At 57.9% G+C, this 69,183-nt stretch overlaps 2 protein-coding genes across 9 annotated transcripts in view; both read right to left on the minus strand.

Annotated features, from left to right (window-relative positions):
• Positions 1-491: 491 nt before the first annotated feature.
• Atp9a (ATPase phospholipid transporting 9A (putative)) lies at positions 492-51,940 on the minus strand. 4 transcript variants are annotated; one of them, XM_048349631.1, is made up of 28 exons: positions 51,916-51,940; positions 39,235-39,379; positions 38,247-38,360; positions 36,991-37,099; positions 30,947-31,005; positions 30,189-30,240; positions 29,376-29,470; positions 27,513-27,593; positions 26,487-26,562; positions 24,720-24,796; positions 24,149-24,309; positions 22,624-22,766; positions 21,937-22,049; positions 16,660-16,872; positions 16,192-16,353; positions 13,920-14,012; positions 13,204-13,287; positions 12,711-12,881; positions 11,375-11,473; positions 10,705-10,794; positions 10,336-10,480; positions 9,873-9,937; positions 6,931-7,086; positions 4,949-5,013; positions 3,887-3,995; positions 2,981-3,038; positions 1,566-1,769; positions 492-937 (listed from the first exon to the last, which is right to left on the minus strand). In XM_048349631.1, exons 3-28 carry the CDS (start codon positions 38,283-38,285, stop codon positions 801-803), a joined length of 2,856 nt encoding a protein of 951 aa, XP_048205588.1. In that variant the 5' UTR covers positions 38,286-38,360; positions 39,235-39,379; positions 51,916-51,940; the 3' UTR covers positions 492-800. The 4 variants fall into 4 exon arrangements, with proteins under 4 accessions (XP_048205588.1, XP_048205585.1, XP_048205586.1 ...); XM_048349628.1 differs by lacking the exon at positions 51,916-51,940 and adding an exon at positions 50,921-51,226; XM_048349629.1 differs by lacking the exon at positions 51,916-51,940 and adding an exon at positions 45,307-45,366.
• Positions 51,941-67,062: 15,122 nt separating this feature from the next.
• Positions 67,063-69,183, minus strand: part of Sall4 (spalt like transcription factor 4) — a 10,927-nt gene continuing 8,806 nt past the window's right edge. For 2 of the 5 annotated variants that reach the window (XM_048347498.1, XM_048347495.1), the window contains 3 exons: positions 69,171-69,180; positions 68,109-68,379; positions 67,063-67,485 (listed from right to left, as the gene is read on the minus strand). In XM_048347498.1, coding sequence (XP_048203455.1) covers positions 67,063-67,485; positions 68,109-68,379; positions 69,171-69,180 — 704 coding nt within the window. Of the gene's footprint in view, positions 67,486-68,108; positions 68,393-69,170; positions 69,181-69,183 lie in introns of all 5 variants that reach the window. The other 3 variants (XM_048347496.1, XM_048347497.1, XM_048347494.1) reach the window with 2 other exon arrangements.

Consider the following 69,183-nt stretch of genomic DNA (forward strand, 5'->3'; position numbering starts at 1 on the left):
ACTCAGGGCCTAGGCGCTGTCCCTGAGGTTTTTTGTTTGTTTTTGCCAGTCCTGGGGCTTGGACTCTGGGCCTGAGCACTGTCCCTGGCTTCTTTTTGCTCAAGGCTAGCACTCTGCCACTTGAGCCACAGCGCCACTTCTGGCCATTTTCTGTATATGTGGTGCTGGGGAATTGAACCCAGGACCTCATGTATATGAGGCAAGCACTCTTGCCACTAGGCCATATTCCCAGCCCTGTCCCTGAGTTCTTTCACACAAGGCTGGCTGGCACTCTACCACGCGAGCCATACATCCACTTCTGGCTTTTGCTGGTGAACTGGAGATCAGAGTCTCGTGGACTTTGCTGTTTGGTCTGGCTTTGAACCATGGCCCCCCCAGACCTCCAGCCTCGTGAGTAGCTGGGATCGCAGGCCTGAGCCACCAGAGTCTCACCGCTACTCTTCAGACGCATGTGAGACTATTTACAGACAAAAGCACAGCCTTCTACAAGCTTCACCTACACAGAAACTTTATCACATAGCAACAAAATTCAAGTCACAAGGAAGCAGGCACAGCGACCCCCCCCCCACGGCCCCTCCGAGCCGTGCGCCTTCTCGTGCCCCCCGTGGGGCACCCGATGTCCACCGAGGCTGGGCCCCGGGGGCCGCCCTCCCTCCTCAGGGTCAGGTCCTGTGCCACAGCACGAGCACAACGTGTTAGCGATTCCTGCCACGCCCACGGGTGGTGGGGAGCTCTGATGAACTGTGTCCCTGGGGCCGAGGCCACGCCCGGGCCGGGTCTCCTGCGCGCCCGTGCGCAGCCTAGGACGTGAGCTTCGAGTAGCTGGGGGGCGAGAAGCGGCGTCGCAGGGACTTGAGGACATAGAGCGGGAGGCAGCTGACCAGCGTGATCACCGACACTTTCCACAGGAAGGACAGGGTGGCGATGAAGTACACATCTGCAAAGACAGGGGGCGCCAGTGAGCCGGCTGGAATGTTCCAGAAGGTGCGTGTGGCCAGGAACCTGTCACCCCGGACACCAAAGGGCAAGGTGACTCCCCAGGGTGCACGGTGCTGGCTCCCGGCCTCGCTGGCCCTGGATGCGGACGCGGCGGGGCCTGGCGGCACCGTCTCAATTGGTGGCTCTAGTTCGTGGCTGTCCACGGGAGCTGAAATGATTTTTGCAACCTTTTGTTCGGTGCCGGTCCTGGGGCTTGAACTCAGGGCCTGGGCACTGTCCCTGAGGTTTTTTTCACTCAAGGCTGGCTCTCTACCACTTGAGCCACCGCTCCACTTCAGGCTTTTTTTGGTGTTTAACTGAAAATAAAGAGTCTCACAGACTTTCCTGCCCGGGCTGGCCTTGAACTGCAATCCTTCAACTCTCAGCCTCCTGAGTAGCTGGGATTACAAGCCTGTGCCACCAGCTCCAGCGGGCGGGGCAGTGGCTCTCGGGAGATCGCCTGCCTGTTGTGGGCAAGGCCTAGGGTTGGGTGCCCAGAGGTGCAAAAGCGCAAATGAGTCAGACGGCGATCTAAGCGCAGCCCGGGCCCTGGGCGCCACGGGCGGCCCGGGGAGGCGGGCGCTTACCGATGAACTCGTGGAGGAACACCAGGGAGGCAATGTAGCAGGCCAGGCTGAGCAACTCGGCCACGGTCATGAGCCAGTGCCACGTCTGGATGGTCAACGCCACCATGAGCAGCTCGGTGAGGATGAGCGACGTGAAGGAGATGGCCACGATGTGCACGAACTCAGACTCGAACAGCAGCAGCGCCCCATACATGATGGTGCTCCCTGGGGGGGGGGGGGAGCATGTCCTCAGCCGGCCCAGCAGGGGGCGCCCCTCACACAAGCCCTCACCCGCCCCCCCCCCCAGGCTGGTGCAGGGTGCTCTGCCACGAAGCCCCTGTGGCCTTAGAAAACACCCGTGGCTCACGCCTGTCAGCCCAGCCCCTCAGCAGGCTGAGGTCGGAGGCTGACGGTTCAAAACCAACCCCGCAGCAATGTCCTTGAGACGCATCTCCAAGAACCACAGAAAGCCAGGCGAGGCACTGTGGCTGGGGGGGGGGGGGGCGCCCGGCAGCAGGCAATGGCCGGTGCCTTTCTCACCACCGTCACCCTGCCGGCCTGCGAATGCCGGAGGTCCCCCCACGGGAGAGGTGGGGGGAAGCGTGCAGAAAGGGGCCACGGGTCGTCCAAGGCGGCGGGGGAGTGCGCATGCCGTCTGAAGAGGGCAGCGGGGACCGGAAACACCAAGCCCCAAGCAGGCAGGGGCGAGGGGGGCAGGGCAGAGGGCCCTGGGCGGTCATTGAGCCAGATGCCCCTCAAAACACCCCACGCTGCTGACATGGGGCTCTAACCCTCCGCCAGCCGACTCCACGGCCTCCAGACTGTGTGTGTGCGTGTGTGTGCGTGTGCGTGTGTGTGCTTGCCCCACCACTGGAGCTGGGGCGCAGGGCACGGGCACCGTCCCTTAGGCCTTTTGCTCAAGGCTGGCACTCGGCCCCTTGGGCCTCAGCTCCGCGTCAGCCATTCTGCTGATTCACTGGAGACCGAGATGGAGCGGGCTCTGCTGCCTGGACTGACCTCAAACCTCGACCCTCCCATCTCGGCCTCCCGAGCAGCCGGGGTTGCGGGGTTCCCGGGCCTTCCCCTCCCCCGCACTTGTTACCTTCGCCTGACTCAACCACTCCGCGAGATTCACACGCACGTGTGCGCATACTGCGCTACACGCACGTGCGCACACTCCCACAGCATCACGCATGCACGCGGCGTGCAGAGCACCGCACACACAGCGCACGCGCATGCGGCGAGCACTGCGCGCGCACACAGCGCACGCGCGCAACGCATGCGCACAGCCTCCGGTCTCAGGCCGCGTCCCCTCACGCGCAGCGGCCGCCACCCCCCGGGGCCGGGCCAGGCTCCCGCTTCCCTCCCGGGCCTCAGTGGGCGCGGAGGGACGCGGGGAGGGGGGGGCAGGGCGAGCAGGCCGCCCCCCTCCTTACCTTGGTAGATGCTAATTAAAACCCAGATGAGGAACGTCTTGTAGGACAGCGGCCGTCCCTAGGGGAGAGGAACCACGGAGCGGCTTGGCACGCGGGGCCGGGCTTCCCGTCCTCCCCCACCGGCCACGCGAGAAGGGGCCGGAACAGGGCGGGAGCCGCGGCTTCCCGAGGGGGCTCCCACGGCGGAGACACACGAGGGCCACTGGGGGAGACTAAGGGAACCGTGGGCTCGGCACATGCGCACTCCGGAAGCGTGGCATCATGGAGCCGGGCACATGCGCACTCGAGAAATGTGGCCCTGTGGAGCCCGGCGCATGCGCGCTCCAGACACGTGAGGCGTAGTACGCATGCGCATTCCGCAAGCGTGGCATCATGGAGCCGGGCACATGCGCACTTCAGAAATGTGGGCCCGCGGAGCCACGCACATGCGCAGTCCAGAACGGAGCGGACCACCTCCGCAGGCGCCCAGGGCTGCCGCTCGGCCCTCGGGCTTTCTGGAAGTGAGTCATTACTTTCGGCCTGCATTGCTTCCGTTCTCCACAAGCAACTGTTACCGCTTGAGAAAAAGGCACAGACACCCGCCCCCCCATGCTGTGCGCCAGAGGTGGGGAGACCGAAATACACGGGGAAAGGAGGGAGGGGAGGAGGGAGGGAGGGCCGGGAAGAGGAGGAGGAGGGGAGGGGGAGGGCCGGGAAGAGGAGGGGGAGGGAGGGGGAGGGCCGGGAAGAGGAAGAGGAGGGAGGGGGAGGGTCGGGAAGAGGAAGAGGAGGGAGGGGGAGGGCCGGGAAGAGGAAAAGGAAGGAGGGAGGGGGAAGTTCGGGAAGAGGAGAAGGCGGGAGGGAGGGGGAGGGAGGGTCAGGAAGAGGAAAAGAAAGGAGGGGGGAGGGAGGAGCAGGGCCTGGAACCTTGAGCAGGTCCTTGTAGAGCTCGGGGTACAGCATGGCCACTTCTGACTTGACATCCTTGTCCAGAACCAGGGAGAAGACGGGGAACATGGTGTAGATGGTGGAGTACCTGGGAGGCGGGGAGACCACGGTGAGAACGCGGTGGAGGCCGCAGGGAAGCAGCTCTTCTCCTCCCCCCCCCCCCCCACCGCCTACAAGACGGAGCCAGCCCGGTGCTCCCGGAGCCAAGTCACAGGGGAAAGAAGCAAACCAAACGTGTGACGCGTGTGTTACCACTGAAGGCTCCACAGGAGAACACGAGGGGGAGGAGGGAAAGTGTGTGCGCATGTGCGCACGTGTGTGCATACACCCGGGGTGGGAGCACCACCTTGGGCAGCCCTGGAGCGGAACACGCGAGTAGACACCCACAAAGGAGCGGCAAGCCCATACCCGGGGGGAAGAGCACAACAGGGAGCAGCAGCAGCAGTGCAAAGGCCCTGGGGTGAGGCTGTGGCTGTATGGACCACAGTGAACAGCCAGTGCGCTAAGGCTGGGGAAGGCAGTCGCGTCTCCGAGGGCCCCAGGAGCAGCTCAGAGAACCCTGCATCACACCCTAGCGTGTTCCTTTGCTCTACCCACAGTCCAGGGCGTACCACAAAGCAAAGAGGGCCCGGCAGGGCTCTCCGCAGGGCTGTTTTGTAGGCAGAGCGGGTTCCACGCGATCCAGGGCTCTGGGTAACCCAATGCTCCCTGCCCTGCCGGGGGAGTTGAAAGCCTGGGTGCTGTCCACAAAGATCAAAGGTTCCCGGCCAGGTAGGTGGGGGGCTTTGATGGGGGCCCCTCATATAAAGGGACGGGAAGCTCAGATCTGCCTTTCTCCTGGGCTCAGCTACAGGCAGCGAACGCGACCTCGGGTTCTCATGAAGTCCCTCCATGGTGGGGGGGAGGGGAGGGGGCTCCCGTCGTCATGCGTTCCAGGCTTTAAGCCTGGGGGCCGTGGTCTGTGCCGCTTCTCCTCCCGCTGGCATTTCGGGGTGCCTCATAAAGCATAGGTGATGGGGGGGGGGTGCGGCATCTCCTTACCCAATGATCAGGAAGCCTTGGTAGAGCGGCACAGATGCGAAGTAGAACACGGAGGAGAAGACGGCCTGCACCAAAGAGGAAGGGGCGTCACCGAGGGTCCCAGCACCACGCGTGATGAGTCCCCGCGTGTGTGAGCTTGTGGGACTCACAGCCGCCAAGCTACCGACAGCTTGGGGCCACTGCCTCTCCCAGCTGCCCCCCCGACGGCACACACCAGCCAGCCTGGAGCCAGAGGGGACACAGGCTGCACCTCCTAGACGGGGTGATCTGGAAATGGGGGGACGTGCTTTCAAGGAGCAAAGGCAGGCGACTTCGACAACAGGACTGGCGCAGGGAAGAGGAACCGGGTGCCGTGGCTCACGCCTGTCATCCCAGCTACTCGGGAGGCGGAGATCCGAGGGTCGCAGAGTGAAGCCAGCCTGGGCAGCCAAGCCCCTGAGACTCCTACCTCCAGTTAACTACCAAAAAACCAGCCACGGAGCTGTGGCTCAAGCGGCAGAACACCAACCAGCCGTGAGCAAAAAGGCCTGGGGACAGTGCCCAGGTCCTGAGTTCAAGTCCCAGAACCAACACAGAAAAATAATAGTAATAGTAAATAAACCCGTGATCTTATTTGCCAACCTTGTAAAAGCGGCCTGTGCTGTTTCTGGACTTGGGAAACATTTAGCTGGGGGCCGTGCAGAGCAGGCTGGGCGTTAAGCCGGGCCCCCCGTGGTCAGCGACAGGCTGAGGGGCTCAGCTCCCATCCGTTGGTGGAAGCCGGGAGAAAGGCGGGGGCAGGGTGCTGTTAAAGCTAAGCCCCCTCCCCACAGGGCCAGCCCCCCCCAAAGCCTCCTTTGGGACGAGCATATTTTAGGAATAACAAAGGCACAGGGGTCTGTGGGGCCCTGGTAACGACCCCCAGAACGGTCCCTGGGCGTGGGTCCTGATGGAGATGTGCAGGCCCAGAAGCGCCGCCCCCCCCCCCCCGCCTCCTGCCCCCCCCCCCCGCTGTGATCGGAGTCCGCTGGGCGAATTAGCTCCGTGTGGGTGGACACGTCACGGCTGATCAGCCCGCTGCACTCAGACGCAGCGGGGATGTGAATCTGGGCGGGGAGGGGGGGGAATGGCAGGCCCGCGCCCAGCGGAGGGGGGGGGGGCGTGTGCCAGGAGCCTGCCCTTCAACCCCACAGGCTCCAGTACCCTCCAGGTTCACGTCTGAGCCACCCTGTTGTGAGGGAGGGCCGTGGTGATGGTGGTGACAATGGGGATGGTGGTGATGGAGATTATGATGGTGGTGATGGCGATGGTGACAATGGTGCCTCCAGCACTGATGCCTCTAAAGCTATTTTGTTTTGTTTTGGGTTTGTTTTTTTGTGCCAGTCTTGGGCCTTGGACTCAGGGCCTGAGCACCATCCCTGGCTTCTTTTTTGCTCAAAGCCAGCACTCTGCCACTTGAGCCACAGCGCCACTTCTGGCTTTTTGTTTATGTGGTGCTGGGGAATCGAACCTTCAAGCATGCCAGGCAAGCGCTCTACCACTGAGCCACCTTCCCAGCTCCCCCCCCCCCCCCCGTCAAGCTGGTTTGAAGGCACCGAGGTCCCCAACTCACAGGGCGAGGCTGGGACAGCAGTGGGGACCGGCTGCCCCAGCTGCACGGGCGGGGGGAGGGGTGGTGGAGAACGGGGCGTGGGACCCAGCACCCACAGAGTGAGGTGGACAGCAGCCTGCTCATGCTCACCCGGCCTCGGCCTTCCTGTGGGCAGAGGGCCCAGGCTCGCAGGAGGCCCCCTGCCTTTTGGGGGTGGGGACCCCTCGGTCACCCAGGCCTCTGCACCTGAACAACCGGGCGGAAGCCTTCACTCATCCCCGGGGTCTCGGGCGACAAGCTCGTGGTCACGGCGGCTCCCACCCCGTCCCCCCCATCTCCTCCTCCAGCACGGGCCGGCGACCCTGCCGTCCACGCCAGGAGGAGCCACCGGGGAGCCCCCCCCCCCGCCCACCTGCATGGTGCTGATGCAGAGGCTCCGGTGGATCACGAACTGGCTGAGCGCCGCCGAGCGCTTGTAGCTGTTGCGCCCGTGCACCATGAGCAGCCGGCCCAGGTGCTTGAACTGCGTGATGGAGAAGTCGGCCGCCAGCGACGCCTGCTTCCCTTCCTGCACCGGCGGCGCGGCGGGGCGAGTGGAAAAAACAAGACACGGTAAGGAGATCTTGGGAGCCATTCAACAGAGCCGCTCTCTGGTTCCAAGCTATACGCGGTTGGTGGGCCGCGTCTAAATTGGATTTAAAAGGAGGAATTTAAATAAAAAACATACTAAATAAATCACAGATAGTTATAATTTGGGAGCCAAATGGGTCTAGTATTAATTACGCCTTGAGGGTTGGCCTCCCGTAATGAGTTGGAGAAGCAGAGCCATCGGCGACCCAGAGCTGGGTTATGACATTCAGAACTCTTCAAGGTCAAACCTAGGAGGGAAGAGCCTGCCCAGGACAAAAGATGGAATATTCTGGACATATATAGTTCTGCACATTCAGGAAGTATAGCTTCTAGTGCAGCCATGAAAAGTCCCTCCGCTTAATGGCAAGGGGACAGATGACAAAGGAGATAGGCAGATGGACGATGGCATGTCCTGATGGCTCCCACCTGGGGGTGGGGGTGGGGGGGAGAGGACAACAGCGCCCTTTGTGGCATACCACAGGCTGAATCAGATCAGCCCAGCAACTCGCGCCGTGGAACATTCTAGAACTTCCCAAATGCCTCACAGATACCCGTGGCATGAAGAACACACACACCCTCCAAATGAGAGAGGCACAGAGAGAGAAAGCATTTTACACTAAAGACGATGAAAAAGACACAAAACACACTAATAAATGGAATCCCTGGGCCCGGTCGCTTCCTGGTGCCGTTTCCTGAAGCCAGAGCCGCTCCCGTGCTAACGGAGCTAAGCTGTGCCTGTCTAGGGGGGGGGGGGAGAGGGGGGGAGTACTACAGGATTTAGAGGTCAGTTAGTGTTTGCAGCTGGGGTCAAAGGGCAGGGAGAGCAGTCTCGATCTCACCATCCCGCCTCAACCCAGCTTGGGAAATAAGAACTGAGCCAGAGAGCAAGGAGAGGTCGCTGCTCGTGTCCCTCTCGGCAATGACACCCACCACGCAACAGACGGAATACACAGCACATTTTCATTTAAAAATTCCATAGGAAAATAATAGATATGAGTGTGCATACGGTACATAGCTAATAAATGCTCAGTAATACACACAGAGAAAGCCCAGGAGGAAATCCAGCATCAGTAGCTTCGTGCCACGGAAACAAGGGATGGACTTTCATTTAGTGTTCATATTAGTATTGTGTGTGTGCGCGCGTGCACGCGCACGTGTGCACGCCAGTCCTGGGGCTTGAACTCAGGGCCTCCGTGCTGTTTGTGAGCTTGTTTTTGCTCAAGGACAGCGCTCTACCACTTCCAGTCACAGCACCATTTCTAGCTTTTGGGTGGTAAATTGGAGATAAAGAGTTTCATGGACTTTCCTGCCAGAGCTGGTTTTGAATCATGGTCCTCAGATTTCAGGCTCCTGAGCAGCTGGGATTACAGGCCTGAGCCGCCACTGACGCCCAGCTATTTTCCTACTTTCAATGGTGGGTACTTATTACTTCCATATGAAAAAGAAAAATCAAAGGGATCAGATTACAGTTTTTAACAAAAGGGCAATGTTTTAGCTTTTTATAAGAACTTGTAGGGAATTCTATTAAACTTAAGCATGCTTCTTAAATTTTACATTCAAGGAATGTACAGATTTCCGACACCAACTTTCACTCAAGAGCATTTGCCAACCAGGCAAACAGGCTCATACCTCTAATCTCAGCAGATACTCTGGAGGCTGAGATCTGAGGGTCGCGACTTGAAGCCAGCCCGGGAAAAAAAGTCCCCATGAAATTCTTATCTCCAATTTAAAAACCAGATGTAGAGCTGTGGCTCAAAGTGGGAGAGCACTAGCCTTGAGCAAGAGAGCTCAGGGACAACACTCAGGCCCTGAGTTCAAGCCCCCCATCTGCAAAATAAATAAATAAAAAGCATTTGCCAGCTGGGCTAGGTGGCTCACACCTGTAATCCCAGCTACTTGGAAATCAAGAAGATCATGTTCAAAGCCAGCTGGGGAAAAAAAGTCTGTGAGACTTTGTTTCTACCAATAAGTCTTTCTAGGCAGTGTAGATAGGAAAGGGGCTCACCAGGGCCAACCCTAAGCAAAAAGCACAAGACACTGCGTGGAAAACAAAGCAAAAACAGAGCTGTGGTGTGGCTCAAGTGGTATTGTGCTTAGTCAGCTCTAAGTTCAAATTCTAGTACTGAAAAGAGAGAGAAAGAGACAAAGACAGAGACAGACACACACAGAGGGAGGAACCATTTGCCTCTGTAACTTCAAGTAATTGTCACCTGGCCAAGCATCATGGGAAAGGGAAAAAAAAAAGAGGACCCATAGTTGAGCCTCTGTAATCCTAGCTGCTCACGAGGCTGAGATCTGAGGAGGAAGAGGAGGAGGAGGAAGAGGAGGAGGAGGGGAGGAGGAGGAGGAGGAGGGGAGGAGGAGGAGGAGGAGGAGGAGGAGGGGAGGAGGAGGAGGAGGGGAGGAGGGGAGGAGGAGGGAGGGAGGGGAGAGGAGGAGGAGGGGGAGGACCTGTGGATTCCTCAGATTCATGAAGATAGGCAACAAAACCTACAGGCAGGAAGCATCCTCAGTCCTCACTTGGCACCTTGGTACACACGTGCGCATGTGTGCATACACATGTGTACATATGCACACACCCATGCACGCGCGCACACACGCCCCATCTTCCTGCCTGCAGTCTCCCAGTGACCAGCAGTGAGAGCAGCGTAGTTACGGGGGTGGAAACCCCAGGAAAATCCTCTTCTAACACAAATGTTCGAAACCCACCGGCCCCGGGCTCACCTTCCCCTCCACGCCCACGCCGCAGTCGGCCTCCTGGATCATGCTCACATCGTTGCCTCCGTCACCTGCCGGGCGGGCACGGTTGGTTCCGCGGGTCAGCGGCCGCTCGCTGGGGTCCCAGCCCGGTGCCCGGCCCCGCGGCCTGGGCGCACCACGGCCCGTCCTTGCTCAGCAGGACAGGGCACAGGCCACCCATGCCACCCCGAGCTGCTGTGGAGCAGAGGCCGGGGCGGGGGTGGAAGCCCCAGGGGCACCCAGCCGGGAAACACCAGGGGGATTTGAACCCAGGTCTCACCCCGCCCCCCTGCAATGCCAATGGAGTCAAAACCGCGACGCCGGGCGCGTGGGCCTGGGAATCGGAGCAGCGCGGCTACCAAACCGAGTTATCCTCCGTACCGGCACCGGGCCGGAGCAACCAGCACCCCCCGGCCACGCAGGCGACCCCGCCCCACGCGGGGCCTACCCACTGCGCAGGTGAGCTTCCCCGTGCGCTCCTGGAGCAGACGCACGATCTGTGCCTTCTGCGTGGGCGCGCAGCGGCAGCACACCACGGCCGGGCACTGGCACGCCAGCTCCATGAACTCGTACTCGTAGTATTTGAGGCACACCTGGGGGGGTGGGGTGCAGGGGGACGGGCGGGGTGCGGGTGAGCCCAAGCTGCACCCCCTCCTCGCCGCCGCCCCCCAGCCCGCAGGCCTGCAGCCCCCGGGCTCTCATCCCAAGGCCCTGAGCCCGGCCCCGCCCACAGCCCCAGCCCGGCCCCGCCCACGGCCCCAGCCCGGCCCCGCCCACCCCGCCCGGCCATGTCCGCCCCGCCCACAACCCCGCCCACCTCCAGGGAGTCCCCGGAGATGACCAGCGCGCAGTCGTGCTTCCTGCGGAAGGCGTTCAGCTCGAGGTGGGCGCCCCCGCGGTTGGTCACCTGGAAGGGGACACAGGTGGCACCAGCCTTGCTCCCTGGGCTTTCCCGAGCCCCCCAGCCCAAGCCCGTCCCCACCCTCCACCAGCCCCAGCCAGCCCTGCTGTCTCCTCCACGTGCCCCGGCCTGAAGGCCCCCTTCCTGCCGCGCCAGGCGCTGGCATGGATTGTCCGCCTTTATTCCGGTGCCCCCAGGAGCTGGGTAACCACGGCAGCCGTCTGTCCCTCTGGGAAACCACCCACTGGGCAGCACGGGGGAACTGGGGAACCGCGCTGAAGCCAGGCAGGAGCACGCAGCGCACGCCTGCAGCCCCAGCGACTCAGGAGCCTGGGCTCTGCAGATCTCACTGAAGCAGCAGCCCAGGCAGACAAATCCAAGACTCTCTGGTCTCTAACGAGCCAGCACAAAGCTGAAAACAGAGCTGCGCCAGCCCGGAGTTCAAGCCCACATATTGGCTCGGGGTCTTTTGAGTCCTGCCCTCCCTTCGTGAGAGTGCCCAGTGGGCCCCCCTCCCTTGGGGGCCCATTGGGGGCCGGTGGGGTCACAGAACACGCCTCTCCCCCCAGGCGAGTGCCTTACTTACCAGCTGGAAGACGTGGATGTCTTGGTTCCGGGTCACCAGATGCGCGTTCTTGGCTGTGCAGGTGGCCGTCTCCAGCTTGTCCCCGGTCAGCATCCACACCTGAGGTTTCAGCACCGAAAATGGCGGGGGGGGGGCTGAGCTCCCCAGAACACACAGCTAGATTTGCCTGGTCCCCCTGGAACCCCACGAGGGGCTCAGCAGCTCTGGGCCCTGGGCTTTGGGCCCTGTGACCCACCCTCCCCCCGCCAGAAGTTTTCTTAAGACACGAAATGACTAAAGGGAGGGAAAGGCTGCTGGGTGCCACGCCAGCTGCTCTCTGCCCACCCAGGAAGAGCTCGCCACCTATACCCAGGCCAGGTGCGCCCAGCTGGGGGGCTCTGGTCCCAACCAAGTCCCACATCCCGCCCTTCAGAGTCCGGCTGCAATCCAGTCCTGCTGTTCCTTTTGTCCACATTCTGTTCCTCTCTGCACCAGCAGGCAAGGGCTGGTGTCACCTGATGGAGCAAGCGTCCCTGGGGGGGTGCAGGCAGCCCTGGTGCCCGCCCCACCCCCCATAATGCATTCGCCCCATGGTCAGTGCTGGGTTGCAGGTGTGTGTTGCCATGCCCGGCCAAACGTTTATGGCTGTCAATTGTGGGGTGCTGATGGCCTCCTCCTGGGCCAGGGCGGTCCCCGCCCCGCGCTGTACACACACACACACACACACACTCGCGCGCTCTCCCAGCCTCCCGCTCCCTAGCACGGAGCCTGGGTCTCTCGCGCCCTCTACTGGTGGCGTCGGGATAACGTGCTGGAGCAGAGCACCTCCCTGGCAAGTGGGGGCGGGGGGGGGGAGCTGCGTTCAATCCCAAGGACCACAAGGAAAGGAGGAGGGGAGGAGGACAGGGGAGGAGAGGGGAGGGGAGAGGAGGGGAGGGGAATATAAACCCCACAGGAATAAGCTACCGGCTCCTCCCCTCCAGACGGAGGAAATGCAAACTCCAGCGCCTGTTAGCACAAACCCATCACTCCGCCGCGAGCTCCGCCCATTGCTTCACCCATCGCCCCGCCCATGGCTTCACCCATCTCCGCTCCGCCTGCCCGCCCATCGCCCCACCCATCGCTGCTCCGCCCGCCCATCGCTCTGCCGCGAGCTCCGCCCATCTCAGCTCCGCCCATCGCCCCGCCCATTGCTCCACCACAGGCTCCACCTATCGCTGTTCCGCCCGCCCATCACTCTGCCATGAGCTCCGCCCATCGCTCTACCACGAGCTCCGCCCATCACCCCCCCCCATCCCTGCTCTGCCCGCCCATCGCCCCGCCCACCGCTCCGCCGCGCCCACCGCCCGGGCCCCACCTTGATGCCCGCGTTGCGCAGTGTCTCCAGCGTGGGCCGCACGTCGGCCTGCAGCTGGTCCTCCACGCCCGTCAGGCACAGCAGCTCCATCTCCATCTCCAGGCTCTCGATCACCGTGGCCACTTTGAGGGAGCGGTCGTACACGCTCAGCTTGGCCTGGACGTAGCGGGCCTGGGGGCACAGGGACACGTGGGCACCCCGCCCTGCGCGAGCCCCGGCCCTCCAAAGCATCTTCCTCCAGTCAGGGGAGGACCGAGCTGGAGGCCCTCGGAACCGTGGCGCACAGGTTAAAGGGCGAGGGGGGGGAGCCCAGGGCACCCCAGGAAGACTTCCGGGAGGCAGCAGCATTTAACAGAGACGGAGCTACGGGGCCACGTGAGTTCCAGGCAGCACCAATCGCAGGTGCAAAGGCCCTGTGGCCACGGGGAGGCTGCTGTGCCCGTGGTGGCAAGTGCTCGCCTGGGGAGCCCCGAGGTGCCGGTGCCGAGCTCACCTCGAAGTCCTGGTACTGCTCCTCAGCTAGCGACTTCTTGGCCACCACGAGCACCCGGAGCCCTTCCCGGGCCATGTTGCCACACTGCAAAGCACAGCGGAGGTTAGCGGGGAGCCCCGTGGACCCCAAGGTGCACGGCCGCCCAGAAAGGCGCTCCCCTCCACAGCCCGGCTTCAAGGCGGGGTGGCACTGAGGCGGCCGGGCTGCCCGCTGGGCCTCCGTGCAGATTCATTCCAGCAGGCACAGGGCAGGCTTTGAACTCTTAAGATGTCACACACACACACACACACACACACACACGTGGAACACGGGCTCAAGGCGGAAGCTCGACACTGGTGGGCAGAGGAGGGCTGTTCACAGCTGCCACAAGGTTGCTCGGGCACGGAGGCTATTTCCACAGGTTGAACACACCAAGGGCCTCCTGTCAGACCCACGGCCCGGGCCTGTGTCACACCCCTGCAGCACCTGCCGGCCCGGTCAGTACTTGGCTCACAGTCCCCGTGCCGGAAGCAGCACTGTGACTGACACGGCCCTTCCTCCTGGCCGGTGGTCCATGGGAGCCTCCGTGTGCGATCACCCCCCCCCCCCATACACACACACCTCCCAGTGTGAGCCGGGGGCCCCTCTGCCCCAGGAGGCCCCGGCCCAGCCCTGGTGCCCCACACAACCACAAGTCACCCTCACCCCCTCTCCCCCTCCCCCCGGGCTGGCCTCACCTCCTCCTCCAGCCAGTCGTTGTACTGCACGATGCCGGCCATCACCACGTCCGCGCCCTTCATGTAGAAGGTGATTTCTCCAGAGGACTCGTCCTGGGGGAGGAGGGTGGCGTGAACGATCGGGGGGACGCCCCGGCCCCCCCATCCCCTCCTCTGCCCTCCCTCCACCCCCCTCCTCCCCCATCCTCCACTGCCCACTTCCCGGGACATTAGACGGCCGCCGGTGGCCTCCTCTCACGACGGCCCAGCGCCCACGGGAAGGGGCGCAGCGGCTCCCCGAGAACTGCGGACCTGGACGAGTCCTGTCCCTCCAGAAGAAGACGCACCCAGAGGGCGAACGGCCGCGTCCCCGCCACGCCTTTCCATAACCCACACCCAGGACAGCCCGGCCCCACCCAGCTCCCGCTCTGCACACTGAGCAGCTCCTTCGCTCGCGGCCGTGCCCCGGCCTGCGCCCGACGGTGCGAGGGAGGAAGGGAGGGGCGGTGAGCAGCGAGTTCGAGCGCAGCGCCTGGGGAACGCGTCAGCGCCGGTCGGAGCGGCTCGAGCCCTGGGCTCGCGCCGCGTGGAGAGCGAGGCTCAGCGTGGCAGCCCCCGGGGGGCCGTGGACGGTGTCGAGACCGGGGTGTGTCCCAGCCCTGAGGGGGGGCGAGCGGGGCAGCCCCCCCCCTTTCCCCCTGGAGGCATCATGGTGGATGGCTGGTTCTCATCCCATTCCTGGAAGGTTCCAGAAATGAAGAGACAGGCCAGCAGCCCTGATGCCTAACCCTGGCTACTCTGGAAAAATCCCCCGAGCCCCTACTCTGTACCATCGGCTGATCTCGGGGCGCGGCGTCCAGTGGGCCCCTCTTTTAAAGAACGACCTTGGGATGACCCCTGCTCCAGGCTCTCAGGCTCACCTGCTGACTCGGGACTGCGGTGAGGACCAGGCCGGAGCCCCTCGGGCTCGCACCCCCTCCCCGCCGTGCCCACGGGGCAGCCTTGGGGGCTCCACATCAAAGCACCCACAGTTGTTCCTCCTTTCCTCTCCCCCCGCAAGGTGCTCCGCCGCCCGGCTGCAGGAAAGCCCGGCCGGCCCGGCTTCCTCCGCTCCGGAGGGGCTCCGGCCAGCCCAGAGCTCGCGCCAACGTCAATACCCCCCCCCCGTCCTCTGAGTCACTTCCCTCGCCGGTTCACCCCGAGTTGATGCCTTTCCCAGAGCGTGGCCGGGTCACGCTATAAACTCCGAGCCCGGCCCGGCCCGCGCGGGGGGGGGGGGGGGGGGGGAGAGAGGGGGGTCCAGGCCGGGCCCTCGGGTGACGCCCAGAATCCCGGCCACCCCACAGGCTGAGATCTGAGGATCCCAGGTTCTACGTGAGCCCGGGCGGGAAAGTCCAGGGGCCTCTGATCTCCAGGGAAGCCCCGGGAGCCAGGGCGGGGCTGCGGTCAAGGGGCGGAGGGCCCGTGAGCGAGGAAGCCACGGGACCAAGCCAGGCCTCGTTCATTCACGCCCGGAGCAGCAGAGCCCACGTGGCTGAGCTCGGCCCGGGAGAGCACTGCGCACGCGCGGCCCGCCCAGAGAACGCAGACACGCTAGCGCTTCCAACTCCTCAGCCACGGGAGGCCGGGGCCACCCTCACAACACACACACACACCGTGCACACTTACACACCACACATACATACTCACCACACCACATACCACACACACACCACACACCACATACCCCCCATATACATCCCATACAGATACACACACACACACCATGCACACATACACTACACACACCACATCCCACACACAAACACACACTACACATACGCTCACTACACCCATAAATACATGCCACACACATCTACCACGCACACATACCACACCCCTGCACATACACACGACACACACCCCACACATACACCTCACACACATATACCATATCACACACAAATATACCATGCAGACATATACACACACCACATATACACACGCCACACACATACCATGCACGCATACCACCCATACATACACTCAGCATACCACACACACACGCCACATACCATACACTACACATCACACACACACACACACACACACACACACACACCCCAACGTAGACCAGATTCCCCCGCACGCGCAGGAGGGGCGCTCCGGGGGACGCCCGGCCCCGCACGGCCGGAGAGCCGACTAAACCACTTCCTTCCCGCTCAGGAGCCCCCTCCACGCTAGCCTGGGCCGCAGACCCCACGGAACGTGAGCCGCCCCCCCCCCCGCACACCCCCCCCCCCCGCACGCGCACCCGCACGATGATGCCCATGCGCTTGCTCTCGTAGGTGAAGGGGAAGATCTGCAGGATGCTGAAGCGCAGGATCTGGTCGCCGGGGGTCCGCAGCTGCATGGACGACTGGTCGCGGCCCACCAGGGTCAGGCCCACGCTCTCCGTCCACTGCACCAGGGCCACCTGAGGAACACGGGGTCGGGGGTCAGACGCCCAGCCCGGGGGCTCACCCCTGCCGTCCCAGCCACCCGGAGGCCGGGCCCCGAGGAGCAGGGTTCAAAGCCCGCCTGGGCAGAAGCTCTGGGAGACGCTCGCCTCCGGGGAGCCGGCAAAACGCGGGCGGCGGAGCTGTGGCTCGGAGGGCAGAGCACCGGCCGGGACTTTCAAAGCCAGCCGCGCGCGGGAAGCCCCGGCCCCGAGTTCAAGGCCCGGGCCGCGGGCCCACCTCCCCGTCCCCCGTCCCCCATCCCCCCCGCCCCCCGCGCTCACCTCGTCTGGGCTGGACGCCTGGTACACGCGGCACGAGTCCTCGTACTGCTTCTCGGCCTCGGCCTGGTCGGTGACGCCGTTGGACTCGTACACCGGGGTGACGTTGTGGCACAGCGCGATGGCCTTCACCGCCTCGTGCACGCGGCTGTGCATGGTGCGCCGCACCTTGGTGGCCACGGCCGGGCCCCGCGGCGCCGGCGGCTCCTGCGATTGCTGGGGGGGGAGGGGGGGAATGAGGCAGAGCCTGGAAGCTTCTGGAAGGGCGGGGGGGGGGGACCACGCCCTCGTCGGTGGGTGCTGTCCCCGAGCCCGCACCCAGCCAGTGACCCGCCACCCCACGGCTCCCTTGACAACTGGGGACAGAAGAAAGCAAAGCGAAGAGGAGCGTGACCTTTGGAGGAGGGGGAGGGAGGACCCCGCTGCACCGCGGGGGCTCTGGGGGGGGGTCTGTCGGGGTGGGTCACCCTGTGTCAGTGACCCTCGGGAACCAGAAAGCCGGGACAGGCCCGGCGAGGGCATCGGAAGCCCCAGCACCCGCCCGAGCCCCTCCGTGCCCCAGGCCCCTTGCACGCGCTGCGCCCTCAGATCTCGGCAGGGCTGGCTTCTTCAAGCTCGCCGACCCCACCTCGATCTGGAGGTGACCTTCCCAGAGTCCCCCCTGCCCGGCGGCCCCCCTCCCCCCATGGCGAGTCAGGGTTCCGTGTCCCCTGCGCCCCTCGGTCTTTCCTGCGGACGCCTGCTTGCTCGCCTCCCATCAGACAGAAGCCTGTCTGGCTGGGGGGGTGGGGTGGGGGTTCTGCACCCCCAACGCCCAGTACCCAGGGGAGGGCCTGGCACGCCACGCCGGCTTGCTGAGGAAACCAACGACCCAGGGACTGAACCTTGTTGACGAGCGCTGTGTGGACAGAGAGACGCGTCTGAAATCACCCCAGGTCAGGTTCACACTCGTGTGCGCGTGCGTGTGCGCGCGTGCTGCTACTGGGGCTTGAACACAGGGCCTAGACACGTCCTTAGCTTCCTTAGCTCAAGGCTGGTACAGCCCTCGAGCCGCAGCTCCAGTTCCACGGTTTGCTCCTTAATTGGAGACTTTGCCTCGGGGGCACCAGCGGGGTGACTGCGTGCCCCGCGGGTGGGGGGTGGAGGGGGGGCCCTGTCACAGGGCCGCCCCAAATAGACAACAGATGGGGGACCAGAAATGAGAAAATGACTTCCGTTTCTTTTCCAGAGCTCTATTCTTAGTAGCAGCAGAGGACTCCTCGGGCAACTAGACAATTACTAAATCACCCTGGTCACTGCCGGCGACACGGGGGGGCCCCTGGCTTCCTGGTGTGGTGACCTCTGATGTCAAGGGCCCAGGGAGTGTCACTTCCGGGTCAAAGGGCACCACGTGGTTAACGATCACCCGAGTAACGGATCTGAACTCGGGCCCACACGAACCATTCTTCGTCAAGTGCTTTTAATTAGGAACAGCTCGCCTTACAATTCTGAAGAGGGCTGAAGACTTAAAGCTCCCTCCACGGGGGAACGAAACCGGGGACTACGCGTGCCAGGCCCGGGGTTTGAACCACGGGCCCCGCGACCTGCACACACTTCTTCCTGCTTACAAAGCACCCGCGGGGAACTAAAACGCACGTGGGCCCCGCGGCGGCCGGTGCCCCGGGGGTGCGGGGGAGAGGGGGGCAGGAGAGTGTCTCTGGAGGTCAGCACCCCACCCGGGCACCCAAAGCAGGAGGCCGGGAAGAGGAGGGAGAGGCCCCACAGCCCGCGGGGATGAAGACTCGACGGCAGCCACCCCAGCAGCCGACCAGGCCCTGCAAACCAGGCTGACTTCAAACGGGATCCTCAGCCTCCTGCGTAGCTGGGATGACACTCGATCCGTTTACATGAAATGTCCAAGTCACAGAGACAGCACACAGGCGAGGTTTCGCCACCAGCTAAGGGATGGGGAAAGGGACCCCGGGGGTTTCCTTCCCCGGCACCACAGCCCCCGGGAAACCGGTAGCAGACGTCCTTCCAAGGGTGGGAGTCACAGTTCTGAGCTCTACCTCAATTTAAACAAAAACAAAAACAGGGGACCAAGGAAAGATGCCCGCAGCCCCTCTCCCCGCGGGGGTCATTACTTCCTGCTGGCGTGGCTGGGACTCGTGGCGTGGGCTGTCCCTCAGGGTCTTGTAAAACCACCCGCCCGCTTGCTTTAGGAGGTTCGTTCAGTTGAAACGCATCCTCCAGCCAGCCGCCCGGACGCTCACGCACCAGGGTGCATTCCCACACACTGACAATCAACAGCCGGCGAATTCCAGCACCTTCCACGGGACACCTACGGACAGGATCCGGCAGCAAGGGTCCCGGGGTCAAGCTGGACAAGAACCTCAGGGAGCTGGCCACTGTCCTGCACCCTGGGGGCGGGGGGAGGGTCACCTTGCAGACTCCACCTCAGGTCCCCAGAATACACAGTGGGGTCTGGAAAGCACGCCTGACTCTGGCTTCCTGCCCTCTGCTCACCAAGCTCTTCCGGGCTTTAGAATCGCCTGGTTCACCTGTCAAACTGTAGGTGGGAAACAGGCACAGGAGTGTACACCTGTAATCCTAGCACTCAGTAGACGAAGGCACGAGGACTGCGTTCAATGTCAGCCCGGGCTACAATAGTGAGACCTCGTTTCAAAAGACCAAGGGTAGGGGGGCTCAGGAGACAATACCGGCCTGGGGTACACACGGCTCCAGCACGCCAAAAACAACAGAAATAAAACCAAACACTCCGCAGATCTGGGTGCGACTCCCGGGGCTTTGGTCCAGGAGACATGGCCCAGCCGTCTAGAATCCCACCACTGAATCAAAGTCCAGGGGGCAGGTGACACGGCAGTATTGTAATACCCGCTATTTGTGATGCTTCTACAACTGGAATGTATTAAAAATCCTGAAACTGGTGCATTCAACACTGCCCAAGTTTTTGCTGCATAACGTACACCTCATTAAGGCTGTATTTTGTGCCCATCCTAGGGTTTGAACTCAGGGCCTGGGCACTGTCCCTGAGCTTTTCTACACTCAAGGCGGGCACTCTACCACTTGAGCCATGCCTCCCTCCACTTGTGTCTTTTTTTGTGTGACTAATTGGAGATAGGAGTCTTGTGGACTTTCCTGGCATTGAACCACATAAAGCTGTTTTTAGAAAACAAAAAGCAGCCAGGCACTAGTGGCCCCCACCTGTCATGCTAGCTACTCAGGAGGCTGAGATCTGAGAATCAAGGTCTGAAGCAGACTGGGCAGGAAAGTCCCTGAAACTCATCTCCAGTTAACCACCAAAAAAAGAATATTAGACGTGGAGCTGTGGCTCAACGTGGTAAAGCAGCAGCCGTAAGCGAGAGAGCTAAGGGGCAGCACCCAGACCCTCAGTTCAAGTCCCAAGACAGGCCCAAAAAATAAATAATCGTTCCTGCGGTTCCGGATCAAGGTCATCGAGTGCTCCCTGCAAAGTGAGCTCCCCCAAACCTTGGGCAGCCTTCACCCCCTCTGCCCTGAGCTTTTCCACTCCAAGACAAGAGTTGTGAACGTGCTTGAGCGTCTGCTGAGGAGAGTGCAGTGTAGGTGGTGTTCCTGACAAGAAGCCTGCGTTGGTGGCTGTAAACACTGGACGGACAGCATCATCTCTGCCTCTGCCACCACTGGACCATAAAAGCTAGATAGACAAATACCCCATGACAGGCAGGCTCAGGAGGAACCAGCAAACACACACAGCCCCCTGGGGGACGCGGGGGGGGGGGGGCGGTGACACAGGACGTGAGATGTTGGCGGAGACAATCGCACTCGTGTCAGTGCCGGCCGAGGGGCCGGAGGAAAGCGGACACAGGCAGGGCGGACAACCCGGGCAACGGCCCAGGAGGAGCAGGGAAGGGGCCTGGGGTCCAGGCCCAGAGCGGGCGGCTACGCCAGCTTTTAAGGTTACTGCGCATCGGGCTGGGGACGTGGCTCAGTGGTAGAGTGCTTGCCTCGCATGCACGAAGCCCTGGGTTCGATTCCTCAGCACCAGGTAAACAGAAAAGGCTGGAAGTGGCGCTGTGGCTCAAGTGGTAGAGTGCTAGCCTTGAGTAGAAAGAAGCCAGGGGCAGGCCTTCAGTTCAAGTCCCATGACTGACAAAAAAAAAAAAAAAAAAAGTAATACTGTGGGCTGGGATGTAGGTCAGTGGCAAGGCGCTTGCCTGGGTTCAATCCCCAGTACCAAAAAAGAAAAGACAAAAAAAAAAAGGCTGCAAATATGGCCTAGTGGTAGAGTGCTTGCCTTGTATACATGAAGCCCTGGGTTCGATTCTTCAGCACCACATATATAGAAAAAGCCGGAAGTGGTGCTGTGGCTCAAGTGGCAGAGTGCTAGCCTTGAGCAAAAAGAAGCCAGGGACAGAGCTCAGGCCCTGAGTCCAAGGCCCAGGACTGGCAACAAAAACAAGACAAAACAAAAGAAAACAAAAGTAATACTGTGTATTTACCAGTAGCATCTTTCTCTGAGAGATGACTGACTCTGACATTTTTTATAGGGGAGCCGATAAAGATGAACTGAGTCCTTTGCACCCCTGCAGCGTGGAAAACAGATTGGAAGTGAGAGGTCGGTGGTGAATGTCAAGCGAGCCATCGGGAAGCCCAGCCCTAGCTCCGAGCCTGGGAAAAAGTAAAAACAAACGTGCCTAGGCTTCCAGTCAGCCCTCTCACGGGTTCCCACGCCCCGCCCGGCACCAGGCCCCAGCAGACTGTATTCCGTGTGGGTTTTCCAGATCCATTAGCGGGAAGCCACTAATGGGTGACAAGAAGAGCGGGTGGCAGAGCAGACAGCTGTGGAGAAGCCTGGCCGGGGCCACCCCCCTCCAGATGTGAGGGGCAAGGGCTGTGGGGGAGTGAGGACAAAAGACGCGGGGGCTGGTGGCTGCCCCGTCTAATCCCAGCGACTCAGGAGGCTGAGTTCAGAGGATCACAGTTCAAAGCCAGCCCAGGCAGGCAAGCCCTTGAGATCCTTATCCCCAGTGAACCAGCAAACGGCGGGCAGAAGAGCTGTGGCTCTGCTGGTACGGTGCCAGCCCCGAGTGGAAAAGGCTAAAGGACAGCTCCCAGGCTGTGAGTTCAAGCCCGGTTCCAGCACAGAAAGGGGGTGATGAGCACAAAACTGCCTGGCGTGAGGGTTGTCCAGTTGTGTGCACATACCAGAAGCCATGGGTGAGCTCGGGTGCCTGTCGATTACACCTCAGGGCGGCGGTTCAAGTTCAGGACTGGCGCTGGGCGGGAAGACGGGCTTACCTGGGTGTAAACGCTGAAGATGTGGCTCTGCACTTCGTCCATGGAGTCCAGGCCGTAGGCCACTGTGCCCAGGTGTAGCCGTTTGAAAACCATTTCATTCTGGGTCAAAGTTCCTGAAACACAAGGCAGGTAAGGAACCACGCACTCCTGCTCGACGTAACCACGACCTCCATCTTCGGAGCGTTTCCAGCCCCGTGCACGCCACACTCAGTACTGCCCCTGCTCAAACAGCAGAGCGGGAGGGGTCCTGTGTGCATCCTAGGTTGCCATAGGGACACAACTATGCCCATTCCCCACAGGGGCCCAGGGGCACTGTCCATCAGAGTGCCTGACTCATTCCATTGGCCAAGAGGATTGCACGTCAGACACAATAAGCCAATCAGAGTCTATCGTGAAGAAGCTTGGCTCCATAACAGAAAGAAACATAGACTGACCATGAAAAGAGCCACCCCCATGGCAAGTCCTACCGAGGGCATTTGGGGACCTCATGCTGACATGTCCAGAATGTTCCTGGAACCCCTCCTTCCTGGTTTCCACTGACTTTTTGGTGAGTCCCTCAAGATCTTTGCTCTGTCTTCCCTCCTGCCTAGAGCCACTAATTGGAAGGGGAGCGGCTTAGATGGGGTCTGGTGCCATGGTCCTTGCTTCCCCCCCTCATACCCCCCACAGGCCCCGGGAGGTGCTCACCCGTCTTATCCGTGAGTAAGTAAGAAATCCTGCCCAGCTGCTCAGGGATGGTGCTGGAGCGAACCACGGTCCCCGGGATTTTTGAGTCCCGGCGAATCACCCAGCTATACACGATCTTGCCCATGTCCAGGTTCACGCGCAAACTGGGCGGACAAGCAGAGCAGGCGGGTTACCAGACGCCGTCCGGAAGGCCAGAGCAGCAGGTACTGCACGTCACACACAAAGACCGGGGGCACTGGCTGCCACTCCACCACTGGAACCAAATCCCCACTTCTGGCTTTTGGGTGGTTAACTGGAGAGGAGTCTCACAAACTTTCCTGCCCTGGCTGGCTTCAAACCATGATCTCCAGATCTCCGCCTCCTGAGCAGCGAGGATTACAGGTGTGAGCCTCTCACACTCCGCTGCAGACAGGACTTTAAAGTCTACAATTTTGCTAAGCATTCGTCCAGAAAGATTTATTTACTATCAATAAAGAGGAATTATTTGGGTCTGGGAATAAGGCATAGTAGCAAGAGTGCTTGCCTCGTATACCTGAAGCCCTGGGTTCGATTCCCCAGCACCACATATACAGAAAACGGCCACAGGTGGCGCTGTGGCTCAGGTGGCAGAGTGCTAGCCTTGAGCAAAAAGAAGCCACGGACAGCGCTCAGGCCCTGAGTTCAAGCCCCAGGACTGGCAAAAGAGAGAGAGAGAGAGAGAGAGAGAGAGAGAGAGAGAGAAATTATCTCCTCAGAGCCTGCTGGTTACAGCACAGTCCTGACACAGTCATGGGGCTAGATAAACTCTTCAGTGACTATAAGTGGACAAAACAGCAAGATATCTCAGTGTGAGACGAGAGATCACAAGCACTGGAAACTTCAGGGAAAGTAACATTAGGTTAGTAAATACTAATCAAGCAGGTACTGGTGACTCACGTCTGTAATCCTACCTACTCAGGAGGCTGAGATCTGAGTGATTGTGGTTCGAAGCCAGCCCAAGAGTCTGTGAGACTCTTAGCTCCAATTACCCACCCAAAAGCCAGAAGTGGAGTTGTAGTTCAAGTGGTAGAGCACCACAGCCTTAACTTAAAAAACAAAGCAACAGCGACAGCACCCAGGCCCTACACTCAAGACTAGTGAATACCAGCACAGAAAATACATACACACACACACACGCACATCCATCCATCCATATGTACACGCGTATGTACACACGTATCACTTATTGTGGAGAAGCAAACACAAGGGGCCAGCGGTGAGCATGGGATCAGCCAAGCTGTCAGGCCCAGAACACGTGACAAAGCAACCCGCCAGAGGGCCGGGTGCAAGCAGCTTCTCTGGTGGAAAGTAAACCCGCTGCTCTGGCGCCCTCCCTCTCCCCCATGGCACTAGAGTGCCCCCCCCGCCCCGCCCGCCAGCCTCCCACGTTCCTCTGGCTCCCACCGGTCTTTGATTTGACTTGGTTTTGCAGAAGCGGGGCTCAGCCCGGGGGTGTCGCCTGTGCCCGCCCCCCCATCCCGCGGGTCCCCCCCCCCGCGGGGCTCACCTGATGGGGATGATATTGGAGAAGAGCAGGAGGAAGCGGACGATCTGCAGGTACCAGCGCCCCGCGAAGTGCTGCAGCGCCACCATGACCAGGGACACCACCACCAGCGCCCCGAAGAGGATCTTCGTGAGGCAGTTCACTTCCAGGTCAAACAGGCCGATCTGCGGACAAGCGCCGGATCTGGAGGGGGGCCACCCGCGCCCTCCCCAAAGCTCCCCCTCCACCATGGCCACGCCGCGCAGGCACGACGGGGGGGGGGGGGGGGTGCCCATCCCAGAGCTCAGATCTGAGAACGCAGGGCTCCAGGGGCCCCGGAGAACCCCGGGGAGGAACTTCCCCTCCAGACTTGACAAGACTGAGAAACGGGGGGCACACGGCGGAGCCGAGCCAAGCGCAGAGACACAAGCGGGGTGCAGGCTTCCTCTCCTATGTGGACGCTTAGGGTCACGGCCCCTAAGACGGCCAGGCTCCTCCGCCCGGGCCTCCTGCAATGCCCTGAGAGGCTTTTGCTTTTGAATCCACCCCCCCGCCACTTGGGGGGTCCAGGCCCCCCCGGGAGCCGCGCACGTACCTTACTGCGGGGGTTCGAGGTGTTCATGACGCTCCGCAGTTCTCGGCCCGTGTAAAGGACAACACCCACAACCGTCCCTGAAAGGGAAGGTCACTGCCCGCAGGCCCGGGTGACGGCACCCGAGACGGCGTGGGGGTCACCCCCGCGGCACAAGGGCCCGCGGAGCCACCGCGGATCCGATTCAAATCAGGGAGCCTCCGCTCTCCACGCTCCAGGCCAGCACGCGAGCCCCAAGCAGCCACGCGGAGGCCACGGAACGCACGACAGAGAAGACCGGCGTTGTGAAAAGTTCCCTGGGGGCCAAGGGCTCCCCCCCCACCCCCCCCCCGTCACCCTAGCTACCCGGAAGCTGAGCTCTAAGCACAGATGTTCAAAGCCAGCCCTGGAAGAGAAGCCCATGAGATCCTCCTCTCCAAGAACCCAGCAAAAAGCCACAAGTGGAGGCGTGGCTCAAGTGGTGGAGCACCAGCCTCGGATGAAAAAGTTAAAGCGGCCGGGCCCCGTGGCTCACGCCTGTAATCCGAGCTAGGCAGGAGCCAGCCAGGACACCAAGGTCTACAAGACCCTTCTCTCCAATTAGCCCTCCCCAAAACCAGAAGTAGTGCTGTGACTCAAAGTGGCAGAGCACTAACTTTAAGTACAAAAAGCTCAAGGACAGCACCCGGGCCCAGAGTTCAAGACCCACAACCGACTACCCCCCCCCCAATAAAAAAAAGCGAAAGGACAGTGTCCAGGCCCTGAGTTCAAGCCCCAGTACCAGCACTAAATAAATAATTTTAATAAATGCATTTTATAGGGGAAATATAAACAGCCACTTAATATTAGAAAAAAATCCTTAATTTGGTAAATGACCGAAGCCATAGAAAATGACCCACTTTTCCCTCTCTTAGCCTGGCAAAGCTTCCAGTCTCAGCGCATCCAGCATGGCTGAGGGGTGAAGAATGGGGGTCCAGTCAGACACTGGTAGCTGAAGCGTGAACTGGCGCTGTCGATTTGGGGGCGGGGGGTGGGGGGAGAGGGGGTATTTGTCATATTTTCAAAATGTCTCTGTGTCTCCCTTCCACTTGGTGCCAGGAGCCTTCTCAATGTGGGGCGGGGTGGGGGGGAGACAGACAGAAGCCAGGAAACAGGACGCTGAGTGGGGCTTGGGGCGCAGAGCAGGCGGCGGGGGGCACGCAGCGCACTGGGGCCGGCTGGTCTGGGGGGGCTGGAGCCCAGCGAGGACCCGAGCCGAGCCTGACCGCGAGCAAGGCCTGCCGGGCTCCTGGGGAAGACCTTAGCCCGTCCGCCCTCCTCCCCCTCCCTGTCGGGACCGCTGGGGTGGAGGAAGAGGCTGCGCCCCCCTCACCCCCCTCGGGGGGCGGCCAGTGCTGCCTTCCCTTCTCCCCACACCCCAGTCTTTACACGAAGAGCTGGATGGAGGCCATCGAAGGGCCGGGCCAGGCCGGGGCAGTCATGCCCTCTGCGGTGAGAGCCGCCCCCGCCCCCATGGCTCCGCAGAGCACTGCCCGTCCTCAGGCCGGGGCCGCTGCAGATGGGGAGCAGAAGGAGGCTGGGCTGCTGGGGACCGCGGGCCCGGCCGCCCTGAGGCTTGGGCACCGTGACCACCACCGAACACTGCTCCCTGCTCCGGCCCTGCCAGGCCCCGCCCCCCGCGCGCCAGGCCCCCACGCCAGGCCCCGCCCCCGCGCGCCAGGCCCCGCCCCCTGCGCGCCAGGCCCCACCCCAGGCCCCGCCCCTCGCGCCAGGCCCCGCCCCCGGCCTCACCTGACGCCACCACCGAGCCGGCCCACAGTGCGTTCTCCATGCCCAGACTCTCGCTGACCGGGGGGTCGCTGTCCTCCTAGAAAAGACCGACAGCTGCAGGTCAGTGTCCACGGGAGACCCTACAGGGCCAGCACCCCTAGCGGAGGTCAACCCGGAAGGGGGGAGGGCGGAAATACTGTTGTTACAGAGAACAGAACATCTGTGTGGATGCATTCTCCTGAAACTATCTCAATGCAGCACCAAGGTTCTGGAAGAATCCACAGGCTACTCTCAGCCTGCTCTTCAGGACAGAAGGGGAGGGGCTCGGCCGAGGGCTGACATCTAGAATCTAGTTACTCTACTCAAGAGGCTTCGATCTAGAGGACCACGGTTCAAAGCCAGCCCAGGCAGAAAAGCCACTGAGACTCCATGTCCAAAATAACCACCCTTAAAAAGGTGGGCTGAGACCGGCACTTCTGGCTCACACCTGTAATCCCAGCGACTCGGGAGGCTGAGGTCTGAGGACGGTGGTTCAAAGCCAAGCTGGACAAGCAAGTCCAGGAAACTCTTCTCTCCAATGAACCACCAGAAAAATGGAAGTGGCGCTGTGGCTCAAAGTGGTAGAGCGCTGGCCTTGACCAGAAGAGATCAGGGACAGAGCCAGGCCTTGAGTTCAAGCCCCCAAAATAACAGGAAACGGGGGGGGGGGGCTGGAGGTGTGGTACAAGCGTTACAACACCGGCTGTGAGCAAGCAAGCTGATGAAAAAAACCAGCTTAGAGAAACCGGAGCGCAAGGCCTTGAGTTCCAATCACACCACTGCCTCCTAAAAAAGAAGGGCTCTACCTGATGAAACTGGTGTTCCCAGGAGAGAGAGCAAGGCCCCGAGAAGGGAGCACCTGTGTCCCCCGTCAGCATCAGCGACCCCACAACACACTCGGCACCCCGTAAGCCACGCTGCCCCACACGGCCGAAGCCCCGCTCACGGGAGAACCAGCGCCTCGTCCCCACGGACCGCACACCCGCCACGACGGCGCGGCAAGCTCACCCTGTTGAACGTCCCCACGAAGTTGTGAATGTCGATGTTCGGCTCCTCCGCGTACACGTACGCCCGGATCTGCAGCAGGTCCTGCGCCACGCAGACGGGCGGCACACAGTCAGACAGCGCGGGATGGGCGGCACACAGTCAGACAGCGCGGGACGGGCGGCACACAGTCAGACAGCGCGGGACGGGCGGCACACAGTCAGACAGCGCGGGACGGGCGGCACACAGTCAGACAGCGCGGGACGGGCGGCACACAGTCAGACAGCGCGGGACGGGCGGCACACAGTCAGACAGCACGGGACGGGCGGCACACAGTCAGACAGCGCGGGACGGGCGGCACACAGTCAGACAGCGCGGGACGGGCGGCACACAGTCAGACAGCGCGGGACGGGCGGCACACAGTCAGACAGCGCGGGACGGGCGGCACACAGTCAGACAGCGCGGGATGGGCGGCACACAGTCAGACAGCGCGGGATGGGCGGCACACAGACAGCGCGGGACGGGCGGCACACAGTCAGACAGCGCGGGACGGGCGGCACACAGTCAGACAGCGCGGGACGGGCGGCACACAGTCAGACAGCGTGGGACGGGCAACACACAGTCAGACAGCGCGGGACGGGTGACACACAGTCAGACCGAGCGGGACGGGTGACACACAGTCAGACAGCGCGGGACGGGCGACACACAGTCAGACAGCGCGGGACGGGCGGCACACAGTCAGACAGCAGAGGACGGGAGGCACACAGTCAGACAGCGCAGGACGGGCGGCACACAGTCAGCAGAGGACGGGCAACACACAGTCAGACAGCAGAGGACGGGCAACACACAGTCAGACAGCAGAGGACGGGCAACACACAGACAGCAGAGGACGGGAGGCACACAGTCAGACAGCACGGGACGGGCGGCACACAGTCAGACAGCACGGGACGGGCGGCACACAGTCAGAGTGCAGGACAGGAGACACACAGTCAGACAGTGCAGGACAGGAGACACAGCGCAGGAAGGGCGGCACACAGTCAGACAGCACAGGACGGGTGGCACACAGTCAGACAGCGCAGGACGGGCGGCACACAGTCAGACAGCACAGGACGGGCGGCACACAGTCAGACAGCGCGGGACGGGCGGCACACAGTCAGACAGCAGAGCATGGGGTTTCACAAGGCATCTGTTAACTTTTCCAAAGTAACTACGTTTCGCGGACTTTCAGGAAGGGTGGGAGCAGGAAGCCGCCCCTACGGCAGCCCTGACATTGCTGCCCAGGGCGACCTGAGACCCGAAGGTCAGCTACCGGTCGGACGCCTGTCGGAGGCCCTGGGCACCTGTAAGCCAGGCGACCTGAAGCAGACGCCTGTCCTAAAACAGACCAGCCGGGCCACGTCCCAGCCCCAACTCTAGAAGGTTCAGTCATGCCCACACATACTCAGCCACTCAGCTGTTCATCACGCAACCACGCGCGCTCTCCTTCACACGCGCGATCACCGTTCCCCCTCTCTCTCACACGCAGCCCTTCACCCGCGCAATCACCCATTCTCACGTGCGAGCGTTCCCTGTGTGTGGGGGGGGGGGATCAAACCCAGGCCCCACCCACACTGGGCAAGCACTGGGCCACACCCTAATCCTATAGAAGCTTCTTCCTGCCTCTTCCTTTAAAGCAGGGTTGGTTTCGAGGAGAAAGGAAAAGCAGTTCGCTAGAGGCGAGCACCCGAAGCCTTCCTTACTGGGAAGCAAAACGCTGATCCCAAGTGAAAACCCACGGGGCCTGCTCAGCAAGCCCGGTCACCCGCCCAGGGGGTCCCCTTCCACCTGGCCCCCGGCCCGCTGCACGCTGCGCGCCCCCCGGCCGGTCCCGCAGGAAGGGCTACTCACGGCCGCGGTCGGGAGCCGCTGCGTGCAGGCCACCGGGAGCCGCAGCTTCCAGTCGGTCTCGCCGTCCAGCTGGTCCGTGCGCAAGAAGCAAGACCCTGCGGAGGGAGGCGGGACCACTCAGAAGGGCGCGCAGCCCGAAGATAACCCACGCTATGGAACCCACTTGTCGCCAACACGACGGATGTCCTGAGCGGAAATCCCCACGGGCCATTCAGCAGGGGACAGGAATACAGTATAGGTGACATCTCACTATGTCCATGCAGATACTGCAAAAAAAAAAAATGCTAAGATCCTAAATCCTGTGCCGGGCAATGGCTCACACGACTAGGGAGACTGCGATCTGAGGAGTAGGGGTTCGAAGTGAGCCTGAGAGGGAAAGTCCACAAGACTCCTATCTCCAAGGAAGCACCCAAAACCAGAAACAGAGCTGTGGCTCAAGGGGCAGAGCGCCAGCCTTGCGTGACCGGGCTCAGGACAGCGCCCTGGCTCTGAATTCAAGCTCCAGGAGCAACACGGAAGGAAGGAAGGCAGCTAGCCAGAGGGCGTGGCCTGTCGTCAGAGTCTAGGGAGACACCCCCACTCAGCCCTTTCTCCATCCCACCCCCCCCCCACCACCACCACTGGGCCTAAGGCGGCCCAGAGAGGAGACCCACACCTCGTGACCCAGGGACCCCGTCGCCAGCCTGCACCGAGCCCCACAAACACCCCCATCCACTGTAAAAGCCCACTCTGCCGAGAGGGCACTTGGGACAAGCCTCCCTCTAACGGCTATGTTGCCAAATGCGGGCGGAAGGTTCTTCTGATCTCAGTTACCATTTTTCTCTGACGTCCGCAGGAACACCATGTCGGCAGGGACCCGCTGGTTCTGTGGGGCAGAGGGAAAGTCGCTGTGTGCACGGTGGGGGGGGGGGGGGACCCTCTCCTTCCTCTACGTCTCTGCCTTTCTTTAAAACATGGATGTGGGAGCTGATTTTGTTTGGCATCTAAAGCTTGCCGGCCCCCTCCAACCTCATTTCTCCCAAAGCTTTCACACCTCGGCCGAATCCAGCCGGGACCTCCTGCAATTCCAGCCGGGGGGGGGGGGGTGGCATGAGGGAAGGGGCGGGTGGCTCCCGCAACTGGGGGTGACAGCTTTCCAGCTGGGCTCTAGGGCTTTGGCGGCCGTTTAACTGCAGTAAGTCAGTAGCAAGGAGCACCCCCTGGTGGGCGTGAAGGGGAACTGCATGCTGGAACTCAGGCCTGGGCCTCCAGCGTCCACTTTCCCCCTAATCAACCTTGCGCTCCTGAGCTTCGCTGGGTTCGAGTCCCCAGCACCACATGAACAGGTAAAGCTAGAGGTGGCGCTGTGGCTCAAGGGGCAGAGCACTAGCCTTGAGCCAAAGAAGCTCAGGACAGCACCCAGGCCCTGAGTTCAAGCCCCATGACTGGCATCCAAAAGTAAAAAAAGGTAGGAAGAAAAGGAATAGCGCGTGTTTGTCTCGTCCCAGAGCATGGTCCGAGTCCTCTCGAGACCACTCCCGAGCCGGGCTCTCCCGTGCACAGCCCGGGCCAGGCAGCCCCCGGCCGCTCACCTTCTCCACGATGATCAGATCCCCCACCTGGATGTTGGAGCTCTTCACCTTCACTGTTCCTGGAAAGAACGGCAGCACAGCAGCCCGTCACCAGCCTGCTCATGGCCGCGGACCGGCGACCCGCGCCGCCCTCCAGGATCAGCCTGCTGCTCTCAGCCTCTGCCGCCACGGCCAGGGCCACGATGCCCCCCGGCCCCACACAGGGCGGGGGAGTAACACACACACACACACACACACGTCCCGCAAGAAACACTGCCGGGCCCCCGTGGCTCACACCTGCAATCCCAGGCACTCGAGGGGCTGAGACCCCAGGGCTGTATTCAGAGCCAGCCCGCCCCGACGGGGAAGGACGCGAGACTCTCATCTCCAAGTAATTCATATTTTAAAAAAAGGTGGAAGAGGAGCTGTGGCTCAAGCGGTAGGGCACCGGCCTTGAGTATAAAAGGTGAGGGACAGCACCCAGGCTCAGAGTTCAAGCTCCAGGACGCACGCACACGCACACGCACGCACGCACGCACACACACACAGACACTCCTCACTGTTATGGGTTTGTTTTTTCTATTTGCCTGAAATCGGTTACCATAGCGATAAGCAGACTGGCACCACAAGGTGGGTGTGGCGTCCTAGAAAGCACAGGTGATGGCAGCGAGCTGACCCACCCCTCCCCCACGGGAGCACCACCCTCCACAGCGCGCTATGCCGACCAGCCCGGCCGGTCACCACCGCTCGACGTCAAAGAGCAGATCGGCAAACAGCCGCGCCCCCTTCCCCGCCCCCCTACTCCTGACAACTAGAACACGGGACACGGCAGAAGCCACGCGGAGGCCTGCGCTGCTGCAGGGCTTGCGGAGTCAGAAGACAGGGAGCTAACTACAGGAAAACTCCACCCACAACGTCACCGGCTCTGGGCCAGGCCGGGTCAGATCGCAGGGCAAGCGGAGAGGGTGAACCACTCGGCCTCTTCCACCAGGGGGCAGCAGTGGGGGGCAGCGCACTGCGCACTCACCGGGGAGGAAGGCGGCCTGGGCCCGCGGGCCCCGCCCCCATCCCCGAGCAAGCTCCGCCCTTCCCAGCCCTGAATCCACACACTGACCACACTGACGCTGCCCTTTGAGTGTGAGTACACGTCCCGAGCGCCCACGCTTAAATTCCTGCTGAATAACACTGGTGCATGCGTCTGTGTGTCTGTGAGCCAGACAGACAACAGAATGGGGTGTGGGGCCGTGGCGGGGGGCGGGGGGGTGTACTGGTGAGGACTCCCAGGACTGTCGGTGCATGCTAACCCCCACCTTGCGGCAGAGCTCCTAAACCCACTTTCTCTCTTACAGTAGGCATGGGATTGCCTTTCTAATCAGAATGAAAGCAGTTGAGAGGATTCGCATTTTCTAAGCAACTAGGCCCAGGGGTTCTCCCCTCTTCTAAAACTGCACCCCGATTTACAGTCAGTTCACTGGAACTCTGCCCTCTGCCTGTTCTGCCTCCACAACCAATCCCCGGGCCCCCCTCCCCGCCAGCCCGCTCTCAGTGGCTCCCTCTGGGGGCAGGGGCGCCATTGCCCGGTCACCGGTGCTGCTGTCGCCGCTGGCACTGCAGAGGGGACGGAGCAGTGGCAGCCCCGGGGTCCCCGCTACCACACCCGCCACCAATGAAGGATGCTGACCAGAAAAGTACACGCCCTGCCTCGCGTATTATGTTTCTGATAATAATAAAATGTAGTTCAGGCCTGCCTGGTGTGTGTGTGTGCACGCACCTGTGTGCAAATGTGTGCACACATCACCTGCATGTGTGATCTGAATGTGGAAAGACAAAGCTGGGCGAATGGAGAGCCACTGGATGGCCAGTGAAAATGCCCCATGCTGGGGAGGGGGGGGGGGGCGGTGGAGGGGGCGCTTGCCTGGCAGGTGAGACCCTGGGTTCTATCTGGAGGTGGGGAGGGAGAGGGAGTAAGGGAGAGAGACAGAGAGAGGAGAAGGAGGCAGGGGGGAGGAAGGAAGGGAGGAAAAAAAGGAAGGAAAGTGAAAACTATAAGGGGGGGCAGATTTCAGAGCTGGGATTGACCCCCAGGATGAAGAAACGCTTAACATGGTGGGAGGAGCTCCAAACACATGATATGAGAGAGAGAGAGAGAGAGAGAGAGAGAGAGAGAGAGAGAGAGAGAATGAATGCGCCTTGCCAATCGTGGGTTTTAACTCCGGGCCTGGGCACGGTCCCTGAGCTTTTCACTCAAGGCTGGTGCTCTACCACTTGAGCCACAGCTCCACTTCCAGCTTTTGGCTGGATAACTGAAGAGTCTCATTCCTGTCCAGGATGGCTTCGAATGGTGATCCTCAGATCTCAGCTTTCCAGAGTAGCTAGGATGACAGGGGTGAGGCGGGGGCACCTGGCCCCAGCTCACGCCCAGCGTGTAAGCAAGCCGCCATGGGTCACGGGTGAACCCTCGGTAAACACTGCTGGGAAAGGATAAAGACATGGCTGCGGCTGCGATGGGCTAACAAAGGGGAAGAAAAGGGCTGTGGAGCCCTGGGCACGGGAAGAAGCCCTGGGCACTGGAGGGAGCAGCCGCCCTCCCGCCCCACCCCGCAGGCCTGCCCAGCCCGAGCCTGGGCCTGGCCAGGAAGCTGCGGCTCCGATGGGCTTCTTCCCTGACTCCCAGACTGTGCGCGAGCCCTCCAGCGCTCAGCTCTCTACCTCCATCCAATCCTGACAACGTCCACAAGCCGTTCAGGGAGGGAAGAAAAACGTCCAGGAAGGGGCTGGGAATGGGGCTTCATGGTGGAGTGCTTGCCTCGTATACATGAAGCCCTGGGTTCGATTCCTCAGCACCACGTATATAGAAAAAGCCAGAAGGGGCGCTGTGGCTCAAGTGGCAGAGTGCTAGCCTTGAGCAAATGGAAGCCAGGGACAGTGCTCAGGCCCTGAGTTCGAGGCCCAGGACTGGCAAAAAAATAGAATGTCCAGGAAGGGCTGGCCGGGTCCTGGGAAGCCCAGCCCTGAACCCTGGGTCCAGCCCGGTGCTGACGCCGTGCCCTCTTCCCAGGCCGGAGGAAACGTCAAGAATTCCGATTGCAAGTGACGTCACAGACGAGATTTTCACGCAAGTGCAGTGGAAAGCCCCTCAGCCCCAGCCTAGGTCACTGCAGGCCTCTCACACACAAGGCCTCCTCTGGCTTCCGGCACTCCCGTCTGCAGGGCATCGGAGGCAGGACCGACGGCTGGCGCTGTTTATTTCTCCAGTGCAGGTCTCCTCCTGAACCCCCCCCACCCCAGCCCGGCGTGGCTTGCACGCATGGCGGCTACCGAATAAGAACAGCTTGTCTGCCTCTGGAGAAGCCGGGCGTTGCCCTGGACTGGAAGCCAGTGATGGGCCGGCCCGCCCCGGCAAAGCAAAGAACTCTTCTGGCATCCTAGGCCGCTCTTCCGTGGGGCCAGCCTTCCACCCTGAGCAACTCCAACTCGGCCTCTCCCTTCCACCCGACACTGAGCGCTGGGACAGCTCTGGGCGGCCACCGCCGGCTGTGTGCGGAGTCCAGGTACCCGTTCGTCCCCAGCTCCACCCCCTGGCCTGTCGCGGGGGGACACGCACGCGTACACGGATGGACATTAAACTCCCTCTGCGGCGGGCGCCGTGGCTCACGCCTGTAATCCTAGCTACTCAGGAGGCTGAGATGTGAGGCTCATGGTAGGAAGGTCCATGAGATTCTGATCTCCAATTAAGCAAAAAGCTGGAAGATGTGGCTCGAGTGGCAGAGCGCTAGCCTTGAACTAAAAAGCTCAGGGACAGGGCCTAGGCCCTGAGTTCAAGCCCCAGAACCAGAAAACAAACCAACAACAACAAAAAACCTCTGCAGATCTAGCCAGTTGTGCGTGCTGCTGAAGATCCATTGTGTGAGTCACAGAACTACTTTTGCTGGCCCGCCGCTCACTGAGGATTTGCTCCCGTGGGAGGCTCGCTTGGGGGAACAGCTCCATCATGACTCGGAGTTGGGAGGGCTGGGGCCACCCTGCAGACTCCACTTGTTTAAGTATGTTTCACACCGTCTGTTCTGCTCTAAGCACAGAACGAGCCGAGGGCGCTCAGGGCTCTCTAGACTCTGAAATGTGTTTCGGAATGACGTGGCTGTTGCATTAAAAACCAATCCATGGCTGGGAAGGTGGCTTAGCGGTACAGTGCTTGCCTAGCATGCATGAAGCCCTGGGTTCGAGTCCTCAGCACCAACAGAAAAAGCCAGAAGTGGCGCTGTGGCTAGTAGAGTGCTAGGCTTGAGCAAAAGAAAAGCTCACGGACAGTGCCCAGGCCCTGAGTTCAAGACCCAGGACTGGCCAAAAAAAAAAAAAAAATCAATCCAGCTAGTTTGTCTGAGACACATCTTGAGGCAGGTACAGCCCACGCCTGTAATCATAACTACTCAGGAGGCTGAGATCTGAGAATCCCAGTTCAAACCCAGCCCTGGCAGCAGAAGTCCATGAGACTCTTATCTCCAATGAACCAGAAAATTGGAAGTTGTGCTGTGGCTCAACGTGATAGAGCGCTAGCCTTGAGTGAAAAAGCTCAGGGACAGCACCCAGGTCCTGAATTCAAGTCCCATGACCAACCAAAAAGAAAAGAATCTTAACAAAGTAAGATGACGCCACATGTTGGAAGCAGCTATTTAAAACCAGACAGAACTTGTCAGGCCAAGCGCAGTGACTCACACGTACAATCCCGGCTACTCAGGAGCTAGAGATCAGGAAGATGAGTTTGACATGAGCTTAGGCAAAAAGTTAACAGGACCTCATCTCACCCAATAAGCTGTCATTCCAGCTCCTTGAGAAGCACAAATAGGAGGATGGAGGTCCAAGCTGGCCTGGCACCCCATCTCAAGACCCTGCTTGAAGATTAACTCCAGCAAAATGTGCCGGGAGCAGGGCTCAAGTAGTTGACTCCTTGCTTAGCAGATATAAGGCCCTGAGTTCAAACCCCAGGACTACCAAAACAAACATAAAACTGCTGTAGAGGTGCTGCCTCCCTCCCCGTGGCCCGTGACCATCCTGGGTACAGACCCCTGGACGTCACGTCGCCATGGCCCCGGCACCCATCATGCCCCCCCCACCCCCTGGCACTTGAACTTGACTTGCACAGGCTGAGGACCCCGGAGGCGCGCGCCTGGACGGGTGCCCACCCGAGGGGCTAAAGGGCGCGTGCGGAGCTTGTGCAGGCCGCGTGGGCTTCGGATGGGGTCTAGGGGCCGCCACGAACCCTATGAACCCCTGCAAGATGCACCCCGGGCAGGCCACGCCCGGGAGAGGGGCCTCCACAGTCCAGTGGAAGGGGTGACTTTGTCCAAAAAGAAATACAGTATTAAGCGGGCACCAGTGGCTCGCGTGGGGCATCCTAGCTACTCAGGAGGCTGAGGTCTGAGGGTCACAGTTCAAAGCCAGTCTAGGCAGGAAAGTCCATGAGATTCTCGTCTCCAATGAACCACCGGAGAGCGGCGGCTCCAAGCGGTAGAGCGCTAGCCGTAAGCGAAAAGGCTCAGGGACAGCGCCCAGGCCCCGAGTTCAACCAAAAAGAGAAAGAACAAGAAGAAGCGTACCCTTTACCCAACTTAAGACCTACAGCCCTTGTACATCACCTTTCTAATAACAAATGTTAAGAATAACTACACGGAAACCAGCGCTGGCGGGGGGGGGGGGGGGGCATGGGGCGCCTCCCAGCTTGGATTCCCGCAGTGCGCCGCATCGGACCCCTGCCGTATCTGCCCGCCCGTCCCCGGGTCACAAATCCAGCCCCCAAGGCGTCCACCCGGCACACGCGGGCCAGATGTGGGCAATCGCGGTTGAAAGAGGACCTGGGGAAGCTGTGGGTCTCTGAAAACTGCTTGGGCCACACGTCGGCAAGAGGCCTTCTGGTGATTGGACAGGACTAGTTAACTCCGGAGTGAGTCCCGCCCAGTCTCATGGCCACGCCCCCCCCAGAGGCTCTGGGGTGCCCCTTCCCCTGCCGCCCACCGCCCTGAACTCTGCTCCCTGGACAGTCGGTGGCCGGGAGCCCGGGGCCGACCAACCTCGGGCTGTGAGCCGGCTGTAGACCTGCGAGTTCACGTCCTTGTCCCGCACGCAGCACCGCACCTCCTCCACCGCCTCCCGGATGATGGTGACGGCCAGCACAAAGCCCTGCAAGGGACGAGGGGAGCCGTGACCTGGAGCGCCCCGTGTGCTGGGGGGCTCAGGTTGCTTCGTGTGCAACTCCCCACTTCCTCTCCAGAAGAGCTCGTCCCCTTCCCGCCCCGCCACGGCCCTTCGCGATCCTGTATAATGCCCTCTCGGCTCGGTATTATCTACGTGTGTGTGTGTGTGAACGCGTGCGCACACGTGCACTTGCCGGTACTGGGGCTTGAACTTAGGGCCCACAGCTCCACTCTAGCCTTGTGCTGGTTCACTGGAGATGAGAGTCTCACAGACCAGAGCTGGGCTAGCTTGGAACTAGCGCCTCAGGTCTCAGCCTCCTCGGGAGCTGGGATTACAGGCGTGAGTCACTGGAACCCAGCTCAATTGATTTGTTTTGGGGTTTTTTTGTTTGAGACAGGGTTTGCTATGCTGCCCAGGCGAACCTCAAACCGAGAATCCCCCTGCCTCCACTTCCCAGTGCTGGGATTACAGGCGTGCGCCGCCATGCCTGACTCCTCGTGGTCTCTGAATGTTGAGAGCTCCTGTGAATCGGCCTGCCCTTCCCCTGGGGGCTGCTGTCCGGAACGCCCCTTGGCATCCCTCTCTGGCTCAAGACAAACCAGTTCCCACAACTTCACCCTTGAACTTCCAGGCCCAGGACCCCCCCCCCCCCACCTCACACCTCTGTGTGGAACATTCCATGCCATCTGTCAAAAAACAGCTCTTCGTGTCTTTCTACTGTCTCCAAGCGGCTGGTCTTCAAGGGATAGCCTGTCTCCCTGGGATAGCCTCTCTCTCCTAGGGTAGCCCCATCTCCTCTCCTGTAACCTCATTTTATTATCTCCATTGCACTTTGCACAAACTGAGCGGAGTTTCTTTCTTTCTTTTTTTTTTTTTTTTTGCCAGTCCTGGGCCTTGGACTCAGGGCCTGAGCACTGTCCCTGGCTTCTTTTGCTCAAGGCTAGCGCTCTGCCACTTGAGCCACAGCGCCGCTTCTGGCTTTTTCTATATATGTGGTGCTAGGGAATCGAACCCAGGGCTTCATGTATACGAGGCGAGCGCTCTTGCCACCAGGCCACATCCCCAGCCCCGGAACAGAGTTTCTGTCTCCTTGCAAAGGCGAGGCGGGAAAAGGCCAGGCCCAGCTACTCACCAGAGGGACCCAGTAGGTATACAGCGCTCCCAGTCGCATCTCAGGAACAAACTGCGAGCAGGCGAGAAGCAAGAAGTAGAGGTTGAAGAAGTACTTGAACTGGTTGAACAGCACCTGGAGGGTGGAGGGAACAGAGGACACGCTGACGTGCAGCCCCGGACGGGGGAGCTTCGCGAGGTGTGAAACACCCGCACGTGCAAACACCACATACACACTGCTCTCCGCACAACGCTTAGCCAGCTCCGTGAGTTACTCAGACAACACGCGTGCAAGAATCACTTGCAAACATAAGTCCCGCTAACCACAGTGACTCCAAATGCCACACTCGGGGTTGCAGTTACCAGAGGAGGAGGGCAAAGTCAACGATACCTGGCATGTCTCTCTCTCTCTCTCTCTCTCTCTTAAACTATATATGTTGCTGGGCACATGCCCAGCACGCCCGTAATCCTTGCCACTCAGGAGGCAGAGATCTGAGAATCATGGTTCAAAGCCAGGTAGGGCAGGAAAGTCCCTGGGATTCTTATCTCGGATTAACCACCAGAAACGACAGAAGTGAAGCTATGGCTCAAGTGGTACAGTGCCAGCCCTGAGCCAAGAAACAAAGGGACAGCACCCAGGCCCTGCGTTCAAGCACCTGGACCGGTGATAATGATCACAATGACGACAGAAATTCGCTCTCTAGATGGTGCACTTGAAGTTTTTTCTCTGTACTCTTGTTTACGGTTTGCCCGTGCTGAGTATGTATTTCATGACAAAGGGTGAAACTTCAGTAGTGCTGCTGTGCTTTGTGAACATGTTGCTTATGACATTAGCTGCAACTTGCGCCCAGTGCCCCAGATCCCAGCAAGCGGGCGCACCCCGGCCCGGAGGGCTGAGGGGAACCCGCCCTCTCCAAGGGCTCCACGGCTAAGGTGATCCACCAACCTGCACGGGGCCCTCGGTGCCGACCACCAGCGGGAACGGAAAGCGCAGGGGCCCTGGCACCTACCCCAGGGAGGAAGGTGAAGAAGTTGTACTTCTGGTTGTTGATGACATTGCGAGGATACCTCTGGTCCCTCTTCTCCGGGTGTCCCAACCAGACCGTGCGGGGCCTGGGTTCTCCCACGCCACAGCAGCTCAGCCATTCACAACACCTGTGGAACAGATCCCCCGCACCCTTCAAGGCCACGCCCCAAGGCCAAAGTCTCCCCCCCCCCCCCCCCCCCCCCCCCCCGCAATCCAGGTCTCCGGCGGAGTGAGGCACACCCACCAAGGCCACGCCCACCAAGAGCTCAGCGAGGCCACGCCCACGCAAAGGCCACACCCACAGACCAACACCTGCTGCGGTCAGGAAGGCACAGAGCAGGGCCACGCCCACTAGATGCCACGCCCACCAAGGCCACGCCCATATACCAGCCCAGGCGGTAATGTCAGGCCACGCCCACCAGAGGCCACACCCACACAGCGGCCACGCCCACTGGAGGCCACACCCTCCACATCTGTCCACTTTCCTGGGAACACTTTAGAGAAGTCTGTCTGGGTCAGAACCTATATTTGAGACTTCCACAGAGGCACTCAGTAAGCAGCTGTCCACCAAAAAGGTGTTTTAAGCCTGAATTACTATTTCAAAAAATAAATTTCACCCCCGGGTGCTGGTTGCTCACCTGTCATCCTAGCTACTCAGGAGGCTGAAATCTGAGGATCACAGTTCAAAGCCAGCCAGGGCAGGAAAGACCATGACACGCTTATCTCCAGTTAACTGGAGGTGGCGCTGTGACTCCAGTGGTAGAGCGCTAGCGCTGAGCTGAAATGCTCTGGGACAGCGCCCAGACCCAGCGCTCAAGCCCCATGATCAGCAATAATAAAATAAAAAGAAATAATGTTCACCACGGTGCAGGTGGCTCACGCATGTAATCCTAGACAGCACCCAGGCCAAGTTCAAGCCCCATTATTGGCACAAAATAATAACAATAATAATAGATATGAATTTCATTTTAAAATAAGATGAATTCAACTAAAAAGTGCATATATGCAATAAGCATCACAATTCCTGTTCTACATTTTGCACTTGAGAGAAACAGAACAAAGGAGTGAGGTTCCCAACCTCTGAGAAACAGCTGAGTCTGACCCTGAACTCTGGGTCACCCTCCAGTCTTCCCCCCACCATGCGGGAGCCGGGCTGCGGCGTACGCCCAGACTGCATGCACATGAAGGGGAAGGGCTGTCCCCTCTCCCCCCAGCCCTCCTCCCCAGCCACACATCCCAGGTGCAAGCCAGACAGACAGCATCTGGCCCCAAATGCAATGCCCAGCCCAGCTCATTAGCACCCCCCCACACACACACCTCAGACTCCTTCCCCAAGCTCTGCCCAGGTGCCCTCGGGCTGGGAGGGAGCAAGTCCCCGCCTAGGCCCACAGAGACGCCATCTCTGGAGTGAAACCACCCTCCCGGCAGCCTGACTTACATAGCGACCCCAGCCAGCCGGACCCTCCTCCCGGCCTTCCTCCCCGGGTCCTGGTGGCATGCGGGCTCAGCGCAGGGCCAACACAGTCCACAGCCATCAGGGCTGAGGCTGGGCCAGCCCGCAGGCTGCCCGCTGAGACGCCAAAATTTCCATGATGAAACACAATGCTGTCTATTAAAAATAGCATCCTCGTTCCGGTAAAGCCAGGCTGGGGTGGAGCCTGCTCAGACACAGGCAGGCTGCACGCGGCCCGTCCCTGAGAGCCGGCCTCGGTCCAAGCCGCTCCAAGGCCAGACGCAAGGAGACGCCTGGAGTCCCTCCTCCCCAGCCCGCCTCCCGTATCCATCCGTCCAGGATCACCGGAAGACAAAGAAAGAAGGAAAGAGAGAAAGAGGAGGAAGGAGGTGCATCTCACAGGCAAATCACCCTGGCTACAGCAACCCTCTCCTCCCTCCACAACCCGGAACTGAGGGCAGTTGCTGAGGAGCACTGTTCTGCCCGAGCCATGCCCCCCCCCCCCGGTCCTTTCGCATTTAGTTTGGTTTTCAAGTGGAGTCCCCTGCTAACTGCCCAGACTGGCCTCAAACCTCAGTCCTCCTGACCTCCACACTCCTCTACCGCCAGCACCGGAGTTTGTCTGTTCAGACAAACAGACCCTCACGGCCTTGAAAGAAGAAAACAGATCTGTATGGACAGATGGACAGAATGGCAGCATTTCCCAGATGGGTGGAAAGGCAGGGCGCCCCCCGTGGCTCAGACCTAGAGTTCCAGCGGAGGTCTCGGGAGCCATGCAAAGCCAGCCCGGACAGAAGAGTCCGTGAGACTCTTACCTCCAATTAACCAGCAAAAAGCCGGCAGCGGAGCTGGGGCTCGAGTGCTACAGTGCCAACCTAGAGAGAAAAAGCTAAGGAGCAGCGTGCCTTGCGGGCGCAAGCTGCACAAAAACCAAGAGTCCTGACCCACGCGGACAGCCGGAACGCAGGACAGCTCCGTGGCGAGGCAGAAGCATGGCGGTTTGCTGAGACTTTGCAGGGAGATCCTTTAGTAACCTCTGCATGGTTTACATTGTCTCAGCATTTGCCCAGAGAAGAAATCTTTGCTCAAGCCATTTCACAACAGTAAGCACCCGCCAATGCTACAAATGTGTCGCTTCAGAGACACAAAGTACAGCTCCCGGTGCTAGGAGGATCGAATCCCCCCACAGGATTCTTGCTGCTCCTTCCCCACACTTTTTGCAAGCCGCAGTGAGTGTCCGGCTCTCCAGGCTGTCTGGACGCAGTGCAAGTAGCCCAGAGACCAGCTCATTAAGTCAGTTCCCATTCCTACGTCACTGGTGCACACTCTGCCTGCACTGAACACAAGTGCACACTGCCGAGGCAGAAGCCATTTGGCTTCGGGGTGAGCAATGTTTACTGAGCAGTTCGTGATAACCGTGAGTTCATTCAGCAGGCAGGCAGTGAGCCCACGGAAGAGCAGGTCCTCGGCGGGCAGCAAAGCCCCTCCTCTGAGGGAGAAGCCACGGCCGAGGGCCCACGCTGGGCGTGGCCACGCGCGTGGTAACGCCCGCACTTGGGAGGCTGAGGCAGAAGAAAGGGGAGTTTGAGGCCAGCCTGAGCACCACAGTGAGGATCTGTTTCAAAGACATAAACATATAAAATAAATGAATGAAAGGAAGGCAGGCCAGGGCCAAGAGAGAAAGTGGGAAGGGCAGGTGCGGAGGGAGAGCGGTGACGGGAGCCGCCGGGCAGCCGGGCAGGCGAGGAGCTGCAGACACTCGGAGAGGCAGGGGCCAAGATCCCCGGCCGGGAGGTCCGCAGCCCGGACGCCTCCCCTGCACACGGGAGACGGGTCACGCCGGAAAGCGGCGGCGGGGAGGGGCGGCGGCAGGGGCAGCTGGCACGGGGCTGCATCACCAGGGCAAGGAGTCCACACACAACGAGACGCGCTGGACTTACGAGCAGGCAAATCCCGAGTGTGTGTGTGTGTGTGTGTGTGTGTCCGCGCCATGTGGACAGCACCCAGACCCTGAGTTCAAGCCTTGGGACAGGCATAGAAAAGAAGAAAAGGAAGGAAAGGGGAGGAAGAAGGAGGAAGGGAAGAAGGGAAGAAGGGAGGAAGGAAGGAAAGAAGGAAGAAAGGAAAGAAGGGAGGGAAGGAAGGAAAGAGAAAGGGAGGAAGAGAGGAGGGGAAGAAGGGAGGGAAAAAGGGGAGGGGAGGGAGGGAGGAAATATCCCGTCGACAAGCACTGGTGGCGCACACCTGTAATCCCAGCTACTCAAGAGGCTGAGATCTGAGGAGCACAGCATGAAGCCAGCCCGGGCAGGAAAGTCCATGAGCCTCTTAGCCAATGAAAGCTGGAAGTGGCGCTGTGGCTTAGGTGGTGGAGCATCAGTTCAAGGCCCGGTCCCAGCGCTAGCTGCCTCTTGTGTTCCCGCAGCAGCCCCGCGGCGAGAGCTGCCAGGGGCGGAGCCGCGACGTAAACATTCACGGGCAGCACGTGCCGAGTGTTTACGGGGTGCAGGCATGGCGGGCCAGCAGCAGCTATTTTTGGGTGTGCGTGCTCTGCATCTACGTCAACTTTCCTGGGGCTGTGGGAGGCGCTGAGATGCAGGTGCCCTGCCCAGCAGCTGTCGGTCCCCCGAGACGTCCACGGCCGTGTGCACCATCGGTGGCAGTAAGGCCTGAGACTCGTAGCTCCGGCTCACCACCAACAAAAACGCTGGAGGTGGAGGTGTGGGTGACTCGGGAGGCACAGGTCCTGAGTTCAAGCCGCGGTATTGCCACACAAGAACAAAACAAACCAATCACTGCAAGAAAAAGGCTGGGGGTATGGCTCAAGTGGTAGAGCGCCCGCCTGGCCACCGGGAGGCCCTGAGTTCAAACCAGTGTGGGGCGAGGCATGCGGGTCATACGTGCAGTCGCGGCTTCTCGGTGGGGAAGGCAGGAGATCCAGAATTGGGCACCAGCCCCCACAAAGGAACTGAAACCTCTTCTCCAAAAAACCAAAAGGAAGCTGGATACTGGTGGCTCACAGCTGTCATCCCTGCTACTCAGGAGGCTGACATTTGAGGACTGTGGTTCAAAGCCAGTCCGGGTAAGAAAGTCTGTGAGACTCTGATCTCCAAGGAACCCCCAGAAAACCAAAGTGGTGCTGTGGCTCGCGTGGTAGAACACTAGCCATGAGTGAAAAAACTCAGTGTCAGCACCCAGGCCCTGAGTTCAAGCCCCACCACCAACAAAAGTAAAAATAATTAAAAGGTCTGAAAAGCAGGACTGGGGTAGTACAGCGCTTGCCTTGGCAAGCATGAGGTTCTGGATTTAATCCCGAGATCAGGCAAATACATAAAGTAATTAAGTACACGGGAGGGCCATGTCCGAGCGGCCGCAGGTACCCATCCAGCATGTACCGGTGATCAACACCGCCACTGCCGAGTCACAGGCCCGCGAGCACAGCCAGGACTGCGACTGTCGGAAGCCTGGTGTTTAAAGAGGGAGCGCCGGAGTCAGTGCCCGCCACGCAGACACCAAGTACCCGTTCCTGGTTGCTCCTGCGGGGGTGAGGGTGAGAAGTGAACCCGATGCAGCGCCATGCTTGAACTGCAACGCAGCCCTCCAAGGGCAGAAGAGTCCGTGAGGCTCTTATCTCCAAAATAGCCATCCAAGCCAGGGCTGGAGGCTGAGGCAGGAAATAAAGCACCAGCGTTGATCAAGCAAGCCAAGGAAGAGCTTGAGGTCCCCAAGTTCAAACCCCGGTGCCAGGAGGGGGGGAAATCCTCCTTTTCATGGAAAAACCTATTTCTTTTCTTTTTTTTAGTCTATGAAGACAATCAGGTATTACCTCGTAGCAAGAACACGGCACGCCCGGACCGGGCCACGGTCTCCTAAATGCCAACGTGGCGGCAGCACCGGGAGCCGGGTGCAGGACCGCTGACCTCGTGCCCTTGAGTCCTTGTATTTGCTCAAACGTATTCTAAACAGAAACTTCCTGCCTGGGCTACAGGCAGAAAACAGGCATGGCCCGGCGCGAGGCGCGGAACCATAAAAACCACTATTCTTTGAATCGGCGGAGAGCTGGGGCCACGTCCCCCAGCCGGGTCCCCCAGCCGGGTCCCCCAGCTCAGCCCCCAGCCCAGCCATCTCCAAGCTTCCAGACTCACAGCCGTTAAACAAACAGGCATGGCACCATTCGGACAGGAGCTGAAAGTCCCAGATGAAAGCCTTACGAGTCAGCTTTTTCTTTGCAAGTTTTAATCCGGGTGGACGAGGCAGAGGCGGCCCCGTGGAGGGCGCGCGCGTGCCTGGCAGGTGCAAGTCCCAGGGTTTGATCCTTAGCACCCCCCAACACCGAGAGGAGGGGGAAAAAAGCAGTGCCGAGTCGTGACCCACGCGAGCCCGGGAGCAGGGAGGATCTCGCGTTCGAGGTGAACAGAACAGAAACAGCAACAAAGCCCACTGCCTCTCCCGAGCGCGGCCCTCCCCCTCCTCAGAGACCACAGCTCGCCCCGTCCAGGCCTGGGTTCGGGTCAGCGCTGCTCTCCCCTTTGGGACTGGCACATAGGGTGCCCCATAGTTCCCATGGTGGGGGGGGGGGGTGTCACGTTCTACCAGAACGCCTACCTGGGTCGGGACAAACACATCCCCTGGTCTCCACACGGAGAGGGGGGCCTGTGCGGTGTCGGGTGGCACCGGCCAGGGCTCCGTGGCTGGCAGCGGGTGGCACAGGGCTTGGCGAGCGCTTCCTGATGGCGGGCAGCCAGGGCTCCTTCCTGCTGCTATCCAAGAGGGCAAAGAGCCCTCTACCCACCCCGGGCTGGGCGGGGGGGGGGGGGGGGGGGGAGGGAGGGCGCGGCGGCACGGACTGCGCCAGCATGGCCGCCTCCCGGAACCCCGGCCTGCCGCACACAGAAAGGAAAGATCCAACACACGCCCCTAAGCCAGCCGCCGGCGGCTGAGATCGGACAACCGTGGTTCAAAGCCAGCCTGGGCAGGAGAAGACCAGGAGACGCTTATCTCCAGTGAACCACCAAAACACTCGGAAGTGGAACTGGGGCTCAAGGGGTAGAGCTCTAGCCTTGAGCAACAACCACAACAAAACAAACCTCAGCGACAGCGCTCAGGCCCCGAGTTCAAACCCCAGGACTGGTACCAAAAAACCCCAAAAAAACCCTACACACTGTACACCACACAAACGCACGCGTCTACAGGTCACCTGCGTGACGACAAGGTACGCTCCCTATCTGTGAACACATCTCTGCCTCAAACTCTGTTACCCCCACAGCGATTCTCAGAGCACTTTCACGCATTGATGCGCAGAGCTGTGCTCCAGGCCCGCCCTCCCCCTCCCCCCCACCCCCGCGGAGGGGCTTCTTTTCTTCTCCTGGGCTCTCATGCTACACACAGGAGCTGGTTGGGAAATGGGGCGGGGGTGGAATCTATGTATTTCCGTGGTTCTCCTTGGCATCCCCTAAGCCCTGCGGTGCCCCGAAATGCAAGATGGCTGGGAGAAGCCACTGAGGAAACCACAGACCAGCAGTGGCCCCCCTCTATGAACAACAAGGCTCTGTATTGATCCACTGAAGAAAAGGTGACTGGAGGCTGGCAGAGCAACAACAAAAACCAAAACCAACCACACACACACACAAATAAAAACCAACCCGGCACTTCATCCAGGAGAAGCGGGGGCTCGTGGTGACGCAGTGACAGCTTCAAGACAAAAAATGCAAATGGCCAAGGAGGTGTGGCCCCAGCGGTAAAGCACCAAACAAAACCTGGAGGTCCTGAACCTGCCTAGCAGGTATGAAATCCTGAGTTCAAATCCCAGTATCACCAAAAGAAAGCAATGCCTCCCGGTGCCAATGGCTCATGCCTGATTTTCTAGATACTCAGGAGGCTGAGATGTGAGGATCAAAGCTAGCCTGGGCAGGAAAGTTCAGGAGACTCTTATCTCCATCTGAGAACTGGAAGTGGTGCTGTGGCTCAAAGCAGAAGAGCACTAGCCTGGAGCAAAAGAGCTCAGGGACAGCACCCGGGCCCGAGTTCAAGCCCCAGGACTGACACCAAGCAAACAAAAAAATTAAAAAGATATTCCTAAAATGAAAATAAGAGGGGCTGGGAATATGGCCTAGTGGTAAAGTGCTCGTCTCATATACATGAAGCCCTGGGTTTGATTCCTCAGCACCACATAAACATAAAAACCCAGAAGTGGTGCTGTAGCTCAAGTGATAGAGAGCTAGCCTTGAGAAAAAGGAAGCCAGGGACAGTGCTCAGGCCCTCAGTTCAAGGCCCAGGACTGGCAAAAAAAGAAAAAGAAAATAAGAGCTGGTGGTAGAGTACCTGCCTAGCAAGTACAAGGCCCTGAGTTCAATCCCCCGTACTGCCAAAAATCAAACAAATTTAAAAGAAAGAAAATAACAAGCCTTTGGGACTGGAGGTGTGACTTAGCTGATAGAGAGCCAGACAATTAGTGAAAGCATCAGATACATCAGGTCTCAGACAAAAAGAAAGGGAGGGAGGGAGGGAGGGAGGGAGGGAGGGAGGGAGGGAGGGAGGGCTAACAGGAATTCACACCCCAAATGGCCTGTCTTATAAAGAATCTCAATGATCGAAGGCTCCTTTTCCCATATAGCCATAAAAGGTCAGCCCCATCTTGCATTGAGTACCTCTTGTGCTACAGTTACACATAGTAAGCAATTCTAGGTCACCCAGCCTAGTAGGTGGCAGAGCCCAGGCTCTAACAGCACCCCTGACCTTTTACCCAGAACTCCATCCAACCAGAGTAGAGGACATAACATCATACAACGGCTTCCAGGGATGTGGGACAGGACCAGTTGTCTCAAGAGAGAAAAGAACTCAGGAGGGCTGGGAATATAGTTTAGCGGTAGAGTGTTTGCCTTGCATGCATGAAGCCCTGGGTTCGATTCCTCAGCACCACATAAAATAGAAAAAGCCCATAGTGGCGCTGTGGCTCAAATGGTAGAGTGCTAGCCTGGAGCAAAAAGAAGCCAGGGACAGTGCTCAGGCCCTGAGGTCAAGCCCCAGGACTGGAAAAAAGTAAATAAATAAACAAAAGAAAAATAAATAAAAACTCAGGAGCCAGATGAAGCCACCAGCAGAAAACCTGCCAGACCTGGCTCGCATTAGGCCCTGAGACACCATCCACCTTGGTGTTGGCGTCTAACCAAAGCCCTCAACCATTCCACAGCTTCCTTCCTGGGAGCAGTAGATGAGATGACTAGACTGGATGCATGCTCTACGATAATCTCAACAACCATGACTGAATTTAGCACCTTCCCATACCAATATGGGAACGTGAACCTCCAACACTCACAGATTAGCTGGGCAACCAGTGACCCACACCTGTAATCCTAGCTACTCAGGAAGCTAAGATCTGAGGGTTTCTGTTCAAAGCCAGACCAGGTAGGAAAGTTCATGAGACTCATCTCCAATGAACCACCAGAAAACCAGAAGTGGCGCTGTGGCTCAAGTGGCAGAGCGCCAGCCTTGAGAAAAAGAGCTCAGGAACAGCACCCAGGCCCTGAGTTCAAGCCCCATGACTGGGGGACGGGGGGGGGGGGGAGTAGTGGAGGGAGGGCCTCACAGATTAAGCAGGGTGCTCACACTTGTAACCCTAGCTACTCATAAGGCTGAGATCTGAGGATCCTGGTTCAAAGCCAGCCCAAGCAGAAAAGTCTGTGAGGCTCTTCAATGACCCACCAAAAAGTAGGAATTAAAGCTGTAGTTCAAGTGGTAGAGCACCCGTCTTGAGCAAAAAAAGCTGAGGCGGGTGGAGGCTGGGGATATGGCCTAGTGGTAGAGTGCTTGCCTCCTATTCATGAAGCTCTGGGTTCAATTCCTCAGCACCACATATATAGAAAAAGCCAGAAGTGGCACTGTGGCTCAAGTGGTAGAGTGCTAGCCTTGAGCAAAAAGAAGCCCTGAGTTTAAGCCCCAGGACTGGCAAAAAACAAAGCCAAACCAAAAAAAGAAAACAAAACAAAGGGACAAGACCTTGGCTCTGAATTCAAGCCCAAGACTGGCACTGGCACACACACAAAAAAATAAATAACTTGCCTCACTTTCTCTGGGCCTCTGGATGGACAGTGCGTGTTTCTGTAATGTTAATTATTACTTTTTAAGTAGCTGCTTGAATTTTTCTGTTATGCACCAAGTTAAGGATTCTCACCTATAACTATAGATTAAAATCACTCAGGGAGCCAGGCACTAGTGGCTCACACCTATAACCTTAGCTACTCGGGAAGATGAGCTCTAAAGATTGTGGTTCAAAGCCAGCCTGGGCAGTAAAGTCCATGAGACTCTTATCTCTAATTAACCAGCAGTCGAGCTGTGGCTCAAAGTGGCAGAGTGCTGCTAGCCTTGAGCAAAAAAGGGCTCAGGGACAGCGCCCAGGCCTTGAGTTCAAGCCCTATAAACTTAGCTATTAAGGAGGCTGAGATCTAAAAGATCGGGATTAGAGACTAACCTGGGCAGAAAAGCTCATACCACCCCTTTTTGACAGATTTTTTTTTTTTTAAAGCTGGACACAGGGAAGGCAAGCACCGGCTACACAGGACACATAAGTAAGACAGACGCGGTCCAGGCCAGCCCTGGCAAACAGTGAGACGGCACCCAAAAACTCACAGCATCAACAGGGACTGGTGGGGTGGCTCAAGTGGTAGAGCATCTAGAGCCCAAGGCCTGAGTTCAAACCCTTGTAATGGGGGGGGGGGATCCCCAGGGAATTTTATCAAACCATTCTGCCCCCCCCCTCAGATCGAAGGTGTTTGGCTCCAGATAACCTGCAGACACGGAGATCGGAAGCTCAAGTCCTTTATATAAAACCAGAGGCTATGGGCACCCGTGGTGCCCAGACCCTCTCCACGATGGGAACTGTGCCCTCCGCACACGCCCAGGACACGGGTAGTGGCTGCTCTTTCCAGGTATTTCCGACCGGCAGCTGGATGAACCCCTGCGCGCGCAGGCACGCGCGCGCACGCACGCACGCGCACGCACGCAGGCACGTACACCTTCTGAGATCTGAGACAGGGCCGGTCAGCCCGCTGCTCCCGCGCACCGAGCCAGGGCCAGGCCACGCACCCCAGCCAGGCCCGCCGCGTCCCCGCCCCCCGGGCCCACGCATTTCGTGGGCGGCTTGGTGTTGCTCATGGCGCGATCTCAGGGAGCGCTCTCGATTCGCTGTGCACCGCGGGGAGGGGGAGGATGCACCGGGGAGGGTTCCGCTGTCACCCCGGGGGTCCTCCCCAGCGGCGGGGAGGGGAGGGTGGCGACCCGGGGTGAGGGGCGGGGGCTCCCCCGCGTCCCCACCCCCGGCGGCGCGGAGCCCGCGCAAGCTCCCGTCCCGGCCGCACCGGAGCCGGGGCCGCCGAGACAAAGAGCCCGCAAGATGGCAGCTCCGCGCCCGCCCATCCCACAGGCACGGAGGGAAGCCGCGCCGGGGCCCCCCCCCACGCCCCGCCCCGCCCCGCCCCGCCCCGCCCCTGCGTCCGCTTCCCGAGCCGCTGACGTCGTCGTCGCCGGAGCCGCGGCCGCGCCGGGAGGGCGGGCCGAGCCCAGGCCCCGCCCCGCGGCCGCTCAGCCCCCGGGGCGCGCGCCCACCTGCGCCCGGACTCCCGCCCGCCCCTCCCCACCCCCCCACCCCGGGGCCGCTGATTGACAGGTATGGGCGGGGCCTGGGATCGGCGCGTTGGCCTTCCCAGCCTCCACCCCCACCCCCGGGTAAACCGGTCCCCGGCGACGCCACGGCCCCCCAAACACTTCCCCGGGACGGCAAGCCGCCCCTCCCCAGGGGAGAGCCCGCCGTACCGGCGCGCCGGGCCCGCGGGGAGAGGGGTGGGGGGTGCTGGGTCCCCACAGCGGGCCGCCACCCCGCCCGCCGCCGCCAGTCCGCGCCCACCAAGGCGGGGGGGGGGGCGGCGGTGTGCACAGGGCGCCCCCGCGGCTGGGGCCCGGAGCGCCGAGGGGGGCCCGGCCCTTCCCTCCCCACCCCCCCCACCCTTGCCGCCCCGCGCGGAGCCCCGGGGCCCGGGAGCGCGCTGGGTCTCGGCCGGTCCTCCATCCCCGCGCCGGTAAACAGCCGGGGCGCCCGGCTTCCTTCCGGGCGGTCGAGCTCGGGGCCCGGGCCGCGATCCGGAGGACGGGGACCCCAGCCCGGGGCGGCGGCGCCTCCCTCCCGCCGCCCCTCCGGGCCTCGGCCGGGCCGGCCGGGCCCACTCACCCCGCGCGGGGCCTGCCGTCCATCCGCTTCTTCTGGCGCACCGGCTGCAGCGGGATGTTGTCCGTCATGTCGGCGGCGCCGCCCGCCTTGGCCGCCGCGCCCCCCGCGCCGCCCGGGCCGCCGCCCGGCCCGGCCTCCGCGCCGCCGCCGCCCGTCGGCCCCGCGCCGCCCCGGGGGAGGAGGCGGCGGCAGCGGGCGGGCCGGGCCCGCAGCGAAGGGGCGAGGTCGCGAGCGCCGGGCCACGCGCGGAGCCGCCCGCGCGGCCCGACCGACGGACACGGGCGCACCATGGGCCCCGGCTCCGCGCCGCGGCGCGCCTGCTACGGGGGGCGGCCGGGCCGTGTCCGCCCGCTGCCGCCGCCGCCGCCGCAATGTCCTCGCCCCGGGTCCGCGCCGCGCGCCCCCCACGCGCGCCCACCCGGCCACGCGCCCCCCGCCCGCCCCGCCGTGCGCGCGCGCGCCGCCGCAGCACGCCCCCTTCCCCGCCCCCCGGCATCCCGCGGTCACCCCGCAGACGCGCGCACCTGGCCGGGCGCCTACCGTGCCGGGTCACGCGCAGCTGCGCTCATTCACCGAAGCCCCCCCCCAGCACGCACCCCGACACCCCAAATCCACGGCCACACGCTCGCAGGGCCTGCCATGCCCCTCCCCCTTGGCCACCCCTCATGAACCCCACACCTGTGGGCCGCCAGGAGCCACCCGGAGACACCCCGGGGCCCTCACCTCCCACCTGGTTTCCGGCGCTGCACAACCCGCCCGCGCGCCCACTCACCCACCTGCGGGACTTCATGCTCACGCCCCATCCCCGTGCCACCTTCTGGGTTTGCGCGTGTGTCTGCACCCAGTCCTCAGCCTTGCCGTCACAACACGCACCTGGCTCCGGCACACTCGCATCCTCGGAAGTTCCGAGCTCGGAGGAGGGAAGGAAGGAGAGCGGGAGAGAGGAAAGCTAATGATTAAATCAATACATAGGAGCCGGGCCTAGGAGCACACACCTGTAACCCCAGCATTCAGGAGGATCAGAAGTTTCGGGCTGGTCTGGGCTACACAGTCAGATCTTGACTCCAAAAGTACAAAAAGAATTCAGTAAACAATTAAAGAACCTCAAAAATCTAATACCTATAAATTAATGTACTGGCAAGGAAAACAAAGCTACAGCCGATGGGATTTCCTGGCGGTTAGGGCGCCCTGTGCTGTTTGCTGCTCAACACACAGTGTTGGATCTGAGAGGAGCTGGGAGGAGCCCGGGAGGGTGACTCACCTCAGGTCCCAGAGAAGTTCCTCAAGGAAAGGCGGCACTTCAGACCGTGGAGGAGGAAAGGGCGTTTTTTCAGTAAACTGACCTGGCCTGTCTTGCTTCCTGCTCTCTCTCCTACTTCTCCAACAGTGCTGCAGGACCCTGTGTGACTCAGTGGTCAAAGCTTGCCTAGATGTGCAACACTCTTGACCTCCAAGCCCAGCACCAGATCAAATGCTAAAATAAATCGGATGCTCCACAAGTGGCATAGCACAGAATCAGAACCCAATAAAGCACTCCGAGTGCAACACACCGACGGCAGAGTAGATCCTACCCGCCCCTGGACACCTTCCGAAGCCTCGCACCCCGTTCTCCCCGCGAGGCCTTCCTATGCATGTCCCCCCCATCCTCCTTATATACGTGTCCCCCACCACACACCCCCCCCTCCTAGCCCAGCTGCAAGCCTTAGGGCCTCACCTCCTCTAGGCCTCTGTGACTAAAGAGAGTGAATGCAAGACCTTAACCCACGGTCCACACCCATGTTTGGTTTGGGGCTTGAACTCAGGGCCTGGGTGCTGTCCCAGAGCTCTTTTGCTCAAGGCAAGCACTCTACTACTTTGAGCCCCACACAACTCCACTTCTCATTTTCTGGTAGTTCATTGGAATCTCCCAGCCCTTCCTGTCTGAGCTGGCTTCGGACTGCAGTCCTCAGATCTCAGCCTCCTGAGTAGTTAGGATTACAGGTGTGAGCCACTGGTAAATGGCTAGTCTTTGTTTATATCCCCAGAAAACACAAAGGAACTTGGAAAAAGGGGACAAGAAGGAAGAATCAACTATTTGATTCAATCATTCCTTTCAGTAGTCTACACTGAGGCTTACAGCGTTCTAGGCAAGGGTGCCCCGGCCAGCGGGGTTTTGTCAACAGGAACCCGAGGGGGAGTGGACCTGAATGAGAGACAAACCAGACACAAGGAAGGAGCCCAAGACAGGATTCTGATCAAGGTCTCAAACTTTGTTTTTTGCACAGCAGCTTATATAGTGATTAGAAAAGGGTAGCTAACGTAAGCAGGGCTGTTAGGTTGCTAGGTTACTAAACTACAAGATGTACGTTACAAGAAGGTTATGGGTGGGTGATTTTCAATGAAGGGTAGGATGTACTGCCAAGCAGGATATCCAGACTGACCAACCTGCATGGATGAGATGTCACAGGAACCAAACATTCTTCTCAGTTGAACCCTATAGTTTTTTCATGTGACAATATGACAGCCATTTGGCTCCCGTCATCTATTCCCTTTTTATTTAATTAACAAGCCAATTATTATCTTGGTAGGGGTGAAAGGCCCAGAATACAGCCAGTGCTCTTAGAAGGCAGTTTTTGTGTAGTTACGTCATGAACGGGGGCTTGAACCCATGGAAGGAAGTAGGGACCCATCCCCCTTAGGTGTTTTAATGACCCTTTTTGAGGGGAGAGGATTTTGAACGGATCCAACCTTTATGCAGATGGGTATGCTTCCACGAGCCCGAACGGTGATTATTTGCAGCCCTCGTCGGTAGATGCCGCTAGGTTCTACCCTCCCATAGGTGCTCATGGCTTATGTGTCTAGCCGGTCCGGGTTCCAGCCGCCTTGGAGGCGCAAGACTCTCTGTCCTGGCCACACAGGTAGCAGGAGGCGGTGGCTTGGCAGGGCTCACCCTGTTCCCGAGTGGCTGCATCCAGCCTGTGGTAAGGAATTTGAAGGGGTTTAGATGCTAGGGAGCCAATCTGCTGTTTTATAAAGTTCATAATTCTATTAGACACGCATGGTCCTATAGATACAACTAGCAGAATAGTGCTAAGGGATCCAAGGAGGGGAAGTACACAGGGGAGCATGCCCTTGAGTCCCCACCACTCTGTGGGCGAGTCACTCTGTTGTCTTGTTTTTTCAAGGTTCTCTTGTAGCCGTCTAACTTGATCCCGCACCACTCAGCTTTGATTGACGTAAAAACAGCATTCTTCCCATAGGAAAACACAAAGGCCGCCTTGGCGGGCAGTGAGGAGGTCAAGTCCTCGCCTATTTTGCAGCACAACTTGGGCAAGGGAGTTTAGTTGTTCTTGAACGGTCAACATAATTTGGGTTACATCCTGCATGTCATTGATTAACTGATTTCGTAGGGAGTTATGAAGGGAGACAGACGTGGTGATGCCAGCAATGCCAGTAGCTACACCCACAGGGACTCCCAGGCCAACAAGAAACGGGATTAAGATAGGCACTTGCTTAGCACGGATAGGCTCAGTCGAGGGAATGGGGACTGGTTCTGTTTCTTTTTTTTTTTTTTTTGGCCAGTCCTGGGCCTTGGACTCAGTGCCTGAGCACCGTCCCTGGCTTCTTCCCGCTCAAGGCTAGCACTCTGCCACCTGAGCCACAGCGCCACTTCTGGCCGTTTTCCATATATGTGGTGCTGGGGAATCGAACCGAGAGCTTCATGTGTAGGAGGCGAGCACTCTTGCCACTAGGCCATATTCCCAGCCCCTGGGGACTGGTTCTGATCTAGGGAGAATATTAATATGGGGAAACATAAAAACAATTATGCAAGCTTCAGTCCAGTTTCCTCTAAAAAAGGGATATAGGCTGCTTTGACAAAGGAAAGAGGCATTGGTGGGAGGACAGTAGACCATATTATTTTGTATTTTAGAAGTATCAAAAAGCCTCTGGCAGTCTAGAGGGTATCTGCCATGGTTAGGAATCACCTTATTGATACAAGTGGAATTTTCTGGCAAGGTTTTTAAAAGGACATGGGGGGAGGATGAGTAACTATGGGGAGCTTCACAAGGAGTGATTATTGCTAGCAATCTTTCGTTAATAGGGGGTAAGTATTCAGCCGCATCGAAAGGCATTTCATAGGATGGACGCATACACAGCCGGCAGCCTTGTGAATACTCTGGGCGTGTAGCATGAAGTAACAAGAAGGATGTCTTAAGCATCTCCAACAATAAAGAAAAGGTCCATGAGCGTACTGGGTTTAATTGTGAGACTATGGAAGATGAATCGTGAGGGGAATTACCCACTTTTTGAATCATAATCTCTGCAGGAGAAGCAGTGAGTTTTGGTACCCAGACCTTTTTAATTTGTATGAGCCCGTAGGGGTCTCGCCCCTTGCCATCCACCCGTATGCTTGCTTTTAGTCCTGATATCCAACTAGGGAGAGGTGGGTTTACAATTGTATATTTTACCGGGTTACAATTGCCTGAGGAGCAGGTTTTACCCACAGGGTGTAACATTTCCAATGGAGATTTAAGAGAGCTGGAATGTTCATGAGGACATGTCCAGTAGGGACAATATCCCTCTTCAACGTCATCACAACTGCCTATTTGTTTAGCCAAATGTTTCCAGCAAATATATTTATGGTCTGTGGCGTAGGTTTGTTCCCAGCTGCCACATGATCCCCAAGTGTACGGGACAGTAGGTTTGCAGCATCAAAATACAGTTCCACTTTGTCATCATTTGAGCGGTCATGGCAGGTCTTATTTAGCAAAAGCGGGGGGATCAAACCCTGTTGCATGAACTTGGAATTTCCAATGACCAGCGTTAGCTTCAATGGTGACATCTTGAATCAGTATCAGCAGGTGGAGGAGCACCAGGTTCTTAAGTAGTAGCTGCATCTGTAAAGAACGGGGAGGAATTCTCAGGGCCTTGTCTGTCCCGGGAAGGTGAGAGATTAGTATTGTTATTAACTGGTTTAGTAAGGCGTTCTGGAAGCCAGCGAGCTGCGACTTCTTTGTTGTCAAATATAAAAGCGGACCCTCGACCCCAGATTAATACGGGGTCCGGGCCTTTCCACTGGAAGGTCAGTGGATCTGTCCATATACCTTGTTACTTTTTTTTTTTTTTTTTTTTTGGCCAGTCCTGGGCCTTGAACTCAGGGCCTAAGCACTGTCCCTGGCTTCTTTTTGCTCAAGGCCAGCACTCTGCCACTTGAGCCACAGCGCCCCTTCTGGCCGTTTTCTATATATGTGGTGCTGGGGAATCAAACCCAGGGCTTCATGTGTAGGAGGCAAGCACTCTTGCCACTAGGCCATATTCCCAGCCCCCCGTCCATATAACAGTAGCATAATTATGGATTGTTTGTGGATGCCAAAGACGATCGGCTGCAGATTTTCCATTAATGTCCAGAGTTAAAAAATTAATGACAAGGCTGGGGAGATAGCCTAGTGGCAAGAGTGCCTGCCTCGGATACACGAGGCCCTAGGTTCGATTCCCCAGCACCACATATACAGAAAACGGCCAGAAGCGGCGCTGTGGCTCAAGTGGCAGAGTGCTAGCCTTGAGCGGGAAGAAGCCAGGGACAGTGCTCAGGCCCTGAGTCCAAGGCCCAGGACTGGCCAAAAAAAATTAATGACAAACAAGGCATGATGGAGAATATTTTTGGGGGACCCTTTTGTGGGGTAAAGATCCCTCGTTTTTAATTTTGGGAGGGCATTTTTAAAGGGTCTGGTGAGCTCATTCAACAATTCCTTGGCCTTGAGGGTTGTAGGGGATGCCAGTAATATGTTTAATTTGCATTTGGTGGCAAAATTGTTGAAAGTTTTTCCCTGTATACCCAGGGCCATTATCAGTCTTAATAATTTTGGGCTTTCCCATGACTGTTAGACAATTAAGTACACGGGCAATAACATTTTCAGAGGCCTCTCCAGTGTGGGGGCTGGCAAAAATAAAGCCACTAAAAGTGTCAATGGTGACATGAAGATATTTAAGATTACCAAAGGAAGGGAAGTGGGTAACGTCCATCTGCCAAATTTCATTAGGGGCCAATCCTCTGGGGTTGACACCTAAGGGAGGAGTCGGCAAAAAGGTGACACAATTGTGGCATTGTTTGACAATTTGTCATGCCTGCTCCCTAGTAATATTATAGAAGAGGCGCAAGGTCTGAGCATGAAGGTGATGTAGAGAGTGAGCTTCTTTTGCTCGAGCTACAGGATCACATTCGGCCAAAAGGGTAAGTTGAGTTGCTTGATCAGTTAACTCTTCATTGCCTGCTGCCAAAGGCCCAGGGAGACCAGAGTGAGCACGAATATGTCCTATATAAAAGGGGCAATGTCTAATCAAAATACGTTGTTGGATTAAGGAAAACAAGGGAGTGGCATTTGTAGTTGGTTTAATATAGGGTACAGTTTCAAGTAAAGGGATGGAGTGGGCAATATAAGCACTATCTGTATACAAATTAAAGGGAGTATTAGGTAACTGAGTAAACACTTGTAAGACAGCAAAAAGCTCAACCATTTGTGCAGAGCGATAGGGAGATTGTAAGGAAGTGGTTTGGTTGTCAATAGTGAAGGCTGCCATTCCATTTGAGGAACCATCAGTGAACACCAGGGAAGCGTGGGAAAGAGGTGGACGAGAAGTTTGAGTGGGGAAAACAAGGGATTGGTATTTTAGAAAATTGGAGGAGTTTGTCGGCAGGGTAATGATTATCAAAAATTCCTTGAAAGGAAATACAAGACACCGTCCAAGCGTCATCATTTTGCATTAACCATTGAATTTGAGTGGGAGAATATGGCCATCTTATTTTATCAGGGTCTTTGCCAAACATTTTTCTGCTATGTTCTCTTCCAATTTTAATTAGTTCCGCCACCCAGGTGGTATAAGGAGTGAGAACTTTAAGCGAGGAGACAGGTAAATGTACCCAAAAGAGGGGTCCCTCTTGCCAGAAGACTCCAGTAGGTGTAAAGCTAGTGGCACAAATAATAAATTGGAGGGGCTTACTGTAAGAAATGAAAGTTACTTGTTGATTTGTGATGGCAGTGTCCGCTATCTTTAAGGTCTCTTGGGCTGGGGCAGTTAGTGACCCACTGGAGGTTGGATTTGGATCTCCCTTAAGGATGTCAAATAAAGGCTTAAGTTCGCCAGTGGTTAATTTAAGGTATGGCCGAAGCCAATTAATGTCTCCTAAAAGTTTTTGGAAATCATTTAGGGTTTTTAAGTGACCAGTTTTAAGTTGAATTTTTTGTGAAAGAATCTCATTATTCTTAGCCCAAGAACATGTAGGGAGGCTTTAACTGAATTTTGTCTGGCGCGATTTGAAGGCCAGCGTCAGTGAGGGCCTTAGAAAGTTTTTGAGAGTAGTAAAGAAGCTGATCAAAATTAGGGCCTGCTAAGACTATGTCATCCATGTAATGAATTAAATATATGAAGGGCCATTTTTGTCTAAATGGATCTGTAATTGGAGCCACGAATTTTTGGCACAGGATGTGACTATTTGCCATTCCCTGGGGCAGCACCTTCCACTGAAACCTTGGCATAGGGCCCTTAAAATTAGTCACAGGCAGGGCTGGGAATATGGCCTAGTGGCAAGAGTGCTTGCCTCCTATACATGAAGCCCTGGGTTCGATTCCCCAGCACCACATATATAGAAAATGGCCAGAAGGGGCGCTGTGGCTCAAGTGGCAGAGTGCTAGCCTTGAGCAAAAAGGAAGCCAGGGACAGCGCTCAGGCCCTGAGTTCAAGGCCCAGGACTGGCAAAAAAAAAAAAAAAATTAGTCACAGGCAAACTAAATGCAAAATGCTTGCGGTCCTGAGGGTGCAAGGGAATTGTAAAAACACAATCTTTCAGGTCAATGACAATTTTACAATATCCCGCAGGAGTAGGGAGGCCCGGTTGAAGGGCTCCCATGGGTATCATAGCTTTATTGATTTCCCTAAGGTCCTGAAGTAATCTCCACTTTCCTGATTTTTTCTTGATTACAAAAATGGGAGTGTTCCAAGGAGAAGTGGGAGGTTCAATGTGGCCAGCAGCGAGCTGTTCCTGTACTAACGCTGTAGCCGCGGCCAATTTTTCGAGAGTTAAAGGCCATTGATCAACCCACACAGGCGCTGTCCTTTTCCAGGATATTTTGTCTGCATGGAGTACAGGCATGTCAACAGCCATTAGGATAAATTTTCATAGGCAATGCCGGAGCGATTGTTTTTTATGTTAACCTGGATTGGTTCTTTAGTGCCCTGAGAGTGTTTACCTAGTCCTTGCCCAGGGCGAAAACCTTGATTAAGCATTTGTTGAGCGGTCAATTCATTAGGGCTACACATTATGATGAGTTTCATTTGAGATCAAATGTCTCAGCCCCATAAATTGACCGGAAGGCCTTCAACCACATAGGGCTGAACAGCGCCTTTATTTCCTTCCTCATCCTCCCAAGAGGGAATTTTTGCGCTTTGTAGGGGGTTCCAGGTTTGTCCTATCCCTTTGAGATGAGTCATGGAGGAGGTGAGGGGCCCGGATACCGGCCAATCTCTTTTAGAAATAATTGTGGCATCTGCACCAGTATCTATGAGGCCTTCAAAGACTTTCCCGTCCAGTTTTAATTTAAGAAGGGGTCTTTTTTGAGTGATCTCTTGTACCCAATAAGTATCTGAAAAACCAAAGCCATGAGGACCTCTTTGTTGCTTGTAGCAGAGGTTTTTAATTATTGAGAGGGAGTAATATCAACTGAGCAATTCTTTGGCCAGGGGAAACAGTGATTGGCCCCTGAGAAGCGATGGCTAATAGTTTAATCTCCCCAGTATAATCATTATCAATAACTCCCGTCAAGATGTTAAGGCCCTGAATAGTAGAACTGCCACGCCCCAGGATAAGGCCAAAGGTGTCTGGGGGCAGTGGGCCAAATACCCCTGTGGAGAGCATTTGAGTTCCTAATTCGGGGGTTAATATTGTGTGGGAGGTGGCACAGAGGTCCAATCCTGCGCTACCGGGGGTCGCCCGTTTAAGGGCATCGATGGTGGTTGGGGGGCTGATTGGAGAACGAACCTGACAACCCCAGAGTTCTGTTACATCTGATTTCTGGGGCCCTGGGGTGGGCCCCACATGAAGTTTCCCTGTTTGGGAGGCAGAGGATGGTCCTGTATGTCAGCCTTGGAGCGGCACTCAGAGGCCCAATGTCTACCCCGTTTGCATCTTGGACATAAGGATGAAGGAGGCGGTCTTTCAGCCTTAGGGGCTGTACACTCCCTTGCGAAGTGGCCAGGCTGTTTACAGTTAACGCAAGTTTTTGGTTCTTGTCCTTGGGTAAAATCCTTAAGAGCCGCACCTATGGCCAATCCAATATTACGAGAGGTTGGATCAATGTCAAAACAAAGCCTTATGAAGTCAGAAACAGTTTTGCCACCGCGATGAGGGCGTACAGCCGCTTGGCAAGCAGGATTGGCATTCTCAAAGGCAAGGTGTTGATTAAGTTCATTATCTGTCTCTTCCCTCCCCATAAGGCGTTCGGCAGCCTCGGTAGGACGTCCGATGAAATCGCTACATGGCTCAAGGGGCCCCTGCCGAACTTTGGCAAGGGAGGTGACAGCAGATCCCCGAGAGGGAAGGCTTTTCCAGGCTTTAAGGGCTGCATGCTGAATTTGAACAAGCAGACCCGGAGGAAATTTAGCCTGTTTTTCATTAGTATTGAATGGTTCATTGCCCAACACTTTTTCTATGGTCCAAGATTTAGAATGGCCGCCAGCAGACATACTGCGGCGGGCCATGTCCTGACATCTTTCAGTATAATCAGCCTTCCATAGGGGGAAATCGCCCCGTGTTAGGGTGGCTTTGGTCAGCATGGACCAATCATTACCTGTAAGCCACTCCTCACTCAGCCATCTAGAAGGGAGATGGTAAAAGGAGCAATAGGGCCATATAAAGAAACTGCATTTTTTAGTTCCTTCACATGTCTGAATTTGAGGCGGCGATATTTTTGAGCTCTGATGATCAAAGACTCGCCGTCCTTTTCCTCCTCTGAGTTTTCTGACTCAGGGCTCTCCTGTCTCCGATACATCTATTTCACCCTCCCCTTCACCCTCTGTTTCCGCCTCCTCTGCCTTCGGCTCCTGAGTTGGAGTCTCACTGGGGTCATTTTTTGTTGATTTAACTTGGGAACGAGTCACAGGGAAGGCGTGAAGGGTCTGTTTAGATTTTGGCTTAATTTTGTGTGAAGAAGTGGAAGGAGAGGTTAATTCTAAGTCAAGATCTCGCAACTGTTTGAGTAACTGAGACCTTTCCTTTTTGGCCTGAAGAAGGGCTTTTAAGGACTGAGCCTGGGCTGGGGATATGGCCTAGTGGCAAGAGTGCTTGCCTTGTATACATGAAGCCCTAGGTTCGATTCCTCAGCACCACATATCTAGAAAATGGCCAGAAGTGGCTCTGTGGCTCAAGTGGCAGAGTGCTAGCCTTGAGCAAGGAGAAGCCAGGGACAGTGCTCAGGCCCTGAGTTCAAGGCCCAGGACTGGCAAAAAAAAAAAAAAAAAAGGACTGAGCCTCCTGGGAGAGTTTAGCTGTTGCTTGTCTGGTTCTTTTTTCAAGATCGGGCGGCACTGTATTGTAAGGAGGCGGCCGTGTACCCAAGGTGGCCTGAGGGGGCCAGTCAGGGTTATGATATCTGGCTGCCACTTCTTCTAAAGTGGCCTCATCTTCTGGTGGAAGCACATTATCATTAGAGCCACCGGATTCTATACCAGAAAGGACCGGGTAAATGGACTTCAGGCCCCTAGGCTGGGAATCACTGCTGACTTGGGGCATGGGAATGGAAACAGAAGGAGAAGGGGACATAACAGAGGGAGGGAGGGACATTTTAGCAGGCTCCTTGTGGAGAGAAGCCTGGCTCCCTTTGAATTTTTCTTTTAGGAAAGTTTCACTATCCTCAACTACCTTGGAGACCTCATAATGACGGCTTTGTAACACCTCATGTTTAAGATTCCAATAGGAGAAGGCCTGCACAGGTACCTTCTCAGGACCGCAAGTGTGGTAAAAGTCTAAGGCAAATGCCAACACGATACCATCTTTTATCATCTATCTATCATCTATCAAAGATCTTCCAAAAATATAAAATTTTTTAGCAAATCCTTTTTCTTAACCCGTGCTCCTTGTGCCTTGATAGAGGCCTTAAGCCCCCGGAGAAACAGCTCACGCTTGCTGAGTGTTTGTCCCATAGTTGCGTCGCCTCTCTTACCTCACTGATCTGTATCGCAGACGGGCGTTTCTGCGGTGATCTCAGTGCGGATCTTCACTCACCGGCTGCGTGGCGATCCAAGGGGTGGGGCAGCTGCTCTGTCGGGCCGACGTTCAGACCGATCTCCGTTCCTCAAGCCCCACATTGGGTGCCACTCTGCCCCGGCCAGCGGGGTTTTGTCAACAGGAACCCGAGGGGGAGTGGACCTGAATGAGACAAACCAGACACAAGGAAGGAGCCCAGGACAGGATTCTGATCAAGGTCTCAAACTTTGTTTTTTACACAGCAGCTTATATAGTGATTAGAAAAGGGTAGCTAACGTAAGCAGGGCTGTTAGGTTGCTAGGTTACTAAACTACAAGATGTACGTTACAAGAAGGTTATGGGTGGGTGATTTTCAGTGAAGGGTAGGATGTACTGCCAAGCAGGATATCCAGACTGACCAACCTGCATGGATGAGATGTCACAGGAACCAAACATTCTTCTCAGTTAAGCCCTATAGTTTATTCATGTAACAATATGACAGCCATTTGGCTCCTGCCACAAGGGAACTAGCCCGACATTCCAGTGAGGGTTCCTGAGACCCTGAAAGGGCTGGGGGCGTGGCCTAGATGGTACACTGTACACCTAGGCAGAATGACCAAAGTAAAACCAAGACCTGCAGAACAGACTTCAGGTCTATAGCATCCTACCAGGCACCAGTGACCTTCACTGTCTTTGGGTCATTATGCAACTGTCCATCGAGGGAAAATTGATAGTAATGCAAATGGTGTAGCCTGTGGATATTAGCCCTATTTTTTTCCTTGCATGTTTGTAAATTCACCCCCACATTCCAGGGTGCCAGCAACTTGGAAACACGTTTAGTTCTTTCTTTGGAGGTGTAAGAGCTAGTATGGGGTGTGTACTGAGCTAGGTCTCCTCTCCCAGAAATGTCTTTAGAAAAACCTGGCATCTTATCTTCTATGAGCAGGAGTCATGATTCTCTCTGGAGAACATATCACTCACAAGGCAGAGAAAAGACACGCATTTTTGTTTTCCGTCATGCTAGGCAAGCACTGCTACCACGGAGGTGCACCCCAGCCCACAAGCCAACTTTTTGGGCCAGTTATCAGTGGCTCACACCTGTAATCCTAGCTACTCAGGAGGCTGAGATCTTGCAGATAGTCTGAGCAGAAAGTTTGCTAGACCCCACCTTCAAAATAACCTCACCAGAGGCTGGGAATATGGCCTAGTGGCAAGAGTGCTTGCCTCCTATACATGAAGCCCTGGGTTCAATTCCCCAGCACCACATATACAGAAAACGGCCAGAAGTGGCGCTGTGGCTCAAGTGGCAGAGTGCTAGCCTTGAGCAAAAAGAAGCCAGGGACAGTGCTCAGGCCCGGAGTCCAAGCCCCAGGACTGGCAAAAAAAAAAAAAAACAAAAAAGAAACTGTAACCTCTCTGTAAATCAGTTTGACAATAAAAATTTTAAAAAATATGAAAGAAAAAATAATAACCTCACCAGCCGGGCACTGGTGGCTCACAACTGTAACCTTGTTCAGGAGTCTATATCTGAGGATCATGGTTCAAAGCCAGCACCGGAAGCAAAGTCCCTGAGACTATTATCTCCAATTATCTAGCAGAAAACCAGGAATGGTGCTGTGGCTCAAGTGGTAGAGCGCTAGCCTTGAGTTGAAGAGCCGAGGGACAGCGCCTAGGCCCAGAGTTCAAGCCTGAAGACCAACAAAAACAAAAAAGACCTCACCAAAAGCCAGGTTTGGAGGTGTAGGTTAAATGTCAGGGTGCTGGCCACGCAAGCAAGGCCTTGAGTTCAAACAAAAGTACCAGAAAAAACCAAAACAGCAAAAAAACAACTCTGGAAGAGTAAAATTTCAAAGGTTTTAGCAGTCCTAAATCCAACTGGTTTCTTCTCCCCCTGCTCAATGTGAAAAACATCAGGAAATGGAGGATGAGAGGGACTTGGAGAATGATTTTTTCATACCAAGACAGTCAGGAAGCCATCTGAATACACCGTAACCTTAAAAAAATTAAAGCAAGGTTGGGTGTGGTGGTGCAAGTCTGTAATCTCAGCCCCAGCTACTTGAGACCCAGGTCCAACAAAACCCAAGAGCAGAGCAGAGCTGGGTACAGGTGGCTCATGCCTGGAATCCTGAACTACTCAGACAGCGGACATCTGCGGATAGCCAGCCAGGCTGGTCTAAAGCATCAGAGCCCTAGCCCCCATTAAATACCACAAATGCCACAAGTAGAGCTGTGGCCCCAGGGGTAGGAGGCTAGCCTCGAGCAAACACACAAGGCCACTGGACCAGCACACACACAAAAGTAAATTTGGGTGGGCCTCTTTCCTTTTGTGCTAGGGCCTACCCAGGACCTGGGGGTGGGAGGGCCAGGCTGCACTTGACCTCCACAGGCTTCGTCGTAAACACAAAGTCTCAGTACATTGGGAGCCAATTCTATGGGACAGAAATGTTCTTCCTTTTGGCCTAGTTGAACTAGCCCTCGTGTGTGTACACGTGTGCAAGTGGCTGTGTGTACATGAGTGCAAGAGACTGGGGCTTAAAGAAAGCTTCCCGTCATCACTAGGCTGCTTCTGCCCAGGGACAGCACTCACCACCTGAGCCACACCTCCATCCCAGCCTTCTTCCTGGTTAATAGGGAATGAGATCCTTGGCCACTGTGACAATCTGGTGGCCGGCCCTTCCCCTGGGGACAGCGGCTGGCTTGTGACCATCCTGTTTTGAAAATCACAGGCTCCCACGAGGAGGACCGGGAATGTGGCTTAGCGGTAGAGCGCTCGCCTAGCATGCGTGAAGCCCTGGGTTCGATTCCTCAGCACCACAGACACAGAAAAAGCCGGAAGTGTGGTACTGTGGCTCAAGAGGCAGAGCAAAAGAAGCCAGGGACAGTGCTCAGGCCCTGAGTTCAAGCCCCAGGACTGGCAAAAAACAAAACAAAATCCCAGGCTCCCAGGACATCTAGTAATAAGAAAAAACATTCCCAGGAGCTTTCCGCTTTGCAAACAAGAGGCTGTTGTCAGAGAGAGTACAATGTGTGCCCGGCTAGCGGGCCTTGGAAAGGCAGAACCAGAAGATCATGATCCAGGCAGAATACTCCAGAAAAAAAAAAAAAAAAAGTCCATACACACTGGGTTGGGGGGAGGGGAAGACATTCAAATTTTATTTTCCAACAGCATCAGCAGGTACAAACCCCAGGGGACCTCCCTCGGGTCCCACATTCATTGGCAGGCACGTTCAGCGGGGCTGGGCAGTGGGGCGCACTTTGAGGTGCTGGGTCCCCTGAATGACGCTCACTTCACAGGGTCAACGGTGAGCCCCAGGACTATGAACACTTACAATTCTAGAAGGAAAGGCACGACTTGGCAAGAAACAATCTTTTTGGATCCTAAAGTCAGGTGCAGTATGGAAGAGACAAAACTTGGGGTGCAATCTTTGTCCTCATTCCAATATGGGGGAACTTTGACACCGTGAAGGGGGATGTCCCCCCCCCCACACACCCCCAGAGGCTGGGTCTTTCGTCCTCATGAGACCATGAGACCCACCTCCCATCCATCCGTCCAATACTGTCCCATGTACACCAGAGGATAATAACAAAGCAATCAAAGACGTCATGAAGGTCTAACTGTTCCCACCCAGGCATCGACTCTGAGCGTTTCAGGTAAGGCCTGGGAAGACGAAAACAAGAGACTGCACCTACAAAAACAACATTTTAAAAATGAGGTAGATAAATTAAAGCTATCATACCCAGGACTCAGCCTGGTCCAACTTTGCAGCCTTCATACGATTCTCAGGGCGGGAGTGAGTGGGCGGGGGGGGGAGCAAACTTCATTCATCGCTTGGCTGAAGGTACACCAAGGAAACACATCAACCAAGTTGGCCCGTGAGCCTGAGGTGGGAATGGATGGATGTCTACCCGCTCCTTCTCTACAGGGAGAAAGCCGGGATTCAGCAGAGCAGGCTCTGCGGAACCAGGGCCAGTCACCCAGGACGCCCCCCACCCCATCCAGGCTGGTGGGGTGCCAGCAGGCACTCTTGGGCTCCAGACTGTACTTAAATAAGCAGCAATGCACACATCGGCCCCCTACCACGAGGAGCCCAGAGGAACGCACCACACTGAGCTCCTACAGCTGAAGACGAAGGTCTCATCCTACAACCTTAGCTTTCCAGGTGTTTGGTTGTTTTTTTTTCTTTCTTTTTTAAAGTACATTCAAAAAGCAAAAAACAGACAGGCACTAGTAGCTTCACACCTGCAATCCTAGCTACCCAGGAAGCTGAGATCTGACGATCACAGTTCAAAGCCAGCCTAGGCAGAAAAGTCCACGAGACTCTAGTCTCCAATGAACCACTCCCCCCACGCCCCCAAAAAGCAGAGATATGGCTCAAGTAGTAAGGAGAGCACCAGCCTTGAGTGACAATTCTGAGGAGGGACAGCACTCAGGCCCTGAGTCAAGCCCCTAACATCCACACCAGAAATACGGGGGTGAGCGTCAGGGGTGGGGGGAGGGGAGAGGCCCTAAACCCATCACTAGGAGAGGAACCAAGTCCAGTACCGACATAAGCCCCCATTGCAAGTTATCTTCCACTGTGACTGGGGAAGCTCCAAGGGTCACCTTGAAACAGGTGGCAGGATTTGGAGACGGAGGCTCGGCGTTGTACCAAACTTCTATGTACCCAAGTAACAAAAGCTACTTTGCAAAACCCGCTTCCTTCCAAAAAAAAAAAAAATTAAAAAGAAAACGTTTTTTTAAGGTCTCTGTGTGTGTTTGGATATCATTTTTTTTCACTTTTTTTGGTGGCTCTTCTCTCTACGGAGGGTGATTGTGAGGCGGGCGGTCCACGGCTGCCGTCACAACGGTAAACACTGAATCAGTAAGAAAGGAAGCACCGGAGAGGGGGAGCCCCGGCCCGGGGAGGGGGGGCGCGCTGGCTCCGGCTTAGCTGACAGCGATCTCGTTCTCCTCCAGGAAATGAGGGAACTGGGCTCTGGCCACTCCATCCGGCACGCCCGGCTTCTCCACCTCGGCGCCCCCCGCGCCCGCCGCCACGCCTTCCATCTTGGCCCCGGTGGCGGCGCTGCTCCCCGGGCCGGCGCCCATCGACGCGGGGAGGGCGGCGATGCCGCCGCTCTGGATCACCGAGATCTCGTTGGCCTTCGTGGCCAGGCCACCGTTGAGCACGCTGCTGTACTGGTTCCAGGCCACGGGGTCGGCGCTCACCGAGGGGGCCAGGATTTCCTTGGGAAACATGTCGGACACGCGCTTTCCGTCGGCGCCCAGCAGAGCCATGGTGTTCTCGATGGCCAGTTTCCTCCCGCGCCGGGCGGCGTTGTTGCTGGCCCCGTGGGTCATGTAGTGGACCTGGGAGGGGGACATGGGGGGGGAAGGGGGAGAGGGTGAGCTGCCATCAGATAGAATGACGTTCCATCATTCCCGATCGATCGATCACTGGCCAGATCAGATCAAACCCAGTCAGCCACACGAGACCTTAGCCTGCTTTCTAGACTGGGACATCAGATTTGGTGACAGGCATTTCAAGCCAGGCGCTGGAGCGGCCCCCGTGCCTGTCATCCCGCTACTCAGAAGGCTGAGATCTCAAGATCATGTGGTTCAAAGCCAGCCTGAAAGAGAAAATCTACACGACTCTCATCTCTAATCATAATCACCCAGAAAAGCCAGAGACAGGGCTGGAGCTCAAATGCTAGAGCACTTGCCTTGAGCTCAAAAAGCTCTGGGACGGTGCCAGGCGCTGGGCGAGCCCCAGGACAGGCATGAAAGAAAAAAGGGAGGGACGGGGGGAGGGAGGGAGGGAGGGAGGGAGGGAAGGAAATTCAGATCTGAGGCTACACGCGCCGCACCAGTGGCTCACGCCTGCAATCCTAGTTCTCAGAAGGCTTAGGCTGGAAGCCAGGCCGGGAAATCACGGCTCACACGTAGCAGAGCTAAATGCTGCTCAACCCCGCGCCCCCAAACCCAAGGCCCACCTTCAGGTTGCCTTTGGTGGTGAAGGCTCGCCCGCATATGTTGCACACGAACGGCTTCTCGCCCGTGTGTGTCCGCTCGTGGATCTGCAGGGCACTGGCGGACGAGAAGTTCTTCCCGCACCGCGCGCAGCCGTGCTGCTTGGCCTGTCGGCGAGGCTGGGAGGCCAGCAGGGGCGTCGCGCCTGGGGGTGCCGCGGAGGGGCCCACGAAGGTGCCGGGAACTTCGACTTTGACGTAGGTGGGCTGCGCTCGGATGAACGTGGAGGGGAGTCTGTTTCCACCCACTGTGCAAAGAAAGAAAAAAAAAACATCCGAACGTTCACTATCCCAACGCTCCTTCATTCTAAGCCAAAGCTTCACAGCTGCCCGGCGGCACAGGAAATGCGGACCGCAAAGCAGCCGCTTGCCGTGACCCTGGCTACCCAGGAGGCTGAGACCCGAGGATCGCAGTTCAAAGCCAGCCTAGGCAAGATCTTATCTCCAAGGAACCAACCAAAAAAAAGCCCTAAGTGGAGCTGTGGCTCAAGTGGGAGGAGAGACAGCCCGTAGGTCCAGAGATCAAGCCCCAGGACTGGCGGTTGCCCGCACGCGCACACATACACAAACGCAGAGGCAAAAAAGAAAAAGGGAAAACAAAACTCAGAAGCTTCGTTTTTGTCATTGTACAAAAGACATAAGCAACATGGGGTCGAATCTAATTTAAGTCCAAATTTCCACCTCAGTTGTCGTCTACCTTTAGCTGGGACACTAGGGACTCAACACCTATGGTCCTTACTTAGGAGGCTGAGGTTGGGGGGATTGTGGTTTGAGGCCCCCAAACAAGAGACATCACCACCACCACCCCATCCTCTAAACCAATGAGTGGGCGCAAGCCCGTCACCCTAGCTATGTGAAAAGCTGAGAGGCCATGATAGAGAGGACTGTAGTTCCAGGCCAGCCTAGGCAGAAAAAATTAATGAGACCCCATGCCAATTCCGGGAGCTGGGTGTGGTGATGCATGGCAGCCATTCCAACTAGGGGGGATACAGAGAAAGATCTTGGCCAAGCTGCACAACCGGGCACGAAGTAACACCTC

Source organism: Perognathus longimembris, chromosome 6, assembly GCF_023159225.1.
Source record: "Perognathus longimembris pacificus isolate PPM17 chromosome 6, ASM2315922v1, whole genome shotgun sequence".
NCBI lineage: Eukaryota > Metazoa > Chordata > Mammalia > Rodentia > Heteromyidae > Perognathus > Perognathus longimembris.

Coding starts and splice junctions, on each gene's coding strand:
- Atp9a (XM_048349628.1), bottom strand. CDS start 51,210: ATGGTGCGCCCGTGTCCGTCGGTCGGGCCGCGCGGGCGGCTCCGCGCG. Junction 39,380..50,920: donor GACGGCAGGCCCCGCGCGGG/GTGAGTGGGCCC, acceptor TCTGTTCCACAG/GTGTTGTGAATGGCTGAGCT. Junction 938..1,565: donor GTTCCTCCACGAGTTCATCG/GTAAGCGCCCGC, acceptor CTGTCTTTGCAG/ATGTGTACTTCATCGCCACC.